Here is a 72,089-nt window from a genome sequence, read left to right as displayed (position 1 = left end):
CATGCGAAGTGTTGACTCATTGGAAAAGACCCTGATGCTGGGAGGGATTGGGGGCAGAAGGAGAAGGGGATGACAGAGGATGAGATGGCTGGATGGCATCACCAACTCGATGGGCATGGATTTGGGTAAACTCCGGGAGTTGGTGATGGACAGGGAGGCCTGGCGTGCTGCGATTCATGGGGTCACAAAGAGTCGGACATGACTGAGCGGTTGAACTGAACTGAACTGAACTGAACTGATAGTTTCACAACTCTGAATATTCTAAAAAGTCATGGAATTGTACACTTGAAATGGGTGAATTGTATAGTATGTAAATTATATCTCAGTAATGCTGCTTTTAAAGTTTTAAAGAGGGGCACAGAAAATCAGAGTGAGTTTCAAGCTATTTGGAAAAAAATGTTTAGACTTGGCCTTTTGCAAGTTTCATTTATAGGGTTTACACAAACAAACCTCTGAGTTCTTCCTGAATTAATCCAGTTTAGTATGAGAGAGTCATTGCAAGGCATTATTTCTAATTGGCTATTTCTGATACTAGCCACAGGGGAAGGGGTTGTTGTTTCTTGCTATTCTACATCTGGCAAACATCTAGTTTCGATATAACAAATGTCATGAAGGAAAGATTTATTTCAAGATTTACTTCAGAGTTGAAAAAAAAGCTCCAACTGACAGACTGTTTGGCTGTCTCACATCTCAGGCCTCCCAGTGCTTGGTGCATAGCCATATGAATCAGAAAGCTGTGTTCCCCAACACTTGCTCATTCTGATTACACAAACGCAATGTGAGTCTGGTTGTGAACAGCAGCATGGCTTGGACAATGTTCAATCACCACACAGAGTCTGGGCAATGTAAAGAGCAGTCCAGGGAAGCCTAAAAAGAGAGCATAATAGTAATTTTCCCAGATGATCATATTACATTTTCCTCTTCTAACTGTTAGACATTTACAGGGACACAATTTGGGGATGCCCTTGGGTCCTATTTAATCCCTATGTTAAAAACTAAGTATTTGCTAATCAACTTCAAGTATTGCAATTTTTGTTTGTTTTCATTGATACCTGTTTTCTTCATTATAAACTAGTATCATCTTAGTATAGTGAATTTTCTATGTATACTCTTGTACATGGCTAAATATTGCACTTTCATCCCTCTTCCTAAGGGCTGAATATTAATGAAAATAGTGATAAACCTTTGTATCAACATGGATGTAATCTACCAATTTTCTGATGATCTTATTTGACAGCCATCAAATTGATCCTTCCTGATTAGCCATCATTTACATTCAGTATCTATATAGGATCTTAAATGTTCTAAATTCATACAGTAGCCTTCTGACATCTCTGGGATGTTAAATGTTTTTGCTTTTTATTGTATAGTTTTAATAATACTACTTTCTATCCCCATTCATTCAAATTTTTAGTTTTTTTAATGTAATTTAATTTTTTTTTAAATTGGAGGATAATTGCTTTACGGTGTTGTACTGGTGGGTTTTATTTTTAAGGAAATAAAACTCTAAAACCAGAAAAGGAAGTCAAAGACCCTTAGTATAATTTCAGAAATCACAGTCTTTACATTAGAAACAAGAGTATTTTATTTGGAACGTGTTTCTGTGTCCTGACAAAGTCACTCTTCTCTGTGAGAGTCCTTCTTTCCAGCCTTGTTTATCCCATCAGACATTCCTGCCAGAAACAGCCCTGTTTACAAAACTGGCGTCGTTGGATGGAGTATTTTACTGAGCTCAGCCTTGCACTCACACCGAAGTCTGTTTAACATGGAACAGGCACAGGCCTAAAGCGCACTAGAGAATGCTCAAGAAGCTTGATGTGTCGCAAAGAAAAGTGGAGGCATTTGGATGAAAATGAAGCAGTGCGAGAGGGAGCAAGAGCAGGGGCTTGTGGTCAGCAGAGACCAAAGCAAGCAAAAGGAAAGAGGGGAGGTTTTTGGTGGGAGGGGCTGAAGTGGAAAACGCGCTGGTTCAGGAGTGTGGGACAGAGGTTCGCTGTTTGAAGGCATGTCATTCAAGAAACAGGCTTCCCAGGTGGTGCTAGTGGTAAAGAACCCACCTGCCAATGTAGGTAGACGTAAGAGATCGGAGTTTGATCCCTGGGTTGGGAAGATCCCCTGGAGAAGGAAATGGCAACCCACTCCAGTATTCTTGCCTGGAGAATCCTACGGACAGAGGAGCCTGGTGGGCTTCAGTCCATAGGGTTGCAAACAGTCCAAAACGACTGAGCCTGCACATGACATGACATGAATTGAGGGCCAGATTCTTATACAGGGAATTTTATACATAGAACATTATTGTATACAAATCTGGATAGAAAGGAATTCCAGTTTTGAATACTGCATCATGATACATTTGTATATAGTCTATCTTGTTACAGATGGTTTTTTTAAGATCGTTTTTTTAAGATCCAAAAGTATTATGCAGTGAATTAATTTCCCCACCCCCAAGATCTATGTAATTTATTCATAAAATAAAAACAGTGATCAAGTATTGCAAGTCATAATTTCATCTTTATTAACACATCATCCTCTGAAGATGCAGTACCTTGCTGTTTCAATGTGTGTGTGTGTGTGTGTGTGTGTGTGTGTTTAGATCAATAGCACCTATAAGCAATATCCAGAATTAAATAGCAACAATAAAGTACTAGAAAACAGTCAGACTGTCAGTACTGAACTGACTACGAGGCCACCACTAGCAGGATATCTGAGGTAGATGACAGCAAGTAGGGTCAGCTCAGTGAAAGTTGTGAAATAAACAATGCCTTTCTTTAGTACTTTTCTAGTCCATTTTCTCCCAGGAACCCAGTGCCTTATGGTGTCTTCTGTGTACTCAGAGCCTGACACTGTTAAATATCATGAGAACCAATTCTTTTGCCAGGCAACCCAATGCTCCGGATTTTTTTTTCTGGTCCCTTCCATCAATATTTACCCATTCTATATATCCCACTCTTTGGTTGTATTCTATTTTATGGCTAGTCTGATACAATAATTCAAGCTGAGAAATTAATACTTTGAAAGTGTTTTATGTTTTTCCCTTTCCAGGAAGCATCTGTATTTTAACAGGGAACTGTAACATCCTAAATTACAGATAATCTAATTGGGGAAAATTTTTATGCTCCTCAGATAACAGTTTATAGATTATGGTCATCTTTTCGATTTGGGTAAAAGAACAAGATTGATGCATATTTATTTATAAATTAGATGACATATTAAGAGGGAATTGCAATCAATAAGGATTTAAGATCTGCTACAAGGAGCTAGAAAAAAGTCATCTTAAATAATGAAGCTTGCCTTAGGACTATAGGTAAATATAGGAGCAGAAAGATCAACCAACATTGAAAAAACCAAAGATGGGGTGGCATTTTTGAATATTCTAAAAAGCACAAATGAACCTATACATTTAGATAGGCTCTACAAACATCAACTATAGCCACAAACTATTGACTTCTATCATAGAAGTGGGAAGAAGAACTTCAAGTCATTGGTCTTTTTAGTAATAACCATTTTGAATATAGAAAAACAATATCTATAGGACTTGTAATTTATACATATACACAAACAAATGTATTAAAGGGCACATATATCTACATCACTGAGCTTCAGATGTATCAATTATATAACATTTAAGACTTCAAACAATTTACCCTCTTATCATTTTGCAACTATGAGTTATTTACAGATAAAAGCCTTTACAATCAAATGGGGAAGAAAGAAACAAGCAAGTATGTGACAGGAGCTAAGTCACATGGTGTTCTTCCTTATTATTTTTATTTCAAAGGCATAAATTTATCTTGCTTGAATGTCTTCTCAAAAGAAACATTAAATATGCTAATTTTGCGGAATTACTGAAAAAACAAAACAAAACAAAAACAAGTTATCATGACATTAGATTTTAAAGATTTGCCTTTTGGTATGCTGTCCCAATACTCCTATCTGATTTTTCCAAGCACTTAGTTCTCTTTGACTCAGTGGTGATCGATCCATGTTAAGTGTGTTACTAAGCTTTGAAGAAAGTCATACGCTGGGTACTATCACTACTACTACGTACTACATTTTTGGGAAAGAGTTTCTATGGTTGTATCATAGTATATATGCACTTCAAAGTTCTTTTAATTTGAAAATGTTAGAGCAGTGACAGATATAAAGAGTGACAGGAGTGTAACATGGGGGTAAATTCTATGACAACAGTCAAAAAAAGCCAGAGGCAATTGCTCCAGCTTTGAAGGCAAAGAGAATAGTATTAAAATAAATATGGTCAGAGAAGTAAGAAGTCATCCTCCCCTTAATAAGAACTAGATAGCGTTTTTTTCTTCTTGGCTAAACAATAAAATTCCATAAGCATAAGTGACTTTGCCTCTCTGTTCTCCTGACTAATTGGCAGAGTATTCTGCTGCATTGTAAGTTATTCTCAAATCACTCATTATGTTCACATTTTACTAGTATTTTTGGCTTACTTAGCAGATATCTTATCAGTCAGACCCTATATGTAAGTAGGTGTGATACTAGTGAGACTAACAGCCTCAAGAACAGAAAATTCAGAAAAGATCAAGCAGAAACAATTAGGAAGATGAACCTTTGATTATAGGGCTTGAAGCATAAAGTTGAATTTAAAGATACAGTAGGAACTTGAGTTACTAAGAAGCAGATGACACTGCACTCCATTTCTTCCAAGTCTCTGAGTGGTTGGACAAAGAAAGAATGGCAAAGACAAAGTTCCCACCACTGTCCCTTTAAATACTAGCTTGTTGGCTTTCCAGTTCTAGTAGTAGTGAAGAAAATTGTAGTAGACTAACTCTCACTCAGACAATAATTATGAAATCTATGTTTATGCAGCTTTTCCCCTGAAATAGTGCCAAGAACATGAACAGTGAGGCAGCTAGAAATCAAGCATAAAGCCTGGCTTGAGGAGTCAAATAATGGAATTCAAGGATATCAGTTCAGTGGGAAATTAAAGGAAGGGATTCTAACAAAAAGGAAGTTAGAGAGGTCCCAAATCTGCATATAAATTCCCTTCAAATTACAGTATAATCCATGAACTATGTATTTATGTCTGATACTTCAAAGAACCCAGGAAAAAGAAGAGCCAGAAGACTGAAAACACTGCATAGATTTTTCAGCAGTTAACCATTGCAGATAAGATAGAGTTTGGAGTTTATAGGGGCTTCATAAACACTTGAGCCTTACCACTGAAACCCCAGAAAGACCAAGGGTAAGAGGTAACAGTTATGTTATGATATTAAGGTATTCATCTTAGCACAAAAGGAAAAAAAGAGCTGAAGGAGATTCACACGAATCAAGCATAAAAGCAAGACTCCACAAGTTCAATTTGATCTAATAACTTACAACATATACACTTCAGGGGAACACAACAGAATCCAAGGACTCTACAATGAATTATCTAAAAAGTCCAGTGTAAAAATAATAAAAATTATGGAACTTGCAGAGAAATAGGAATGTTTTATCTATAATTAAAAGAAAAAGCAGTTAGTGGAAAAGGAGTTCTAGATGACACAGTTTATTGAATTAAAAAAAAGATTTTTTTCCATTTATTTTTATTAGTTGGAGGCTAATTACTTTACAACATTGTAGTGGTTTTTGTCATACATTGAAAAGAATTCATTTGAATGAGTTCTAATGAGATGGATGAAACTGGAGCCCATTATACAGAGTGAAGTAAGCCAGAAAGATAAAGACCAATACAGTATACTAACACATATATATGGAATTTAGAAAGATGGTAATGATAACCCTATATGCAAAACAGGAAAAGATTTTAAAGCAGGCATTAAATATGCTCAAGGTCTTAGAAGAAAATATAATCAAATTGAGTGAACTGTTGGGAAATCTCAGTGAATAAATAAGATCTACTTTAAAAATTCAATGGGCATTTGATCATTTAAAAGTGAAACCAGAAATGAAAAATTCTTTTAAGAATAGACTGAGAATAATAGAAGGAGTCAGTGAAATCGAAGATACATCAATTCAGCTCAGTTCAGTTGCTCAGTTGTGTCCGACTCTTTGCAACCGCTTGGACTGCAGCATGCCAGGCCTCCCTGTCCATCACCAACTCCCAGAGTTCACCCAAACCCATGTCCATTAAGTCAGTGATGCCATTCAACCATCTCATCCTCTGTCGTCCCCTTCTCCTCCTGCCTTCAATCTTTCCCAGCATTAGGGTCTTTTCAAATGAGTCAGTTCTTCACATGAGGTGGCCAAAGTATTGGAGCTTCAGCTTCAACATCAATCCTTCCAATGAACATTCAGGACTGATTTCCTTTAGGATGGACTGGTTGGATCTCCTTGCAGTCCAAGAGACTCTCAAGAGTCTTCTCCAACACCACAGTTCAAAAGCATCAGTTCTTCAGCACTCAGCTTTCTTTATAGTCGAACTCTCACATCCATACATGACTATTGGAAAAAAACATAGCTTTGACTATCTTTGTTGGCAAAGTAATGTCTCTGCTTTTTAATATGCTGTCCAGGTTGGTCAGAACTTTTCTTCCAAGCAACAAGCATCTTTAATTTCATGGCTGCAGTCACCATCTGCAGTAATTTTGGAGACCCAAAAAATGAAGTCTGTCACTCTTTTCTTTGTTTCCCCATCTATTTGCCATGAAGTGATGGGACCATATGCCATGACCTTAGTTTTCTGAATGTTAAATTTTAAACCAACTTTTTCACTCTCCTCTTTCACTTTCATAAATAGGCTCTTTAGTTCTTCTTCGCTTTCTGTCATAAGGGTGGTGTCCTCTGCATATCTGAGGTTATTGATATTTCTCCCAGAAATCTTGATTCCAGCTTGTGCTTCCTCCAGCCCAGTGTTTCTTATGATGTACTCTGCATATAAGTTAAATAAGCAGGGTGACAATATACAGCCTTGACATACTCCTTTTTCTATTTGGAACCAGTCTGCTGTTCCGTGTCTAGTTCTAACTGTTGCTTCCTGACCTTCATACAGATTTCTCAGGAGGCAAGTCAGGTGATCTGGTATTCTATCTCTTGAAGAATTTTCCAGTTTGTGGTGATCCACATAGTCAAAGGCTTTGGCATAGTCAATAAAGCAGAAATAGATGCTTTTCTGGAACCCTCTTGCTTTTTTGATGATCCAACGGATGTTGGCAATTTGATCTCTGGTTCCTCTGCCTTTTCGAAATCCAGCTTGAACATCTGGAATTTCATGGTTCATGTACTGTTTAAGCCTGGCTTGGAGAATTTTGAGCATTACTTTACTAGCGTGTGGGATGAGTGCAATTGTGCGGTAGTTTGAGCATTCTTTGGCATTGCCTTTCTTTAGGATCAGAATGAAAACTGACCTTTTCCAGTCCTCTGCCCACTGCTGAGTTTTCCAAATTTGCTGGCATATTGAGTGCAGCACTTTCACAGCATCATCTTTTAGGATTTGAGATAGTGTAACTGCAATTACATCACTTTTACTATCTTTGTTCATAATGATGCTTCCTAAGATCCACTTGATCCAAATGAAGAAGAGGAAACAAAGATTAATACAAAAATGAAGAGAATATCAGTAATTTCCAAGACAATATTAAGCATATAAAATGCATGAAATTAGATACCCAGGAGAGAATGGGTATAAAATATTATTAATATAATAATCTAAATATTTCTAAAATTAGTTAAAAATATGAAAAACAAATAACTTACAGATCCAGGAAGTTTAGCCAATTCGAAGTAGGATGAATTTAAAGAAAACCACATCTGAACGTTTCATAGTCAAATTATGATAAACCGAAAATAAAGATATATGTTGAAGGCAACAAGGAAATAAGGCACATTACACAGAGCAAAAGACAATGATATGTTACAGTCAACTCCTCATCAAAAGCAATCGAAACAAAAAGAAAAAGCAACCACATCTTTAAAGTGCTGAAAAAAAAACTGTAAACCCAAAATTCAATATCCAGTAATGATTCTCTTCCAAATGAGGGTGATATAAAGATATTTTAAGATAAGCTGTTACCAGAATATCTAAGCTACAAGAAATGTTAAAGAAAATTCTTAAGAGTGAGGAACTATACAAGGTGGAAACTCAGATCTACAGGGAAAAATGAAAATCATCAGGAATGGTAAATATAAGGGTAAAGTTTAAAAATATTATCTTTCTCCCACATCTTAATATTTTTAAAAGATTACTGACTGTTTAAAGGGAAAATACTGCATTGTTGAGTTTATAACTTATGTAAACATAAACTATATTATAATAATAACACAACGAGTGATGGGTATATGAAATTCTGACTTTTAGGGTATTTAGTTTTTACATGAATTGATATAATATTTACTCTAAATATACTGTGATAAGACTAAGATGCATAGTCTAATCCTTAGAACAGCTACTAAAATGACATCAGAATGTATAATTAAAAATCTAATATAAGAATTCAAAAATTAAAAAAAAATTGAATTAACCCAAAAGAAAGTTTTTAATGAGAGGGTGTTTCTTAGTCTATTTGCATTTCATGCAATATTGATACTCGTGCACGCATGCAGACTGTCATGTCTGATTCTTTGTGACCCTTTGGACTATAGCCTGCCAGGTTCCTCTATCCATGGGATTTTCTAGGCAAGAATACTGGAGTGGATTGCCATTTCATCCTTCAGGGGATCATCTTGACTTAGGGATTGAATCTGTGTATCCTGAATATTGATGTAGTTAGGTTTAAATCTGCCATCTTGCTAGTTCTTACATATATTTTTTGTTTCTGTGATCTTCCTTATCGTCACCATTTGAATTACTTCAATAATTCATGCTAGATGAAAAAGCAAGGCAGAACTTTATGTGTCCTTCAAGAACCACACCTAAATATAAAGATGTATGGTGGTGGTATAGTTGCTAAGTTGTGTCTGGCTGTAACCTGCCAGGCTCCTCTGTCCATGTATAAAGCCCATGTCAAAAGTAAAAGAATGTAAAATATATACAATGCAAGTGGTAAGCATAAGAGAGTTAAAGTGATTATAGCAATATCAGACAAAATAAAATTCAAGAAAAGAGGAATTATTGGTGAAAAAAGGGACATTTATCTTGGTTAAATGTAGTAACATCCTTTGTCAGTTAAGTGAGAGAGAAACTAAATAAAACATTAGTTTTCTGAAAACACTGTCAACTAACTTGACTCTATTAACATTTTATAACACTTCACTCAAAAACTGAAGAAAACTCATTGTTTTCTTGTGCACATGGAACCTTAAGCAAGATAGACCATATGCTGGACCTTAAAATAAGTTTCAATAAATATAAAAATATTTACATAGTACAGAGAATTTTATCCAAGCACAATAATACTAAAATATAAATTAGTAAAAAAAAAAAGTATCTAGAAATATCCTTAAATAGTTTAAAATTAGACAACTTACTTGTAAATTATCCTAGAGCCAAAGAAGAAATTACCAGGGGATTTGTAAAATAAATCCACTGGGCAATGGACACCCAGAACACCAACATGTTGTCAGTGATACAAGTGAAGGAGAAGAACCTCCTGGATGTCAAAATAGGGGAGCTTGATATAGGATTTCTCCCCTAAAGTCATTGTTGGAGCATTTCAAAGAAGTCATTACAAGTATGTCATTGAAAGAAAAGAAACATCACTGCAGTTTCTATAGTGCTGGAAACTTCTATGCTTTTCAAATGTGCCTTTCTTAGAAGGAACTCAAACTTGAGTGGTCATACGAGTATTAATACAACTGAAGAGAGCCCAGTGTAGAGTGCAACTCTGCATTCCTGACAATGACATTTTTTGCTTGGCACCCTTCTTTGAGGAACACAATGGTGTAAATCTTTTCACATGATAATTGAGAATTAATGTCCATTAAAAGATGACTAGTACATGTAAAAGGAAAAAAAAAAAAGAAAATAAATCTACCTGAAATAAATAAATAAATAAATAAATCTACCTGAAAGACAATGAAAACATGGCAGAGCAACATATCTGGGAAGTGGCTAGTGTAGAGCGTACATGGAAATGTATAAATTTAAATATATATATGAAAAGGAAGTCTTCTTTATACAAAGAAACAGAACTCAAAATTATTGATCTTAATTTTTACCTTATGAAGCTAAAAAAGAGGAGAAAATTAAAGTATAAGAAAGAAAATAATAAAGGGCAAAAATCAATAAAATAACACAAACAGTAGAAAAACAAAAAAAAATTGATTCTTTGATAAGCTTGATAAAATAAATAACTCTGTTGTAGATCAATGAACAAATAAAAGGTCAAATACAACTTACAAGTATCAGGAATGAAAGTAGGGGTATTATTGTAAACCCTACACACATTAAAATAATACTCAAAGAATGTTATGAATAACTTTATGGTAATGAAACTGACAAGTTGGATAATATGAACTGAAAAAAAAAAATTGCCAAAGCTGACATGAAAAGATATTTATAATGACTACATTTATAAAAGAAATTGAATGTATGATAAAAGTACTTCTTTGCAAAGAAAATTCCCAGATCACAAGTTCTTGTTGATGAATTCTGTGAAATATTTAAGAAGGAAATAGCATTAATCTCACAAAACTTCCAGAAAATGAAGGGAGAATCCTTCCTAATTTATTTTATGAGGCCAGAACAATCCAGTTTCCAAATCTGACAAAGGCACGATAAGAACAGAAAATAACAAACTAATGTTCTTCATGAATATAGACCAAAATAATTTGTTTACCATGATATTACTAAACAGCAATACAGATAGATAGATAGATAAAGATAATACAGGAATACTCCATTTTATTGTGCTTCACAGATGTGGGTCTTTTTTTTTTTTTTTTTTTTACACAAATAGAAGGTTTTAGGCAATCCTGCATTTTTTCCAACAGTATTAGTTCATTTCATGTCTCTGTGTCACACTTTGGTAATTTTCAAAATATTTCAAGCTTTTTCATTATTATATTTGTTATAATGATCTGTGGTCAATGACCTTTGTTGTTACTATAACTGTAAAATTCAAATGATAAAACAAAATTAGTACTCCCTTCATGAGAGCTTCCCTGATAGCTCAGTTGGTAAAGAATCCGCCTGCAATGCAAGAGACCCCAGTTCTATTCCTGGGTCAGGAAGATTGGCTAGAGAAGAGATAGGTTACCCACTCCAGTATTCTTGGGCTTCCCTTGTGGCTCAGCTGGTAAAAAGTCCACCTGCAATGCGAGAGGCCTGGGTTCGATCCCTGGGTTGGGAAGATCCTCTGAAGAAGGGAAAGGCTACCTATTCCAGTATTCTGGCTTGGAGAATTCTATGGACTGTATAGTCCGTAGGGTCACAAAGAGTTGGATACAACTGAATGACTTTCACTCACTCAAGACATTAAATTAAATAATGCTTATGAAATACCTGGACTAGAGCCTGGCATATAATAAATGCTCAAAAAACATATTTTATCACCCCTTTGTCTGCTCTGAAATGGCTTTCCTTGGTTCATGCCCTAATAACCAAGTTTTGGTGTTCACATTTACATTTCCTCAAAATGCAGTTTTTATAGATTGGCTCTAATGAAAGACAAATAACAGAAGTTCTCTCTCCAGACTGAGAGTTTTAAGTTTCTTTCCCAGGCAGTGACCAACCTGATATCTACATTCATAAATTAATTTTGTCTGTTCCAAACTTTCACAGAAATTTAAGTATACAGAATATAATCATTTTTGCCTGGCTACTTTGTTGGCATAATGTTTTTAAGATTCATTCATATTATATACACTTTTTGTTTGCTCATTTCTGTTGCTGAATAGTATTCCATTTAATAAAAATTATTATAATTTTTTACTTTCTCCTTTAAATGGATATTTTAATTGTTTCCAGTTTGAGGCTATTGTGAATAAAGCTGAAATGAACATTACTATAAAACTGCAGTTTGTTTCTCTTGGGTAAATATATAGAAGTGGAATTGCAGGTTATTGGGTAATTGTGTATTTGACTTTACAAAAAAATAGCCAAATAGTCATCTAAAGTGGTTGTAAAATGTTATGCTCCTACCCCCAATATATGGGCGATCCAATCAGTCTATGCCTTCACCAACATTTGGTATTTTCTTTTTACTTTTTTTCCTTTAACTTAAAGCACAATTCTGTTGTGTTCTATTGTGAGCACAATGGTATATCAGAACGTTTGAAACTTTAGGTGGTATAAATTTGTGTTTTCCTGTTGACTCATGATGTTATGTACCTTTCCATGTGAAGGCTGGCCCTTTTTATTTTTTAATTAATCAATTTTTTATTGAAGGATAATTGCTTGATGGAATTTTTTGTTTTCTGTCAAGCCTCAATATAAGTCAGCCATAGGTAAACATATATCCCTTCCCTTTTGAAACTCTCTCTCATTTCCCTCCCCATCCCACCCCTCTAGGTTGATATAGAGCCCCTGTTTGAGCCTTCTGAGCCATACAGCAAATTCCCATTGGCTATTCTACATATGGTAATAAAAGATTCCATGTTACTCTTTCCATACATCTCACCCTCTCCTCCCCTCTCCCCATGTCCGTAAGTCTATTCTCTATGTCTGTTTCTCCACTGTTGCCCTGTTAATAAATTCTTCACTACCATTTCTCTAGATTTTGTATATATGTGTTAGAATACGGTATTTCTCTTTCTCTTTCTGGTGCACTTCACTCTGTATAATAGGTTCTAGGTTCATCCACTTCATTAGAACTGACTCAAGTGTGTTCATTTTATGGATGAATAATATTCCATTGTATATATATACCACAACTTCTTTATCCATTCATCTATCGATGGACATCTAGGTTGCTTCCATATTCTAGCTATCATAAATAGTGCTACAATGAACAATGGGATAAATGTGTCCTTTTCGATTTTGATTTCCTAAGCGTATATGCCTGGGAGTGGGTCCTATGGTGGTTTTACTCCTAGTTTTTTAAGGAATCTCCATACCATCTTCCATAATGACTATATCAATTTACATTCCCACCAACAGTGCAAGTATGCTCTCTTTTCTCCATAACCTTTCCAGCATTTATTTCTTGTAGACTTTTTGATGAAGGTCATTCTGACTGGTGTGAGGTGATATCTCATTGTAATGTTGATTTGCATTTCTCTAATAATGAGTGATGGGAATACAAGACCATCTGACCTGTCTCTTGAGAAATCTGTGTGCAGGTCAGGAAGCAAGAGTTAGAACTGGACCTGGAACAACAGGCTGGTTCCAAATTGGGAAAGGAGTATGTCAAGGCTGTATATTGTCACCCTGCTTATTTAACCTATATGCAGAGTACATCATGAGAAATGCTGGGCTGGAAGAAGCACAAGCTGGAATCAAGATTCCTGTGAGAAATATCAATAACCTCAGATATGCAGATGACACCACCCTTATGGCAGAAAGTGAAGAGGAACTAAAAAGCCTCTTGATGAAAGTGAAGGAGGAGAGTGAAAAAGTAGGCTTAAAGCTTAACATTCAGAAAACTAAGATCATAGTACCTGGTCCCATCACTTCATGGGAAATAGATGGGGAAACAGTGGAAACAATGTCAGACTTTATTTTTTTGGGCTCCAAAATCACTGCAGATGGTGACTGCAGCCATGAAATTAAAAGATGCTTACTCCTTTGAAGGAAAGTTCTGACCAACCTAGACAGCATATTAAAAAGCAGAGACACTACTTTGCCAACAAAGGTCCGTCTAGTCAAGGCTATGGTTTTTCCAGTGGTCATGTATGGATGTTAGAGTTGGATGGTGAAGAAAGCTGAGTGCCAAAGGATTGATGTTTTTGAACTGTGTTGGAGAAGACTCTTGAGAGTCCCTTGGACTGCAAAGAGATCCAACCAGTCCATCCTGAAGGAGATCAGTCCTGGGTGTTCATTGGAAGGACTGATGTTGAAGCTGAAACTCCAATACTTTGGCCACCTCATGCGAAGAGTTGACTCATTGGAAAAGACCACGATGCTGGGAGGGATTTGGGGCAGGAGGAAATGAGGATGACAGAGGATGAAATGGCTGAATGGCATCACCGACTCGATGGACATGAGTTTGAGTAAACTCTGGGAGTTGGTGATGGACAGGGAGGCCTGGCGTGCTGCGATTCATGGGGTCGCAAAGAGTCGGACACGACTGAGCAGCTGAACTGAACTGAACTGTATAATGAGCGATGTCCATCATCTTTTCATGTGTTTGTTAGCCATCTGTAGGTCTTCTTTGGAGAAATGTCTATTTAAGTATTTTTCCCATGTTTTTGTTGTTTGTTTTTCTGGCACTGAGTTGTACGAGTTGTTTGGTATTTTTGTATTTTTTTTTTTTTTTTTTGTATATGTTGTTTGTTTTTCTGGCATTGAGTTGTATGAGCTGCTTGCATATTTTGGAAATTGATCCTTTGTCAGTTGTTTCATTTGCTATTATTTTCTCCCATTGTGAGGGTTTTCTTTTCACTTCACTTATAGTTTCCTTTGCTGTGCAAAAGCTTTTAAGCTTAATCAGGTCCCACTTGTTTACTTTTGTTTTTATTTCCATTACTCTAGGAGGTGGGTCATAGAGGATCTTGCTTTGATTTATGTCATCGAGTGTTCTGCCTATGTTTTCCACTAAGAGTTTTGTAGTTTCTGGTCTTACATTTAGGTCTTTAATCCATTTTGAGTTTATCTTTGTGTATGGTGTTAGGAAGTGTTCTAATTTCATTCTTTTACATGTAGCTATCCAGTTTTCCCAGCATCACTTATTGAAGATACTGTCTTTGTCCCATTGTATATTCTTGCCTCCTTTGTCAAAAATAGTGTATCCATAGGTGCATGGGTTTATTTCTGGGCTTTCTGTTCTCTTCCATTGACCTATATTTCTGCTTTTGTGCCAGTACCATACTGTCTTGATGACTGTAGCTTTGTAGTATAACCTGAAGTTAGGAAGCTTGATTCCTTCAGCTCCATCCTTCTTTCTCAAGACTGCTTTGGCTATTTAGGGTCTTTTGTGTTTCCATATGAATTGTGAAACTTTTTGTTCTAGTTCTGTGAAAAATGCCATTGGTAATTTGATAAGAATCACATTGAATCTGTAGATTGTGTTCAGCAGTATAGCCATTTTCAAAATATTGATTCTTCCTACCCAGGAACATGGAATATCTCTCCATCTGTTTAAGTCATCTTCGATTTCTTTCATGAGCATCTTATAATTTTCTGTGTACAATTCTTTCATCTCCTTAGCTAAGTTTATTCCTAGATATCTAATTCTTTTTGTTGCAATGGTGAATGGGATTGATTCCTTGATTTCTCTTTCTGATTTTTCATTGCTAGTATATAGAAATGCAAGTGATTTCTGTGTATTGATTTTGTATCCTGCAACTTTGCTAAATTCACTGATTAGCTCTAGTAATTTTCTGATACTATCTTTAGGGTTTTCTATGTACAGTATCATGTCATCTGCAAACAGTGAAAGCTTTACTTCTTCTGATCTGGATTCCTTTTATTTCTTTTTCTTCTCTGATTGCTGTAGCTAGGACTTCCAGAACTATGTTGAATAATAGTGGTGAAAGTGGGCACCCTTGTCTTGTTCCTGATCTCAGGGGGAAAGCTTTCAGTTTTTCACCATTGAGAATAATGTTTGTTGTAGGCTTATCATATATGGCCTTTACTGTGTTGAGATAGGTGCCTTCTATGTCTATTTTTTGAAGAGTTGTAATCAATAGGTACTGAATTTTGTCAAAGGCTTTTTCTGCATCTATTGAGATGATCATATGTTTTTTTACCTTTAAATTTGATAATATGGTGTATCACATTGATTGATTTCCATATTTTGAAGAATCCTTGCATCCCTGGAATAAACCTAACTTGATCATGGTGTATGAGCTTTTTGATGTGTTGCTGAATTCTGTTTGCTAAAATTTTTTTGAGGATTTTTGAATCTATGTTCATCAGTGATATTGGCCTGTAGTTTTCTTTTTTGTGTGTTGTCTTTGGTTTTGGTATCAGGGTGGTGGTGGTTTTGTAGTATGAATTTGGAAGTGTTCCTTCCTCCGCAATTTCTTGAAAGAGTCTGAGAAGGATAGGCATTAGCTCATCTCTAAATGCTTGATAGAATTCTCCTTTGAAGCCATCTGGTTCTGGGCTTTTGTTTTTTGGGAGATTTTTGAACATAGATCCAATTTCAGTGCTTGTGATTGGGTTGTTCAATAATTTCTATTTCTTCCTGGTTCAGTCTTGGAAGATTAAACTTTTCTAAGAATCTGTCCATTTCTTCCAAGTTATCTATTTTATTGCCATATAGTTGTTTATAATGGTCTCTTATCATCCTTTGTATTTCTGCATTGTCTTTTGTAACCTCTCCTTTTCCATTTCTAATTTTGTTGATTTGACTCTTCTCTCTTTTTCTCTTGATGAGTCTGGATAAGGGTTTGTCAGTTTTGTTTATCTTCTCAAAGAGCCAGATTTTAGTTTTATTAATCTTTACTATTGCTTCTTTCATTTCCTTTTCATTTATTTGTGCTCAGATACTTATGACTTCTTTCCTTCTACTGATTTTAGTTTTCTTTTATTCTTCTTTCTCCAGTTTCTTTAGGTGTAAAGTTAGGTTGTCTATTTGATGTTTTTCTTGTTTTTTGAGGTAGGATTGTATTACTATAAACTTCCCTCTTAGAACTGCTTTTGCTAGATCCATAGGTTTTGAGTTGTCATGTTTTCATTGTGATTTGTTTCTAGATATTTTTTGATTTCCCTTTTAATTTCTTCAGTAACCTGTTGGTTTATTTAGAAATGTGTTGTTTAATCTCCATGTGTTTGAGTTTCTTTCAGTTTTTTTTTTTTTCTTGTAATTGATATCTAGGCACTGTGGTCAGAGAAGATGCTTGATATGATTTCAATTTTCTTAAGTTTACTAAGGTTTGATTTGTGACACAAGATATGGTCTATCCTGGAGAATGTTCCATGTGCACTTGAGAAGAAGGTGTAGTCTTTTGCATTTGGATGAAATGTCCTGAAGATATCAATGAGATCCATCTCATCTAATGTGTCATTTAAGAATTGTGTTTCCTTATTAATTTTCTGTTTTGATGATCAGTCCGTTGTTGTTAGTGGGGTGCTAAAGTCTCCTACTATTATTGTGTTACTGTCAATTTCTCCTTGTATGTCTGTTAGTGTTTGTCTTATGTATTGAGGTGCTCCTACGTTGGGTGCATAGATATTTACAATTGTTATATCTTCCTCTTGGATTGATCCCTTGATCATGATGTAGTGTCCTTCCTTATTTCTCATAATCTTCTTTATTTTAAGGTCTATTTTGTCTTATATGAAGATTGCAACTCCAGCTTTCTTTTGCTTCCCATTTGCATGGAATATATTTTTCCATCCTCTCACTTTCAGTTTATATGTGTCTTGAGGTCTGAAGTGGGTTTCCTGTAGACAGCATGTATATGGGTCTTGCTTTTTTTGTATCCATTCAGCCAGTCTGTGTCTTTTGGTTGGAGCATTTAATCCATTTACATTTAAAGTAATTTTTGATATATATGTTCCTATTGCCATTTACTAATTGTTTGGGGTTGATTTTGCAGATATTTTTGCTTCTTTTGTATTTCTTGACTCTATAAGTCCATTTAACATTTGTTGTAAAGCTGATTTGGTGGTACTGAATTCTCTTAACCTTTGCTTGTTTGAAAAGCTTTTGATTTCTCCATCAATTTTGAATGAGATCCTTGCCAGGTACAGCAATCTTGGTTGTAGATTTTCCCCTTTCAATATTTTAAATATATCCTGCCATTCCCTTCTGGCCTGCAAAGTTTCTGCTGAAAGATCAGCTGTTAAGCATATGCGCTTTCCCTTGTATGTTACTTTTTGCTTCTCCCTTGTTGCTTTTAATATTCTTTCTTTGTGTTTAGTCTTTGTTAGTTTGATTAGTATGTGTCTTGGCATGTTTCTCCTTGGGTTTACCCTGTAAGGCACTCTTTGTGCCTCTTGGACTTGATTGGCTATTTCCTTTTCGATTTTGGGAATATTTTCAACTATAATCTCTTCAAAAATTTTCTCATACCCTTTCTTTTTCTCTTCTTCTTCTGGGACCCCAATTCGAATGTTGATCCATATGATATTGTCCCAGAGGTTTCTGAGACTATCCTCAGCTCTTTTCATTCTTTTTACTTTATTCTGCTCTTCAGAAGTTGTTTCCACCATTTTATCTTCTAGTTCACTGATTTGTTCTTCTGCTTCAGATATTCTGCTATTGATTCCTTCTAAAGTATTTTTAATTTCAGTAATTGTGCTGTTTGTCTCTGTATGCTTATTCTTTAATTCTTCTAGGTCTTTGTTAATTGATTCTTGCATTTTCTCCATTTTGTTTTCAAAGTTTTTGATCATCTTTACTATCATTACTCTGAATTCTTTTTCAGGTAATTTTCCTATTTCCTCTTTATTTATTTGGACTTCTGTGTTTCTAGTTTGTTCCTTCATTTGTGCAGTATTTCTCTGCTTTTTCATTTTTTTAAAAAAGTTATTGTGTTTGAGTTATCCTTTTCCCAGGTTTCAAGGAAAGTTGAATTCTTTACTTGAAGAAGGATGAATTCTTTCTTCTTTTTGGTTTCTGCTCTCCTAAGGTTGGTCCAGTGGTTTGTGTGAGCTTCATATAGGGTGATATTTGTGCTGAGCTTTTTTTTTTTTTTTTGGTTTGTTTGTTTCTTTGTTTTTCCTTTGATGGGCAAGGGTGAGTGAGGTGGCAATCCTTTCTGCTGACGACTGAGTTTGTGTTTTTGTTTTGTTGTTTAGATGAGGCGTCCTGCACAGGGTGCTACTGGTGGTTGGATGATGCCAGGTCTTGTATCCAAGTGGTTTCCTTTATGTGAGTTCTCACTATTTGATACTCCCTAGGGTTAGTTCTCTGGTAGTCTAAGGTCTTGGAGCCAGTGCTCCCACTCCGAAGGCTCAGGATTTGATCTTTGGTCAGGAACAAAGATTCCACAAGTGGTTTGTTATGGCATTAAGGGAGAGTAAAACAAATATCTAAAAATGAGAAAACAAAGATGAACCCCAGACCAATGGCAGTTACCAAATCAGGAAAATGATACTTAAAATAATGAAATATATACATATACACCCATGAGCAAAGTGAAAACAGTCCAACAAAAATAAAGTAGAGTAGATTGATCCAGCAAACAAAGGAAATAAAAAATTATATTTACCAATTAAGAACAAAATTAACTTAAGCACAAACTGGGGAATAAAGCAATGAAAATAACAAATACATTGAGAAGAAAGGAAAGAAAGAAAAGAAAGAAATAATAGATATGCAAAGTTAAATAGAGGTAGATAATGAAGATTTATATACATTAAAGATTAAGTGCAAGGAGAAAAGGACAGTAGGAAAGGCAAATGAAGAAATAAATGTAGAAAAATATTATAAGTTTAAAAATTAAAAATTAAAATTATAGAAAAGAAAAAAAATGGGAAAAGAAAGAAAAAAGTGAAAAAATCAAAAGGAAAACCCCACAGAATTGCAAAAGCCCAATGTAGATTCAGAGGTTTATAATAACAATAGAAAGTGTGACTGAATATACACATATACATATATATCCATAAGCAAAATCAAAACAAATATTAAGTATAATAGATTGACCTGGCGAACAAAGGAAACCAAAAATTATATCTACCAGAAAGAAACTAATTAAAGCACAAACTGGAAAGCAAAAGTAAAGCAAGGTGCCAATTGGGGAATAAAGCAATGAAAATAAAACTAACAAATATGTTGAGAGGAAAGGAGAGAAAGAAAAGAAAGAATACTGGAGTGTATTGGCTAATACTGGTTGCCATACCCTTCTAGAGCACTATACTTCCTACTACCCTTGCTGCCTATCCCCTTGAGTAGTTAAAGTTAAATAGAGGTAAATAAAGAAGATTTATATACATTAAAGATTAACTGCAAGGGGAAAAGGACAGTAGTAAAAGCAATCAAAGGAATAAATGTAGAAAAAATAATAATAGGTTTAAAAAATTAAAATAAAAAAAGAGAAAAGAAAAGAAAAAAAATAAAAAGAGGAAAACGCCATAGAACTGCAAAAGCCCAACATAGAGGCAGAGGTTTATGACAACAATAAAAAAATGTGACTGAGGAAAAAGAAAAAAAAAGTTCAAAAGCTTAATTGGATTTCTTAGTGTCAATAAAATTGACAACAACAGTGGGGTTGGGGGAGGCAAAAAGAAAGAAAAAAATCCAAAAGAATCTACAGAACAAGTTATAAAATAAGAATAATAAATGTTTTTCTTGAGTCCCTGCTGTCAGAGCCCTTTTGCGCGCCGGGAATCACAGTCCACCTTACCTCCCTAGGATGCTTTTCAACACTGCTAATCTCTGGACCTGCTGTGGGGGCAGCTCAGATTCTAATCTGGTCCTACTCCTGTGTGTTCTTGCCTCCAATGTCCACCACTATCAGAGCTAGTGTGTTTTCTTTTGTGGGAGCTCTCAATGTCCTTTTACATATTCCATAGACACACAGTCTGCCTAATTGATCCTGTGGATTTAATCTGCAGCTTGTACAGCTAGTGGGAAGGTTTTGGGTCTTCTTTCTTAGCCACACTGCCCCTGGGTTTCAACTGTGGTTTCATTTCCACCTCTGCATGTGGGTCATCCACTGGGGTTTAGCTCCTGAGGCTGTCCTGAAGGACCTGGGTTTGCTTTTGTGAGGGCCAGGTGTGGAAGTGGTGCAGCTGCTTGAGTCGCAGGGGTTCTGGCAGCATCAGGTACTCAAGGGGATTGGCAGCTAGGGTAGTAGTTAATATAGTGCTCTAGAAGGGTATGGCAACCAGTATTAGCCAATACACTTCAGTATTCTTGCCTGGAGAACCTCCTCTCTGACAGAGAAGCCTGACAGGCCACAGTCTACAGGGTCACAGAGTCTGACACGACCGAAGTGACCCTGCATACATAAACACAAGACTTTTTTTTTTTTTGCCTGTGGCAGCTCTGCCCCAGTGAGAGTTGAGCGTGAAGGTGGTGCAGCTGCTTGGATTGTGGGGACCCTGGAGGCGCCAAGTGTGTAAGGACACAGACTGCCTCCGCAGCAGGAGTTATGGACTTATAGTCTTTTTTCAAGCGTCTTGTATCTGGTGATCAGAAAGCCTCTTTGGCCAGTCTTTCTCCATAGTTCTGCTTGTTCAGGCATTTAGAGGGATCCCTTGCTGGGGTCCTTCTCTGTTGTTCCACGAGTCAGGCACATAGAGGGCCCCGTCTCCCCCTCCCCCGCCCCCAACTAGGGTCCTACTCTGTAGATTGGCACATCAGGCACTTAAAGGGGCATCCTGGGTTGGGTCCTACTCTGTAGTTCAGTGCCTCAGGCATTTGATGGTCCAAGCTCTCTATTGGTCAGCTGCTGATGCTGGCATGTGGAGAGAGAGAGGCTATGGTGATGGCTCCACCCCCTACACGTGACTCAGCAGTATCACCTTGCTTCCATGGCTACCTGGCTTTCCTCCACAGGCATGTCCCACCATGATCTCCTCCTTCACATCCCCTTGATCTGTCTCTCTGCAGTCAACAGCAGTCCTCGCCCTGGGATTGCTCCACAGTCCCTAAACTCCAGCTCCTAGCCACTGCTTCTTCCAGGAGACCTGCATTCCTGCCCGTCCTATGTATGGCTGTGGCAAGGACTGTCAGATTCTCATTCCATTTGCTGCTGCTGCCGCTAAGTTGCTTCAGTCGTGTCTGACTCTGTGCGACCCTATGGACAGCAGCCCACCAGCTTCCTCTGTCCACGGAATTCTCCAGGCAAGAACACTGGAGTGGGTTGCCATGTCCTTCTCCGTTCATTCCATTTAGGCTGCCACAGATCAGCTGTTTCACTCTCAGACCTAAATGTTTCTCCTCTGACTCAGACAATTGCCCTGCTGTGGGGATTGGACACCTGCTTCAGTTCCCCTACCCACCGAGGGCAGGTCCAGTCCTACTAACACTCCTGTTTTGCCCCTAGTTCCTTCATCCTACTGTGTTTTGCATGATTCTATATATTATTTTCCACTGGTAAGGTAGTCCTGTGCATGCTCAGGTGGTGTTCTGCTTGCACTTCTGTGTCTGAAGGTATATTTCTGATGTATCCATGGAGAGAGATCATTCCACTTCCACCTACTCCTCTGCCATCTTGTTCTCCCCTCATTTACCAGCCTTTGAACAACTTATTTTGTGAGGTAACTACTCAACTTTTTGACGTTTAATTTGGTTGTTTTCTTTTATTGTTGATTTTGGGCATTCATCATATATTCTGCATATGAGTCCTTTGTTAGCTATATGTATTTTTAATATTTTTCCCAGTCTCTTGCTGATATTTTCATTTTTATAAGTTTTTATTAGTTCAACTAATGAATGCTTTTATTTTATGATTATTGCTTTTATGCCCTCTCTTAAAAAATCTTTGCCCATCTCAAAATTATAAATATATTCTCCAATGCTTTCATTTAGAAGCTTTGTAGTTTTAGGTTTATGTCACATCTCTGTGCTCCTGGGCTATAGTTAGTTGCTCAGTCATGTCCAACTCTTTGCAACCCCTTGGACTGTAGCCCACCTAGCTCATCTGTCCATGGGGATTCTCCAGGCAAGAATATTGGAGTGGATTGCCATGCCCTCCTCCAGGGAATCTTCTCAACCCAAGGATTGAACTCAGGTCTCCTGCATAGCAAGCAGATTTTTTACAGTCTGAGCCACCAGGGAAGCCCAGAATACTGCAGTGGGTAGATTATCCCTTCTCCAGGGTATCTTCCCAACCCAGGAAGCAAACGGGTCTCCTACATTGCAGGTGGATTCTTTACCAGCTGAGCTACCAGGGAAATCCATCACACCTCTAGTCATCTACAATTAATCTGTGTGTATGTTGTGAGGTAGGGTTCAAGGTCAGTTGTTTATCCAATTGTTCCAGCACGGTTTGTTGAAAGGAAATTTTCCCCTTATTGAATTGCCTTAAAAATATTTTCAAAATTCAATTGACATGTGAGTTTATTCTGGCTTTCCATCAGCTCATCTATCTTTATGCCAATGCTATATTCTCTTGATTACCATAACTTTATAGGAGGGTTGCAGTCAATGAGTCTATACATCAACTTTTTTATTTTTAAAATTGTTTTGGTTTTTATAATTATTTATTTTGTTTTCATTTTTATTACCATAATTTTAGAATCCATGTGCTAATTTCTAATAAAATGGAATTTTTAGTGGGATTGCATTGTCTTTAGATCAAGTTGGGAATTGTTGACATGTTAACAATAATGAGCCTTTCAATCTTTGAATATGGTGTATACCTCAATTTATTTAAGTCTGTCATTAATTTTGAAAAATTCCCAGCCATTAGTACTTCAAATGGACTTCCCAGGTGGCACTAGTGGTAAAGAACCCACCTGCCAGTGCAAGAGACATAAGAGACACAGGTTCGATCCCTGGGTGGGGAAGATCCCCTGGAGAAGGAAATGGCAACCCACTCCAGTATTCTTGCCTGGAGAATCCCACGGGCAGAGGAGCCTGGTGAGCTACGGTTCATGGGGTTGCAAAGAGTTGGACACGACTGAAGTGACTTAGCACATACAGCACACCACACTTCAAATATTTCTTCTGTTCCTTTCTCTCTTTCTTCCCCTTCTGTTGTTCCTGCTTTATGTATGTTACATCTTCCATAATTGGTTCTTGAATAATATGTTTCTTTCCTTTATTTATTTATTTTTTTTGGACTGTTGTTCTTTTTCCCTTTGACTTTTCAATTTGGGAAATTTCCATTGATGTATCTTCAGTCTCACTGACTTTTTCTTTGGCATTGTCTGGTCTAATGATGAGCCCACCAAAAACATCATTCCTTTATTTTATGGTATTTTTTATTTTTAGCATTTCCTTTGATTCTTTCCATGATTATCCATCTCTCTGCTTACATTATCCATGCATTCTTGTGCACTGCTCACTTTTTCCATGAAAGCTCTAAGCATATTAATCATTGTTACTTCAAATTCTTGTTCTGATAATTAGAAAATCCCTATCATAAACAAGTCTTGCTCTGATGCATGCTTTGCCATTTCAGATTGTGTTTTTTTTTGCATTTTAGCATGCCTTATCAATTTTTGTTGATAGATGTGATGAACTGAGATAAATTGTCCCTGTAAGATTTATGTTTATTTGGCTAAGAATTAGGCTGAGTTCACTGTTACGTAGCTGTAGATGTTAGAAGCTAAAATTTCCTCTAGTGTCTTTGATTTTTGTCTCCTCTATTGCCTTTGGGTTTCTCTAGAGACTCCTTTTTAAATAGAGTCTGAGACTCGCAATTCTTTCAGCTGTAATCTTCTGTTGTTATATGAGTCCAATTGATGTGGTTGTAAGATGATGGTGGGGTGGGGGGAGGGGAGGGAAGCATATAGTTCTATGATTAAGTCTCAGTTTTTTAGTGAGCCTATGTTCTTTGGCAATCACCTCCATAAGTGCTTTTCATCTTGTTTTTCCTCCTTAGAAGAGACAAGAAGACTAGAGGTGCCTAGAGTTGGATATTTCCCCCTTCTGTCAGCTAAGTTACACTCTCTTAAAACTCACACTCATTAGGCTCTGAGAAAATAATTTTCTTTGAGGGCAGGCTTTTAATAGGGAGAACAGAATTCTCTGGGTGCTTCCCCTCTAACAAAAGCATGAGGAATTTTTTTTCCCATCTTCAATCTACAAACCTAGTGGGGCATCTGGATAAAACTTTTGAAATGTTGAGGTATCCCTAAGACGGGGCCACCCATTTTTTTAAATTCTCAAGCTCATCCACATTGAGCCTCTAGCAGTTTGTCAGCAACAGTCTCTAAGTGTTTAAAGTCTAACCAGTACTGGCTCCAGCAGCAGACTTCTGCTTCTGTTAAGCTGTGTTTGCCTGTCTTTACATTTTTCAGGTTGGCAGCTTGCCCCATGACCTCAATTCTCTGATAAGAGTTGTTGATTTTCAGATTATTCAGCTTTTTGCTTGTTGTGATGACTTCTAAACTTTTTATATTTTAGATCAGAACCCCAAAGTTTTTTTTTTCCATTTGCCTACAAATATTTAAATTTAAATTTATCTTAGAATACTTTGAACTTTTCAGTGTAGGTGTCTTGCACATATCTTGTTCAGTTTGTTCCTAATAATTTATGCTTTTGATATGTTTAAAATTCACTTCCAATTGCATACTCTGTATACTAAAGCACAATTATTTTTAAAAATTTGTATCTTGATCTTGTAATTTGAGACCATAATAAATTTACTTTTTACTTCTAGCAGTTAATTTGTGCATTCCTTACAATTTTCTAAATATATAATCATGCCTTCCTTAATGAGAAAGCTTTAATTTTTCCCTTCCAACTTTTAATTTTTTGGTTTCTTTCTGTTGACTTATTAAACTGATTAGGGCATCCAGTATTATATTGAAGGAAAATACTGATAGATGACATTTTGTCTAATTTCTACCCTTAGGGCTAAAGCATCCAATAATTCATCATTAAAAATAATGTTAGATACAGCATTTTTGTAGATCCCTTTTATTGAATTAAGTTTCCTCCCTAATTACTGAGAATATCTTGTTTTTAAATCATGAAGAAATGTGGAATTTGTCAAACTATTCTTTGCATTTTTGAAATGATATTATGATTTTTCTTCTTTATTCCCTTAAAATGGTGCATTACATTGATTGATTTTGAATGGCAAAGCAATCTTGCAATCCTGGGATAAACCTTACTTCCTCATCATGTACAGGCAGACCTCAGAGATATGGTAGATTAAGTTCCACAGCATTGCAGTGTAGTGAATATTGCAATAAGAAAAGTCACATGAATTTTTTGGTTTCCCAGAGCATATGATACTTACATTTACACTGTACTGTAGGTTACTAAGTGTGCAGTAGCTTTATATCTAAAAATCAATGTACACACATTAGTTAAAAAATAAATTATCACTGCTGCTGCTGCTGCTGCTGCTGTCACTTCAGTCGTGTCCGACTCTTAGCGACCCCATGGACTGCAGCCTACCAGGCTCCTCCATCCATGGAGTTTCCAGGCAAGAGTACTGGAGTGGGTTGCCATTGCCTTCTCTGAAATTATCACTAAAAAATGCTAATCATCATCTAAAGAGAAGAGAATATCTGAAAACTACACTGACTAATAAATTTCACAAGTTCTTCAAGGAGAAGGTACTAGATACTAGATACCAGATACCAGAGGAGCTGAATTAGGTTTGTAGTTACATCAATGCTTTTGATACTAGTTATCAATAACTGCTATAACAAATTGCCACAAGTATACCAGCTTAAAATAACAATCATTTATTATTTCACAATTTGTGTAGGTCTGAAGTCCAGGTGGGCTAAAGTAGGTTCTCTGCTTAGATTTTCACAAGGTTGAAATCAAGGTGTCAGAGAGCTTGGGATCTTATCAGGAAATTCTGGGGGAGAATCTGATTCAAGGTTCACTCAGGTTGTTGGCAGAATTCAGTTCCTTAAAGGTATAGAACTGAGGTCCCCATTTCCCAGCTGCCTGCTGTCTGGGATTGTTCTCAGATTCTACATTCCTTCATTCATGGCTTCCACCATCTTTGAAACCAGCAAGCAGTCTTGTATTGATTCCTTCTTGTGTGTTGAATCTCTCTGACACCCTCCTCTGACTTCCTCTTCTGTTATCACTCAGGAAGGCTCTCCACTTTAGAAACTATTATCTTATTGGGTCATGTCCAACAGATAATCTCCCAATCTTAAGGTCAAATAACTTGGAATTGTAATTACATCAGCAAAATTCTTCACATAAGTACTGTATCTAGGTTACTGTTTAATTACCAGGGGACAGAAACCTTGGAACAGTGTCTTTAGAATTCTTCCTGCCATACTTTTGGTTCTGGTCACTTAAATATTTCTGCACAAGGTAAAGTAGAGGAGATGGAAATCATTATAGAAATAAGGGCAGTGCTGACTATATTTAACACTCAATTTTGGTTTTCATTTTTAAAAACATGTTCTTGCCAAATATAGAAAGCAATCACAAGGAAAGGGATATTTCAATTAAACATCTTTTGAGATGGGCACTTTTTCCTTCTCTTTTTCATGACTCTCTTTTTTAACATGCGTGCTAAGTTGCTTCAGTCATATCTGACTATGTGTGACCCTATGTACTGTACCCCACCAGGCTCCTCTGTCCATGGGGATTCTCCAAGCAAGAACTCTGGAGTGGGTTTCCATGCCCTCCTCCAGAGGATCTTCCCAACCCAGAGACTGAACCCATGTCTCTTATGTCTCCTGCATTGGCAGATGGGTTCTTTACCACTGGAGCAACCTGGGAAGCTATAATTGACATATAACATCGTGCAAGTTTAAAGTGTATGCCATATTGCTTTGGTGCCTTTATATTGCAACATGATTGCCACTGTAGCTTAGCTAAAGCCTCTGTTACTTCATATAATTATCATTTCTTCTAACTGTGGGAAAAACTAATAACTAGTCTCCTAGCGAGTTTAATGTTTATAAGACAGTTCTGTTTTCTGTAGTCTCTGTACTGTGTATTAGACCTCTAGGGCTAGTTGCAAATATATATCCTTAAACCATGTCTTTCTCAGTCCCCTATCCCCCAACCTTTGGTAAACACTATTCTGTTCTCTGTTTTTTCATTTTGTGTTTTAGTTTCCACATATAGGTCATATCATGTAGTATTTATCTTTCTGTGACTTATTTCACTTAGCATAATGTCCTTGGGGTCCATCCATGTTGTCACAATGGCAGTATTTACTTTTTTTTTTCCTTGGCTGAATAATATTCTATTGTATGCATACACAACACATTTTCTTTATCCATCCATCCACTGATGGACACTTAGGTTGACTCTAATACTAATTACACAGGTTTTCAATATAGCCAACTTGAATCACTAATTCAATGAGTATTCAAATTTTAATGCAAACTCTAATCTGTCTGTCTCTCTGTATATACACTGTGATGGCTGAAGTACACAGGGCCTAGCAAACTGTGATAAATGCTTCATTGTTTTCTGCTCAGAGTCTCACTGGCCCAAATTTATTGTGCTTTCTGGCCTCATTTCACATCTGAAAGTTCTGAGGAACTGTTTGTTTCCAAGCTCATTAATATTAGCTGAATGCAGTTCCTTGTAGCTGTAGGACTGAGGTCCCTATTTCTTTTGGAGATGTAACCAGGAACCTCTCTCAGATGTCATCATTTTGCTCCATCCATCTTTAAACCAGTGATGGTGCACTGAATCTTTCTCAGGCTTCAAATTATTCCGACTTTCTGTTGCATTTCTTGACTCTAGCTAGACAAAGTGCTTTGTATTGAAAGGTTTATGGGATTGGGCCCACCCAGATAATCCATGATAATACTTCTATTTTAAGTCTATAATCTTAATAATTTAAATCTCTTTTGCTATGTACCATAACAGTTGCAGGATCTAAGTGTTAGGACATGAACATTTGGGGAAGTGATGAAAAATGAAGCTGGCAAGAGAACTTGAGGTGTGAAGCATAAATGTCTTGCTAAGAAGTCTACAAGCTATTCTCTAGACTAGGCAGTACTATATCATTGAAGGATTTTGATCTCTAAGAAAAATTACTTGGGGTACTATGTAGAGGTTAGATTGGGGGAAAACTAGAGACAGGGATCCAGTTTGCAAATTATTGCATAATTCAGTTAAGAAAAGCTGAAGATTTGGACCATTTCTTGTGAGGGGCAAGGGCCTTGTTTACTTTCTGCTTGGTACATTTCTCAGTCAAGCTTCAGATCTCACAGTCAATATAATTTCCTTAAAGAAAATTCTTTAAGGACTTCCAGGTGTCCTCTCCATTAATCCTTTACATTAGTATTCTCCACTCTTTATGGCAATTACTTATTTAATTATTTAGCTGTTTATCTTTCTTGCTAGGTATCTTTTTTCTGTCTTCCATTCTTCTCTTTTAGGTCTGAGAAAGCAGGTGTTGGTTCTGACCCATTCTCTTCTGTTTGGCACTCAGTTTTACATATATATATATATATGAAGTTATTAATTAATTTGATTTTCAGCTTGGGCATCTGGCTATAGCCTAGATCACGAACTGTGGCTGAAAATATACTCATGTTATGCTTCATCCTTCCTTCTAATAGATAACATTGAGTTTGCCTTAATTTCATTGACTAAACACGTCTGAACTTTGTACAAACTTTCAAACCATCTGGAAACTACATGTCCCAAGTGATTATATTAACCTCTATGATGTACTTTTTTTCCATCTAGCATATATCTTTTTAATTCAGTTGCCTTTTGACATGGTGTGTGTGTGTGTGTGAGTGTGTATAAGACCATCATATTTTTTTTTATGTGAAATGAGAGTTGGGGCACATTAGTGAAGAGTTTAACAGTAGGACTTAACATTTGTATATATTTCTAATGATAACATCTGACTTGGAAGGTTTATCTCATGATGGGAAGGCTTTTATGGCCCTATAAATGTTTAATTTAGTATAGTTGTTCAGGTTGCATTTTTGAGTTGACATTACTCAGGGAAGGACCTCTCATTTTGTCACTATCAGATATGGGCCTGACCAACTGGCAAAAAGAATAACAATCAAAGAATGTATTGATTTCCTTTAGCAAGTGTAAGACATTGCCATCATTAGTTCTAAGGCTTCAAATCATTTCAGAAGGTTTGGCCTCCTTGAACAAGTTCCCTATAACTCCCTTCCGTTTGTCACCTTATTGACAAAGTTTTGCTTTTATTTTTGAACTGTAAGATCATCTATATAATCTAATATAAATGTTTTATGAAATAGTATTGTCAGTCACTGATGTTTTCTAGAAATGTGCACTGGGTGGTCTAATTAAAGTTTGAAATGTGCTCAACAGAACTCTGTTTTAATAAGCATTTCAGAAGTTGAATAGATTGAAGTTTAAAGGACAAATGCTTTTTTAAAAAAGTTATTCATTTCATTTCCCATGCTTGAAATGATTAGTTTAAAGATTTTATTAAATCTAAAAAGAATTTCCTTTGTCTTAATTGTTAATACAATTAACCGCAGTGTAATATCTACTGGTTTGAACAATAATACTACACATTAATGAGGTTTATGCTAATTTTTATCCTCAGACATCAATTTTCTCGATAAAAGCAACATAAAAATTTTGCATTTTTCCTTACTTTAAATTCACACTAAGGTTTGTTTATTTTGCTCATCATCCATATTAACTAACATATGAATACATTAAAATCAGGTTTTATTGTCTTCATTGGATCTTAGCTTATTTCATGATCAACATGGGGACACTGAACAGTGCAGTAATTTTTGAGCAAGGTCAATGGTATTCCTTCTAGTTTATGACAGATACTTAGAATATACGCTATGATGAACTATATATTTCTCTGGAAATATATATCTCTCAGGTAAAGTTTGAGATAGTCTGAGAAAAATAAGGTGGGGGAAGCCAGCAAAGTAGTCCTAGAGTTTGGATAGAAAGGAAATGAATGAGACACATTGATGCGTTTCCCTGCATTGATTTTTGTATTAAAAAATAGAAAATCTCTCTTTAAAACATGCTAACAAACCCTCTTGCAAATCAGCTTAAAATTTTAACACAAATAAGTTAAATGCAATCAAGCTGAGACTTGATGAGATGGTACTCAATGGAAAATTGCAATTAAAGGTAATAATCTCTTCAAAAATATATATAATTGGAGAAATAGAATCAGATATTGCAAAAATACAGATTGGGGGAAAATTATGACTTTGGAGGCAGAAACATGGTGAGGATAAATACCAAAATAATGGTGGGAATCTTATATGAACTGTTTAATCAAATGAAGGACATGGATGATATTTTCTAATAGTTGTCACACAACTGGCATTGGCAAAAAAATATTTTAAAATGAAGACTTTCAAATCCAGGAAATATTCCTAAAGTTTTAGTGTTCTGAAAGTAGAGCATGTGATGAACTCTTGACTTGTCAAACAATTTTACCCCATAGCACTTGAAAAAGCAATGAAGGAAAGGAATTCTTTGAAATTAAGATTGAGAGGAACATGCATTGCATGTAAAGTATTTTGATTTCAGCAAAATGTACAGCAAAAATATTCTGTGATTATCTTGTGAATTAAATACTAAAATATAGATATAATCATCCTGTAAACATGGGTTTACAGTCACAACCTGTTGAATAACTGAACTCAAAGTCTTTTTTATTGAAATATAGTTGATTTGCAATGTTGCATTAAATTATGTTGTACAGCAAAGTGATTCAGTTATACATACATATGTCTATATACACATTCTTTTTAATATTCTTTTCCATTACACTTTATCACAGGATATTGAATACAGTTCTCTGTGCTATACAGTAGGACCTTATTGTTTGTCCATTCTATATATGATAATTTGCATCTGCTCACTCTAAAATCTATCCTTCTCCCACCCTTCCTGAACTCAAAGTCTTGACTGGTGAGTCTTTGTTAACCTGAAGAAAGGTCTTAAGCACCTTGCCACAGACTCTGCATTTGTTTCTGTCCCTCTCAAAATATTGAGCTGTTAATGATTTGATAATAGTCTTACTTGTAGCATTTGCTGATGACTCAGTTCTGAGATGGATAATAGGTAAGAAGGAGCAAAAACTCAAAATTCAAACTTATTTATAAGCTGGGAGAATGCCCCTGAAGCAATGAGAATAAATTTAATGAGGGTAATTATGAAATTCTCTATATTAATTAAAAAATAAAAACATTTGTAAAATTTCTACTCTATGATTCATAACAGGGAATGGCTTAGTATCATAGCATTATTATTAAAAAGAGTGTAAGTTTTGTATTGTACTGCCAACTCTACAAGTTTCAACAATACGGCTGCTAGAAAAGCAAATAATAATCTTGGGTTGCATTAAAAGAAGCATGGAGTAGAGGAAAAGGGAGTCAGATCATTCCTAAAGCACTCTGGTAAGTTTTGTGTGTCTTTTATTTCTGTTGATGAACTACTCCTGTCCAGAGGGCAAGGCCTTAATGTCACATGAGAAATGATGGAAGCAAATAGGGCTGTATACTCTAGAAGAGAAGAAACTTAAAAAGGATACAATATTTGTCTTTATTTATTTTATGAACTATCTCATGGAAAAAGGATTCAACTTCCTCTATAACTTTAGTACCTAGCACAGCCTAGTATATAATAGATACTCAAAAAATATTTGTTAAAATAATTTCATTGGGCAATTATTTGCTGAACATCTCATGTGTGCCAGGTATTATTTTAGTTGCTGAGAATACAACATTGAACAAAGTAAACATAGTGCCTGCCTTGTGGAACTTGCATTTCAGTGGGAGGAGTGATAATGAGCTGAACAGGTAGATAATGCCACTAGAGAGGCAATGGAGGATATAGTGGTTAAAAAGCAGGCTCTAGAACTAGACTGACTGGCTTCAATCCTTACCCACTTACTGGCTCTATGGCATATAAGTTAGTTATTCTTTTCGTGCTTCAGTTCTCTCATATGTAAAATGGGCATATTTTTATTTTTAAATTTATTTTATTGAAGAATAAAATAAAGAATAGTTGATTTACAATGTTGTGTTAATTTCTGCTGTACAGAAAAGTGATTCAGTTATACATATATTCTTTTTCACATTCTTTCTCATTATTTTTTTTACAGGATATAAGTAGGACCTTGCAGTTTATCCATTCTATTATACTAGCTTGCATCTGCTAACCCTAAGCTAGATGCTAACCCTAGATGCTAGGTTAGCATCCATCCCTCCCCTACCTCTCTCCTCCTTGGCAACAAGTCTGTTTCCTATATCTGTGAGTTTGTTTCTAATTCTTGGTTCAGTTTATTTGTGCCATATTTTAGATTACAAATATAAGTGATATGGTATATGTATTTCTCTGTCTGACTTACTTCACTTAGTATGATAATCTCTAGGTCCATCCATGTTGCTGCACATAGCACTGTTTCATTTTTTCTGTGACTGAATAATATTCCATTGTACATATATACCACATCTTGTTTATCCATTTCTCTGCCAATGGACATTTAGGTTGCTTTCATGTCTTGGCTATTGAAGATAGTGCTGTTATGAACATATGGGTGCTTGTATATTTTTGAATTAGTTTTGTCCAGACATATGCCTAGAAGGCAAAATGGGTATATTAATAGTTCCTACATCAAAGAGTTTTGTAAGGTTGAATGAGTCTTTCCATATAAATTTCTGTGGATAGTGCCTGTCATATAATAAATATCCAATGAGTAATAGTCATTATTGTTATAGTAGTAAGTGTTCTGAGGGAATATAAAGCAAGTAGGGTGACAGATGAACAAATGTAAAAATGAACATCAGTCCAGAGAGTGATATGTAGAAAGTACAAGAAGGCAGATGTTAATTGTGACGTGTTCTAGCTGGACACTTTTCCACATACTCATCTGACCCCACTGTCTTCCTTTCTTTTGTGTTCCTGGATGATCTCTGTTTATCTTTTGAAACCTATCTTAGTACCTCACCCACCTGAAAGGCTGAATAGATCCTCTTTGCTACTACAGTTGGCTGTCCTCTTCTCTGCACTATTTCTATTTTTTTTTAATTTACTGCAATGTACTATATTCAAATGTATGAGAAGGTCTAAGGCATGATTATTAAGATTTCATGTTTTGAAGTCAGGTAGACTGGTTTTGATTTACAGTCTGTCACTTACTTGCTATTTTACCTTGAATAATCACAAATTATCTTCAGTCTTTAGTTTCTTCATTTGTAAATTGGAGATTAATAATACATACTCTGTAAGGGATTTCTGGGTTTCTCTGGTGGTTCAGTGGTAAAGAATCCGCCTGCTAATGCAGGGGAAGCGTGTTTGATCCCTGGGTCGGAAAGATTCCCTGGAGAAAGGAATGGCAACCCACTCCAGTATTCTTGCCTGGAAAATCCCATGGAGAGAGGAGTCTGGCAGGCTACAGTCCATGGGCTCAGGGTCGCAAATGAGTCAGACACAACTTAGCAACCAAACAGTAACAAGGGATTTTAAAAAATTAAACAAGAAAATGTATGCCAGAAGCAGTATAAGATTTCAATCCCAGTTCTATCACTTAGTTATGTGAATTTGGGCAAACCATTTGGCATCTCAGAGCTTCATTTTCCCAATCTGCAAAGGAGAACAACAGGACCTTTTTGATGGCTCTAACTGTGAGAACTAGAAATAATGTATATAAAGTGCCTGGAACATAGCAGGCTTTCTATATATGGTTGCCAAACTGAATTTGGTTAGCAATTAAAGTTTTTAAAAAGTGAAGTGTTTTACCTTTTGATGCCATAAGTTCCTTTCTATTGGATGTGTTTATAGTAGATGGCAATATACCAGAGGCATTATAGAAGGGATTCCTGCAATAACGTAGAGGATGGATGACAAAGTCAAGGCTTCCCAAACTTTGATCCATGAACCCCTGCCCCATCCCTATCAAGTCTAATTTAATAGGTCTGGGAAGATAACCACCAATCTAAGGGGCCACTATATTGCTCCAATTCAAAGGTTAATGATTCTGTAAATCAGAGTTCAGTTCATAAACCACACACTTGGTTAATTCTATCAAAGGGCTCCCATCTGCATCCTCTCTACCCAAGCTTCCATTGTTTGCACCCACACATATTATTAAATGGTTTCTTAAGTATAATAAATATAAGAAAAATGATTTTAATTCATCTTCATTTATTTGTCCATTAAGTTTAAGAAGAGTCAAGCTATTAAGATACATCCAAGAATCATAAGTTCTTACTATGTTAGAGAATTAGTTGGCATTAGTTTAAGTTTCCCCTGATTGAATACGCTTATTTTTTTAAACTTAATGTTATGCTGAAATTATTAAAGTTTTTCTGTAGCAGCTTATAAAGTCTGAAGTTGCAGAATTAGAAGTTGTCAAAGTAAACCATGACACAGCAAGTTTAGAAGGTAAGAACATATATATCACGTGATTTTGGGCAAGAGCCCGTTTCCTACCGTGTGTCAACTTCCCTACCAACAAAATTAAAGAGGAAAACATGAATAACTGATTACTTGTAAAGCATTTAAAATGAGTGTTATCACTTACTTTGTGGTTTTCATTAATTTTGACATTCTATATTTTTTCTGAATGATATTGTCATCTGGATTCATTTACAGTTTTAAAGATTTATATATATATGTTTCATTTTTACAGGGCTTAAATAACAAGGAAGCTTAATGCATAGTAGCAATTTACTTGTGCTTGGGACTTGATGTGATGTGAGTGCAATTGTGTGGTAGTTTGAGCATTATTTGGCATTGCTTTTCTTTGGGATTGAAATGAAAACTGACTTTGTCCAAGCCTGTCCAGTGGCCACTGCTGAGTTTTCCAAATTTCCAGATGTTCAAGCTGGTTTTAGAAAAGGCAGAGGAACCAGAGATCAAATTGCCAGCATCCACTGGATCATCGAAAAAGCAAGAGAGTTCCACAAAAACCCCTATTTTTGTTTTATTGGCTATGCCAAATCCTTTGACTGTGTGGATCACCACAAACTGGAAAATTCTTAAAGAGATGTGAATACCAGACCACCTGACCTGCCTCTTCAGAAATATGTGTGCAGGTCAGGAAGCAATAGTTAGAACTGGACCTGGAACAACAGATTGGTTCCAAATTGGGAAAGGAGTATGTCAAGGCTGTATGTTGTCACCCTGTTTATTTAACTTATATGCAGAGTACATCACGAGAAACGCTGGGCTGGATGAAGCACAAGCTGGAATCAAGAATGTTGGGAGAAATATCAGTAACCTCAGATATGCAGATGATCCCACCCTTATGGCAGAAAGTGAAGAAGAACTAAAGAGCCTCTTGATGAAAGTGAAAGAGGAGAGTGAAAAAGTTGGCTTAAAGCTTAACATTCAGAAAACTAAGATCATGGCATCTGGTCCCATCACTTCATGGCAAATAGATGGGGAAACAGTGGAAACAGTGAGAGACTTTAAATTTGGGGGTCTCCAAAATCACTGCAGATGGTGATTGCAGCCATGAAATTAAAAGATGCATATTTTCTGGAATAAAACTTATGACCAACCTAGACAGCATATTAAAAAGCAGAGACATTACTTTGCCAACAAAGATCTGTCTAGTCAAAGCTATGGTTTTTCCAGTAGTCATGTATGGATGTGAGAGTTGGACTATAAAGAAAGCTGAGTGCCAAAGAATTGATGCTTTTGAACTGTGGTGTTGGATAAGACTCTTGAGAGTCTGTTGGACTAAAAGGAGATCAAACCAGTCAATCTTAGAGGAAATCAGTCCTGAATATTCATTGGAAGGACTGATGTTGAAGCTGAAACTCCAATACTTTGGCCATCTGATGCAAAGAACTGACTCATTTGAAAAGACCCTGATTCTGGGAAAGAGTGAAGGCGGGAGGAGAAAGGGACAAAAGAGGATGAGATGGTTGGATGACATCACCTACTCAATGGACATGAGTTTGAGTAAACTCCTTGAGTTGGTGATGGACAGGGAGGCTTGGCGTGTTGTAGTCCATGGGGTTGCAAAAGGTCGGACACAACTGAGCCACTGAAATGAACTGGGACTTGATGTATAAAAGACATATGAAAGAAATACACTTTGGGAATATGGAAAAAGGAGAGGGAAGTGGACCATGATAGAATTATTCCGGGAAAAGAAATTCTCAATCCATCAGCATGGAAATTCTCATTGAGAATATTGAGGTGGTAAGCTAAGGTTTTGAACTCTTCTCCTTGAGAAAGTGTTTTAGAAATACATCCTGATTCTTAGGCATTTTGGGTAACATGACTTCTTACAGCTTTTTATCTTTTCCTTTAAATATGGACATGTATGCACCAATTATGATAATACAGATCTTATCAGGTCTTAGAGAATCTATTCTGAAGGATTTCAAAGCATGCTTATGAAAAACATTTCTTTATATTCCCTTTAAGAATCTTAGTAAAAAAGTACTTGTGAATTAAGAAATACTTGGGTTTTAAAAAGAGTTATAAACATACTGCTTTTTATTATAACACACATATCCTAGCACCTTTTTATAACTCTCCCAACTCTTATTTCTTTCCATTTTAAGTTTTAGTATTTCTTTGTCCTATAGGAAAGACACTCTTGGTTAAACTCTGACAAGTCTCTCTGTCTTCTCATTTTTTCTGCATTATTTAGTTGCAGAGGGCAGATAAAATTCAACAAGGTTAAGAGGGATAATCGTTTGCTAAAAGTAACTAATTCTGCAGCATTTCCCATTAAGCTAAGAATTGAGTGAAACAGTAAATCAGAATTTTTCTACACTGTAGAAGAGGCACTTAATTTTAACTGAATGTCAAATCGTTAAAGGTAACAAAGATGGAGTATATGCAGAAGCACTTGCAAAAGAGTTATGATTCTATTCTAATTATACCAATTTATTTTTTTAATGAAAGTATTCTCCTGTAATTATTTTGATAAATTCTCTTCAAAATCTCCTCCTTCTCTGCTCTGCAGTTAGTATCCCACTGGTAGCTAGCGTAGGCAGTTGCCAGAATTATCTTTATATTCAGTCAATAAAAAGATTTTGCAAGTGACCACATAAAAGATGATGAGCACATCCCCAGATCTCTTGAGGAGTTAAGCTAGTTGCTTGCCTTTAAAGTTATTTGACCAATACGAGGTTGCAAAGGGAGCACCCACAGAATTCTCTGCATATCCGACAGCCTTCTAACTTGTTCTTCGCTGCTGGATTTCAATTACCTACACTTATACCCTTGCCCTTTCAGTTAGTTTGTTAAAGCCTAGTTTTTAAAGAGTGGCCTACTTAGCTGAAATAGTCAACACGTTACTTGAAGCTGTGTTTTCTAAGGGTAAAAAGTTATTTGTTTATGGATTTAAGTGTTTCTGAAACTCATACGACTTGTGGCAATTTAAGGGACTAAAAGGTAACTGTTCTGTACCCCAGAAAAAAAGTGTCACTTTGAATCAATACAGCACTTTTGCTTAGTGTCTTGCTCAATGCTCTCCAAAACCACTTAGATAGCAGAATCCAGATGCATATTTTGCCATCATATCCATAAAATAATCATGGGACATTTTTGTTAGAATTTTCGCTGAAATCAAAATACATTACATGTGAGCAATGCATGTTCTTGACAATCCTAGTTCCCCAGAAGCCTTTTCCTTCATAGCTTCTTTGAGTGCCTATGAGGTTAGTTCTTAGGGCTTCCCAGATGGCTCAGGGGTAAAGAATCTGCCTGCCGATGCTGAAGATGCGGCTTCGATCCCTGGGTTGGGAAGATCCCCTGGAGGAGGGCATGGCAACCCACTCCAGTATTCTTGCCTGGAGAATCCCATGGACAGAGGAGCCTGGCGGGCTATAGTCCATGGGGTCTCAGAGAGTCAGAGGCAACTGAGTGCATGTGCAAAGTTAGTTGTTAAAGCAAGTCAAGAATTTACCATATGCTTTTACCATATACACAGGGACTTCAGGCATATTTCTTAAATTATAGTCTTCCTCAAGGTTTTGTTTCTTGGGCCAGTGTGTCAGCCATATGATAATAATTAGGAAGTGTTGTACATATCCTCCATGTTATCAAGGAGATTGTATGGGACTCTCACAATTATATTTTGTTACTTCTCAACATGCTTCTGCCTCTAGATTCATGATTATTTTTCCGTCTCCGTTTCTTTGCAACATCTAACGCTCTTTCTCCTGTTGAGTCTATTTATGAACAGACTATTATATTTCATCACAATTTTTACTGTGGAGGGCTTCTCTGGTGGCTCAGATGGTAAAGGATCTGCCTACAGTGCAGGAGACCTGGGTTTGACCCCTGGGTGGGGAAGATCCCCTGGAGAAGGAAATGGCAACCCACTCCAGTATTCTTGCCTGGAGAATTCCATGGACAGACGAGCCTGGCAGACTACAGTCCATGGGGTTGCAAAGAGTTGGACACGATTGAGCAACTCACACTTCCATTTTTACCATCCTATCCAGCCTCAGGAACACTTACTCAATTCTATTAAACCTCTTTCTGTGAGAATTTGAAGCTGCTTTCATTTATGGCCCATACTCTCACCACTGGTATAAGACACTATGGCTCCCAAATATCTTTCATATTATTTGTTCATAACAATGACTGAGATCCCTTTCCAAGTACTTTTCTTGCTTTGTCCTAGGCACTATCATACATTGGATTTTCTCACTCTTTGCATAGTTTCATTTTAAAGCCTTCTTAGTAAGATAGGAAAACCTCCTTACAAATGTTTTCCCCCAGGTTTTCCTGAGATGGATGCTACTGCTTACATGCTCAAGAAAATATCATTCTTGTCATTGATGCTTCTCTTTTTTTCCTCTGTGCTTTCTATAAGCTTTCATCCTCCCTAATTATCTGTGGCACAGGGAGGTATTTCTTAAGCCTTTCCCCCCTCTCCTTCAGGAGATCGCTTTACATATATACATTGGTAATTGGTGGACTCCACATTCAGAAATACAGACTTAAAACATGCTTCACAGGTCAATGAAACACCAATACACTCAGCATTCTTACCTTCTGGGCTTCAAGTTGAACTATTCTTCTTTATGGTTTCCTTTGGGGGTACTCTCCCTTGTGTAAATTGCTCATAAAAACTGCTGTAACAATTGTGCAAATTATCATGCCTATTTGACAGCTAGGTCCCTGGCAATGAATGCTACTTTTGGGGTAAATATCATAATTTTTCAACTTCATTCACATTTTCTACCTCACCCCTTTATGACAACCTGAAAGTTTCAATATTCCATCCTAGTTCATGGAATCACGGAGTTGGAAAGTATTTGTGTAGCTCATTCAGTTATCACTTTTGCTTCAAAAAAAGGGGGATGTCAACAATTACCAAATACGGCATTTTATTGTATCTACCTACTGATGTGATTAAAAGGGAGTTTTGCCTAGAAGTATCTAAGGTGATGCCAGAGTGGGAGATGTTTGTATTAGAGCTGATTTGCATCATATATTTATTCTTTCCATATTCAGCAAGTATTTATTGAGTACTCAGTACAATAGAAGCATTGTGAAGGGTGCAGGAATACCGTGATGAACAAGGCAGACATGGTCACAGAGATCCAGACTGTTAGAGTGACATACTCATCAAACACTCATAGTTATTTTAGATTAAGATAAGTGTTAGCAGACTCATACTAGGAAGCAGTTGAGGATGGAAAGGGAAAAGGCACAGGAAAATTCTTCTACCCTTTTCATCTTCAATACCCCAAGTACTGAACTGACTAGGTTTCTGGACTTTGGGAAACTGCATGGCAACAATAGTATTCAGGTACTTGAAGGTCATTAAAGCTTTATGTAATAACAATCTTTTATTGGGGAATAAGAGGAAAGACACTTTTCTTAAGGAATGTCACCTATGCATTTCAGTAAAGGCAGTAGTTTGATCTCCAGCCCAGGTTGGATGCATGAGACAAGTGCTCAGGGCTGGTGCACTGGGAAGACCCAGAGGGATCGGATGGGGAACACATGCAAATCCATGGCTGATTCATGTCAATGTATGGCAAAAACCACTACAATATTGTAAAGTAATTAGCCTCCAACTAATAAAAATAAATAAAAGACAAGCAGTAGATTCAATGTAACTGAATATTTGTAATTGCCTCATCTCTTCTCAAGGTCTTAAGGTCCTTACAAGCAGTACCATGTCTGTTTTGGCTCCCAGTTTGCAATACAGTTCCTTGTGCCATGTAGACACAAAATGCATCACTGGTGGATTAAAATAAAAGAATACTGAATGACAGGAGAAGGGAAAAAAGTTCTCAAGGCTCTTTTGCACACAAGAAAGGAGATCTGAGAATCATTATGGACCTTTTAAGCTAATACAAAGAAGCTTTCTCTTGGACTGGTGACTATATAAACAGCATACTATTTTTATTGGAAGAGGTGTGTGTGCGTGTCTGTTTGTGTTCATGCACATGATTAGTAGAATCTCTTTATTTTTCTGTAAAGCTGTCAGCTTTAAATTTTGCCCATCTTGGCAATGGTTCTCAAACAGCTGTATCTGCTTTTTATTTGCAAGATGTGAAGGAAAAACAACAGCAATAGGAAATTTTGTTTTGAAACCTAAATGGAAGAGGTGCTTATTACTAAGGTGTCTTTTTTTAATGTATAAGAAGTTAAGCATGCTTATTCTACCAAAAGACAAACAATTTTAGTCACACTGTGGCCACATTATGTATGCACATCAACATTTATATTGGGAACAACAGCAACAGCTCTTGTAATTTTTTTTTTTAACTTTTTCCACACTCATGTTGCGATGTCCAAATCAGAGTTTGAAGAATGGAGAGGGAAACTGGTCACTAAACAGGGGCTATTGGCTCCAAAGTTTGACACAACTCATTAGGTATTTGAGATATTTCAGGCTCACTACTGACATCTCACAAGGCTTGGAATTTAACAACACACACCCATGCACACACGCACACACATGGGCACATACAGAAAATGGTCTAGGGGAGAATTTTTGTGGAGACAAGTTGTCTTTTTTTTTTTTTTTTTGAGGTTATTGACACATAATTGACATACATCACTGTATAGGTTTAAGGCATGCACCATGATGGTTTGATTTACATATATTGTGAAGTGATTACCACCATAAGTTTAGTTAACATCCCTCATCTCATATAGTTACAACGAAAAGAAAAGAAAAGAAAAAAAAGTCTCCTTGTGAGGAAAAGAGTAGATCTTAGGATCTACTCTTTCAACAACTTTCCTATATATCATACAGCAGTGTTAACCATAGTTATCATGTTGTATATTTCACCTTGGTACTTATTTACTTATAACTGGAAGTTTGTACCATTTGACTCAGTTCAGTTCAGCCACTCAGTCATGTCTGACTCATTGCTACCCCACGGGCTACATTTTCCCTACTTGACTACCTTTTCCCAATTTGGCTGCCTCCCCCCTCACCTTTAGTAACTACAAATCTGATTTTTTTCTATGAATTTGGTGTTTGTGTGTGTGTTTTAATTCCATATACAAGGGAGATTATACAGTATTATCTTTTTATGTCTGACATTTTATTAGCATAATGTCCTCAAGGGTCATTTATGTTGTCACAGATGGTAGCATTTCCTCATTTTTGTGGCTAAATAATATTCCATTATATATCTATATATCCATATATCTATATCTATATCACATTTTCTTTATCTATTCACCCATCAGTGAACATTTAAGGGCTATTGTAAATAATGCTGCTATGAGCATGAGGGTAGAAATATATTTTGGGGTTAGTATTTCTGTTTCCTTTGTATGTATTTCCAGAAGTGGGATTTCTGAATCACAGAGTAGTTCTATTGTAAATTTAGTGAGGATATTTTATTGTTTTCCATACTGGCTATACCAATTTGCAATGTTAGCAACTGCACAAAGGTTCTTTATCTCCACATCCACACCAGCATTTGTTATCTTTTATTTTTATTCCCATGATGGCCATGGAGGCAGTTTTAGTATCAGTAGATGTCTCTTCCATTCAGTCACGATGTCTCATTTGCTGCACCAACGAAGAGAACCAAGTTGAGGTTGATGATCCTTCCGGATATGGGTCCTACTATATTTTCCTCTGCTATAAAGAAGGACTGCTAACCCAGATTACTGTACCCAGCAAGGATCTCATTCAGATATGAAGGAGAATTTAAAAGCTTTACAAACAAGCAAAAGCTGAGAGAATTCAGCACCACCAAACCAGCTCTTCAACAAATGCTAAAGGATCTTCTCTAGATAGGAAACACAGAAAGGTTGCATGAACGTGAACCCCAAACAATAGACCAAATGGCAATGGGACCACACTTATCAATAATTACCTTAAATGTAAATGGGTTGAATGCCCCAACCAAAAGATGAAGACTGGCTGAATGGATACAAAAGCAAGACCCCTATATATGCTGTCTACAAGGGGCCCACCACAAAGCAAGGGACACATACAGACTGAAAGTGAAGGGCTGGAAAAAAATACTTCACACAAACGGAGACCAAAAGAAAGCAGGAGTCGCAATACTTATATCAGATAAAAAAGACTTCAAAATAAAGACTGTGAAAAGAGAGAAAGAAGGACACTGCATAATGATCAAAGGATCAATCCAAGAAGAAGATATAACAATTATAAATATATATGCACCCAACATAAGATCACTGCAGTATGTAAGGCAAACGCTAACAACAATGAAGGGGGAAATTAACAATAACACAATAATAGTGGGAGATTTTAATACCCCACTCACACCTATGGACAGATCAACTAAACAGAAAATTAACAAGGAAACACAAACTTTAAATGCCACAAGGGTCCAGCTAGACCTAATTGATATCTATAGGACATTTCACCCCAAAACAATCAATTTCACCTTTTTCTCAAGTGCACACGGAACTTTCTCCAGAATAGGTCACATCCTAGGCCATAAATCTAGCCTTGGTAAATTAAAAAAAAAAATGAAATCATTCCAGTCATCTTTTCTGACCACAATGCAGTAAGATTAGCTCTCGATTACAAGAAAAAAAACTATTAAAAATTCCAACACATGGAGGTTAAACAACACGCTTCTGAATAACCAACAAATCATAGAAGAAATTGAAAAAGAAATAAAAATATGCATAGAAACGAGTGAAAATGAAAACACAACAACTAAAACCTATGGGACACTGTAAAAGCAGTTATAAGGGGAAGGTTCATAGCATTACAGGCTTACCTCAAGAAACAAGACAAAAGTCAAATAAATAACCTAACTCTACACCTAAAACAACTAGAAAAGGAAGAAATGAAGAACCCCAGGGTTAGTAGAAGGAAAGAAATCTTAAAAATTAGGGCAGAAATAAATGCAAAAGAAACCAAAGAGACCACAGCAAAAATCAACAAAGCTAAAAGTTGGTTTTTTGAAAAGGTAAATAAAATCGACAAACCATTAGCCAGACTCATCAAGAAACAAAGGGAAAAGAACCAAATCAACAAAATTAGAAATGAAAATGGAGAGATCACAGCAGACAACTCTGAAATACAAAGGATCATAAGAGACTACTACCAGCAGCTCTATGCCAATAAAATGGACAACTGGAAAGAAATGGACAAATTCTTAGAAAAGTATAACTTTCCAAAACTGAACCAGGAAGAACTAGAAGATCTTAACAGAACCATCACAAGCACGGAAATCAAAACTGTAATCAGAAATCTTCCAGCAAACAAAAGCCCAGGACCAGATGGCTTCACAGCTGAATTCTACCAAAAATTTAGAGAAGAGCTAACACCTATCTTACTCAAACTCTGCCAGAAAATTGCAGAAGGCAAACTTCCAAACTCATTCTATGAGGCCACCATCACCCTAAATCCAAAACCAGACAAAGATGCCACAAAAAAAGAAAACTACAGGCCAATATCACTGATGAACATAGATGCAAAAATCCTTAACAAAATTCTAGCAAACAGAATCCAACAACATATTCAAAAAATCATATATCATGACCAAGTGGGCTTTATCCCAGGAATGCAAGGATTCTTTAATATCTGCAAATCAATCAATGTAATACACCACATTAACAATTTGAAAGATAAAAACTATATGATTATTTCAATAGATGCAGAAAAAGCCTTTGACAAAATTCAACATCCATTTATGATAAAAACTCTCCAGAAAGCAGGAATAGAAGGAACATACCTCAACATAATAAAAGCTATATATGACAAACCCACAGCAAACATTATCCTCAATGGTGAAAAATTGAAAGCATTTCCCTTAAAATCAGGAACAAGGCAAGGATGTCCACTCTCTCCACTACTATTCAACATAGTTTTGGAAGTGTTGGCCACAGCAATCAGAGCAGAAAAAGAAATAAAAGAAATCCAGATAGGAAAAGAAGAAATAAAAGTCTCACTGTTTGCAGACAACATGATCCTCTACATAGAAAACACTAAAGACTCTACCAGAAAATAACTACAGCTAATCAATGAATACAGTAATGTTGTAGGATATAAAATTAACACACAGAAATCTCTTGGATTCCTATACACTAACAATGAGAAAACTGGAAGAGAAATTAAGGAAACAATACCATTCACCATTGCAATGAAAAGAATAAAATACTTAGGAATATATCTACCTAAAGAAACAAAAGACCTATTAATTGGAAAACTATAAAACACTGATGAAAGAAATCAAAGAGGACACACATAGATGGAGAAATATATCGTGTTCATGGATTGGAAGAATCAATATTGTGAAAATGTCTATACCACCCAAAGCAATCTAAAGATTCAATGCAATCCCTATCAAGCTACCAATGGTATTCTTCACAGAACTAGAACAGATAATTTCACAATTTGTATGGAAATACAAAAAACTTCGAATAGCCAAAGTAATCTTGAGAAAGAAGAATGGAACTGGAGGAATCAACCTGCTGACTTCAGGCTCTACTAAAAAGCCACAGTCATCAAGACAGTATGGTACTGGCACAAAGACAGAAATATAGATGAATGGAACAGAATAGAAAGCCCAGAGATAAATCCACATACCTACGGACACCTTACCTTCGACAAAGGAGGCAAGGATATACAATGGAAAAAAGACAACCTCTTTAACAAGTTTGCTGGAAAAACTGGTCAACCACTTGAAAAGAATGAAACTAGAACACCTTCTAACACCATACACAAAAATAAACTCAAAATGGATTAAAGATCTAAATGTAAGACCAGAAACTATAAAACTCCTAGAGGAGAACATAGGCAAAACACTCTCCGACATAAATCACAGCAGGATCCTCTATGACCCACCTTCCAGAATATTGGAAATGAAAGCAAAAAGAAACAAATGGGACCTAATTAAACTTAAAATCTTTCACACAACAAAGGAAACTATAAGCAAGGTGACAAGACAGCCCTCAGAATGGGAGAAAATAATAGCAAACAAAGCAATAGACAAAGGATTAATCTCAAAAATATACACGCAACTCCTGCAGCTCAAGTCCAGAAAAATAAATGACCCAATCAAAAAATGGGCCAAAGAAGTAAACAGACATTTCTCCAAAGAAGACATATAGATGGCTAACAAACACATGAAAAGATGCTCAGCATCACTCATTATCAGAGAAATGCAAATCAAAAACACAAGGAGGTACCATTACACGTCAGTCAGAATGGCTGCTATCCAAAAGTCTACAAGCAATAAATGCTGGAGAGGGTGTGGAGAAAAGGGAACCCTCTTACACTGCTGGTGGGAATGCAAACTAGTACAGCCACTATGGAGAACAGTGTGGAGATTCCTTAAAAAACTGGAAATAGAAGTGCCATATGACCCAGCAATCCCACTCCTGTGCATACATACCGAGGAAACCAGATCTGAAAGAGACACGTGCACCCCAATGTTCGTCGCAGCACTTTTTATAATTACCAGGACATTGAAGCAACTTAGATGCCCATCAGCAGATGAATGGATAAGGAAGCTGTGGTACATATACACCATGGAATATTACTCAGTCATTAAAAAGAATTCATTTGAATCAGTTCTAATGAGATGAATGAAACTGGAGCCCATTATACAGAGTGAAGTAAGCCAGAAAGATAAAGACCAATACAGTATACTAACGCATATATATGTAATTTAAAACGATGGTAATGATAACCCTATATGCAAAACAGAAAAAGAGACACAGATGTACAGAACAGACTTTTAGACTCTGTGGGAGAAGGCGAGGGTGGGATGATCTGAGAGAATAGCATTGAAACAAGTATACTATCAAGGGTGAAACAGATCACCAGCCCAGGTTGGGTGCATGAGACAAGTGGTCAGGGCTGGTGCACTGGGAAGACCCAGAGGGATGGGGTGGGGAGGGAGGCGGGAGGAGGGATCGGGATAGGGAACACATGTAAATCCATGGCTGATTCATGTCAATGTATGGCAAAAATCACTACAATATTTTAAAGTAATTAACTTTCAACTAATAAAAATAAATTAAAAAAAAAAGAAGGACTGCTGATAAGAGAACAAACTAGAGGGCTGGGGGAGAGGGAAGGACTTTGCAGGGCACCAATCTGGAATTCTGGTAAAATCCCCTCTACTCTGATTCAGGAAAAACCAATTCTCCAAAATATGTTATAAATAGTTGCTAACTTGCCAGTGCATTTGCTGATCTAGAGGTTTCCAGCTCTGCAAGTTTATTTTCAAAGTACTCAAGAGGCACCCCCAGCACCACAGCTCCTGTATATGGCACAGTGGGCTAGTGCCTGGTATAGGCAGCATATGGATCCTCCTGCTTTTTTCTCAGTGGAAGGAGTTTTCAGGCAAAGTCAGAAGGAAAAACATTTCTTATACTAAATGGCCTTCTCTTTATTCTCCTTGGTAGCAACAAGAAGTTAGATGTAGATTTGTAGGGGGAAAGGCCATCCAAGTCTACACCTGCAACAGAAATGCGATTTCTCTGCTTTCCAATAGATTTTACTCCTTTTGAGCTGATACTATTTGTGACCCTGCTGGATTTGGAACTCTTACACAAAAGCAACAACAACAGTAAGCCCAAAAGCTCTCCCTCAATTCACTGTAAAACCAGGCATAGGAATAAGCTTTACCAGTGAGAAATGCAGTTACAAGTCTATGCTAAGGTGTTCCCACACAGCTTTGAAGCCTTTCACCATAAATCACATTCACAAGTTTCATGTCTGTCTGCAGCATGCATATGGAGTTGCTCCACTACCACTGGACTTGGAATAAAAATCTGTTTTTGTGGAGATGATCATAGTCCACAAAAGTTTTTCTGCCACCAACAGGAAAGTAAGCATGCTAAAAGCACATGAGCTGTCAAATTGGTGAACTTGCTGTGACCTGGAACATCAGAAATACACTGAGTGCAGTGAGAAAAAGAGCATTTTGAATTGTGTTTCTTTTCTACTATAGGCAACAGTGTATAGTGTTGGAAGAGTGGGACTGCAGGAAACACTTTTGAAATGAGACCAGGTAATCTCTAATGTCTCTTTCAGCCTTGAAATTATCTAGGTCAAGACGAGTGACAAGCTCAAAGGCTGTCTGGTGCCAGGGGCATGATACAGCCCATTGGAAGGCAATAGAAAGAGGTACTACTTGAGGAATATTAGAGTGTTCCCCACTAAAAAGGATTCATATTAAAACACAATAAAACATATATGTTGCGAACTAGTATGAACTGCATTAGTTATCCTAACTGCTGGTGGTTTAGTTGCTAAGTCGTGTCTGACTCTTGCGACCCCATGGACTGTCCATGGCTCCTCTGTCCATGGTATTCTCCAGGCAAGAATACTGGAGTGGGTTGCCATTTTCTACTCTAGGGGATCTACCCAACCCAGGGATCAAAACCAGATCTTCTGCACTGCAGGCAGATTCTTTACCAACTGAGCTATGAGGGAAACTCAGTTATCCTAACTGGTTCCATAATATTCTGAAATGAAATTCCATTTTATCAATCAAAAAAAAAAATCCTATAATGAAACAAAACAAAACTCTCTGCTACACCCTCCAAAAACATAAAAAATCTCCAAGCAAAGTCCAACCCTTGGACTACTCCTAATTTTTAATTCCTCTTCAAAATCTCACTCTATTTTTTTGTCAAAATTCAGATGAGACTTCAAAATGAAAAGCTCACTGTTTTATCAATGAAAACTATTTGATTTTCTCAATTTTTCTTAGAAAGATATATATACATACATATATATAATATGTATACTACATGTTACATTATAAAATATATATTATCTGTTACATTATATATTATATGTATGCTAGGATTATATTTTATATTGAAAAGTGAAAAAGTGAAAGTGTTGGTCACTCAGGTGTATCCAACTCTTTGCAACCCATGGACTATAGCCTGCCAGGCTCCTCTGTCCATGGGATTCTCCAGGCAAGAATACTGGAGTAGGTTGCCATTTCCTTCTCCAGAGGATCTTCCCAACCCAGGGGTTCAACTCACATCTCCTGCTTGGCAGGCAGAGTCTTTACTATCTGAGCCACCAGGGAAGCTTATAGTTATATAAATATTAAAATTTACAAAACCCTTTCAAAGGAACATTTGGGAATTTCTCATACTTATTTCTATGTAGTTACAGATTTTTCAGTTTTGTCAAGGTACTTGTTTTCAATGACTGGTTGGATTTTCCTTTATATATCATCATCCTGGATCAGATGGTTATGATGATTGTTCACCAAGAAACTCAGAACAATTAGGGAGTGAAAGCTGAGGGAGGTAGCAGAATGACAGGTGGATTATGTGATGGAAAGCAGAGAGCTAGGCATCAATGGAAGGCAGTGGAGAGGGTGGTCTGTGACAGTCACTGAGAAATTCCACTCTCTAGGATGGAAAAGGATACAGATTAAGGAATTCAGTCGACTTCACCTGCCCTTTGACCTTCTCTTTCCCTTTCTCCATGAGCTACTTACTTCTTACCTGCAGCAAGAAGAGGAAGTCACTGCAGGGAGTTCTCCAGAGTCTCACTATGGATCTTCCATTTCTTGTAATGCTTTTAAATTAAGGCAAGAATTTATTCTGCGTGACGCCTGAACTCCTCTCTTTATTCAAAGAGATGGTCTGTTAAGAACAGTTTGGACACAGTGGGAGGAAGTTGGACTGCGGCTCCCTAGGTTCACCATTAATGGATAAATTGAATGCTTCCATTTAGGGTGAGTAAGATGGGGAGTATGTGGCATCTTTTGTTAGAAATACATTTAAATGAAAGATCTTAAAATGACTGGATTTCTTTTCTTTGTGTACACACTGAGTGGCAGGTGTTCCACAGAGTTTCAGGTCCCTCCAGAGTAACGTGCAACTGTGTGTGACTCATGTACTTCTCTACCATCTCTTTCTGATGTATGCAGCCAAAGGGGACTCTAAGGGGGAACTGGAGAAGATGGTGAACAGCAAGGAGGACAGATTTCCACTGTCCAGGCACACGAGAAAGAGTGAAGGCAAAGGTCATTGACAGAGCACTCGCATTGAACTAGAAGTTACTTGTTAGGCCATCAAGGAACCTCTGACACCAAGTTTCTTTAAAGGACTGAAGAGAAGCATTGTGAATTTACACAGTATTTTTATGCATGCTTTATCTTGCTGTCAGACAGCATTTTTTTTTTTTCAACATAAAAATTCAATCCTAAGAAGCTTCAAAGCTCCAACCTCCCAGCATAAGTCCAGGTTTTATTATTTTCTTAAGAAGCAGTTTTATATATCATCAGTGTTAATGAAGACATTATGTTCAATTCTTCAGTCGAATTGCAGATTTGAAATATGAAATTCTCAGAACCATATGCTCATGTTCAAAACGGATGTCTTGGTAGCTGTGACTATTCAGGGCACGGAGATGTATAGCAGTAAACGTGCATTTGAATGTGCAGGTTATACTTGATCATTAAGTGTGATTATTTAGAGAAGGCAGAGCGCTGTCAACATGGTTTTAAATAAAACAAACAAGTCAATGCAAGAAGGTATGGTTTGCAGCAGGAGTACTAGCCATAATCAGGATCCTTTATCCTTCATAGAAAGAGCCAGCCAAGGCTGCCCCTGTAAGCAAAGCACTTTGGAGCAGCTGGACAAAATGCTAGAGAGAAGCAGCTGGGCCCTTCCTCTCTGGAGAGGAAGACAGATCCCTTGGAGGTAGACTCAGCTGCTTATGAAACCTCCTATGACGAGCAGACTCAGTTCTCCCTGTTAGCCACAGAGTATTTTTCTGAAATTATATTTTTAATAGCCTTGACTAATATTAGCTTTCTAAAGTGCTGGAAAATAAAATAATCTGCTCTGAGAAAAGTGCAGTAAATGACTTTTATGTCTATATTAAATGTATAGCTCAGATTTTTTTTTTTTTTTGAGTAATGGTGATTTGTGTAGCAGACAGTTGGGCAGTGTTCTGGCTACAAAGAATCTAGGCACTGCCACTTCTTGCATGCTAAGTCACTTTGGTCGTGTCCAACTCTTTGCAACCTTATGGACTGCAGCCTGCCAGGCTCCTCCATCCATCCTTCTCCAGGCAAGAATATTGGAGTGGATTGTTATAGCCCTTCTCCAGGGTATCTTCTCCACCTAGGAGTCAAACCCTTGTCTCAGGCATCTCCTACATTGGCAGGTGGGTTCTTTACCTCTAGCGCCACCTGGTTAGGCATGTGAGTTTGAAGAGGGCATGCCACTTCTTAGCCATGAGAATTTGTCTGGTGTCTCAATTTCATTGAGCCCCAGGTTCTTTGTCTGTAAAATGGTGATAATAAAGGCATTTTCACTGATTTTTAGTGAAATGCTCTTTTACAAAGGGCCAGGCTTTCCCCCATGTTTAGAGAAAATTCCCTCCATATAATTGTGGCCAGTGATGCTATTCTCTTATTTATTATAGAATTTGTAAGGTGTTCTCAAACTGTTCAGTCTTCTGGGGAAGCCACTTTTGGAGGGTCCAGGTTTAACTGTCATATGTTTAGACACTGTGAACCACTGCATTTCACTCTTCACTTTCCCTTTGAGTTTTGCACCTGGAAATCTGTAATTATCAAAACGTTTTTGTTGACCCAGTTCTCTAATTTGTTAACCAAGACTTCACTGGTTATATGTTCTTCTATGATCTAATTCCAGGAGATCCTGTTCTCTTTATTGCCAAAGACATTTTTGGCCTGATTAAGGATTCTTTGACCTTATTTTAAACCCATAATGCTGGTTATAATTACATACAAATTATTTTCATACTTGACAGGGAATTCTAATTGCTTAACTAATGTAACTTTTCTCTTGCTTAGTTAATAATAGAAATAAATCTTATTGGATTTACCATTCTCAGCTTTGAATTGCATACCTTGAAATGTCTTTCATGTCAGAAAAAAAATTTTTAGTCTTGTATAAGCTCCTGTTTTCTAGGTTTCTGATGCTGTTTCTAGATGACACAGCCCACTTTACTGACCATGTGTTCTGTGAGCACAATCAACCTAGTAGTGGTTATATTGGTCCCATGTGAAAAAGGTATTCTAAGTATCACTGGATCCTTGGGGATGATGGAGTTTATTTTTTCAGTGTAAATATCACATTCCTTTCCCCAGAAGCATTGAAATTTAAATGAAAAAAATGCTCTGAATTTAGGCTTCAGGTTTTTTATTGAGACAATTTCTCTAGACAAGTGTTAATTGATCAGGGTTAGAAATGGAAAGACTTTGTGTTATTATTCTACATTTTGATGACCTCCCCCAATGACACCAAGACAAAACTTTAAAAAGCAGAAACTCAGGGATTGAAATGAATGCATAATCTTGAACTGAAGATTTGTTCAAATGGAATGAGATATAAATCTCAAAATTGAGATTAACCAAAGATCTTTTACCCTGCTAAGTGATTGTCTATGTTCTCCCACGCTACCCCACCAGTGTTTGAAAATAAAACTTTTAAACTTACCTTTCCTTTTTAAAAACTTTTTATTTTTAAATAAATATAGATTCACTGGAAGTTGCAAAGATAGTATAGAAAAGTCCTATGTACTCTTCACCCAGTTTCTCACAATGGTTACATCCTAATTAACTGGAGTTCAAAATCAGAAAATTGACTTTGTTAAATATATGTGTGTACTAGTTGGAGTTTTTTCAGAAAAATAGAACCACAATAAACCATATTTATTATGAGGCATGGGCTTATGTGCTTATAGAGTGGGTTAAGTCCCATGATATGCTGTTGGCAAGCTAAAGACCTGGGAAAACCAGTAATGTAATTCCATGAATTAAAAAGCCTAGGAACCAGGGGAACTGATGGTGTAAATCCCAGTCTGAGAGCCAGAGAATATCAATTAGTGAGGTAGGAAAAAGGGGAAAAACTCTAGCTTCCTCTGCCTTTTGTTCTCTTCAGGCCCTGTTCAGTAGATTGGAAGAGGCCTATCTACATTGGGGAGGACAATCTATATACAATTGAAATGCTGATCTTATCCAAAGCACCCTCAGAGCCACACCCAAAAATAATGTTTAATCTGGGCACTCTGTGGCCAGCCAAACTGACACACGAACCATCACAATTTGTAGAGTTCTGTGTCAGTTTATGACAAGTAAATTTGTGTAACCAGCAGCACACCCCTTACCACAAAGATCTCCTTCATTCTGCTCCTTTTTAGCAATACTTATCCCTCCTCCATATTATTTCTAACTCCTCAAAAGCAGTAACCTGTTTTTCATCTCTATAATTTTTTCATTTTGAGAATATTGCATATATGACCTTTCAAGATTGGCTTTGTCTTTTATATAGCATAATACCCTTTAGATTCATCCAAGATATTGTGTATACCAATAGTTTGTTCCTTTTCATGACTGAGTAGTATTCCATGGTATGGATGTTCCACAATTCATTTAACCATTCACATGTTGAAGCATATCTGTATTGCTGCTAGTTTGGGGTTAGTTATTACAAGTAAAGATACTATGAACAATGGCATACAGGTTTTTATCCAGACATAACTTCTCATTTCTCTGGGACAAATGTCCAGAAGTACAATTGCTGGAATGGTAGTTGCATGTCTACTTTTTAAAGCAATTTCTGAATTCTTTTCCAGAATGGATATACCACTTTACATTGCCATCAGTTGTCGCTTAAACAACTGTTATTTTTTTTCTTGAGTCTTAAGTTTTAATTTTCTCTGTCTTTCAGAGTCTTAAGTCTGTTTTATATATAATTGTCAATATTTGCTAGCTATATTTAGGAAGAAGAATAGGGAAAAATACATATACTCTGTCTTCCCAGAAGCAGAAGTCTTCTTTATTTTTCTCTGTTGAACACAAAAATCTCATATTCTCTTTCAGTGTTATGACATTTCAAAATAGAATAATTCATAGTTTAAAAAGTAAACAACAACAACATTGAAGGAAATTTTTATCTTGTTTTCAAACTAATAAACCAAACTTTTTCCTTCACTACTCTTTCATCTGCTATTTATATATGTTCTTCCACTTCACTGAGACTCCTTACCCCCATACATTTTCAGAGTTCTGACAGTTTTAATTTCTAATCCCCCTACATGTATTTCCAGCCATATCTTTACTTCCGAGTTAGACTGTTCTTTTGATACTTGTGACCTATTATGAACCAAAACATCAAAATCAGTGTCAGATTTTTGGCCTGTTTTTTAGAACAAAGATGTTCAATTTCAGATAAGTTTGGATAAGTATCAGATAAGCATCCACACTCTTAATAAATGCTTAGTTGAACCAGCATTCAACAAAATTTGAGGCCTGCCCATAAAAAGAGATTTGTTTTTATCAGTATTTGACTTGATTCAAGCTAACCTACTCATCTTTTTGCTTTGTGAAAAAAAAATGAATCAGTTTGGAATCATCAGGCTTGGAATGAGTGCATGGGCTCCTCAAATATAGTTTGGGTGTATTTAACACACAATATCATAAGCCAAATGTAATTATAAAGGGCTGTTAGATGAAGTTCAATTTTAGCATAGATCTACATGAAGGAGACAAGGTTACTTTTCTTTCCCCTCTTCTTTAGGAGATGGATAAATTTGCATTTTCCCTAAAATTTATTTGTTTTTCCTATGGAAAGTTTGAGATCATGATATTAATATTTAACTTCAGTGGAAACATGAAACCTTTCATAAGTGTTGTTTTCATCATAAGAAGTGTAATTATATACACACATCATTTATGCATATAATTTTTATTTTTTTTATGGTTAGTTGGTTTTAAAGTACAGCAAATATAGCAGTGGTAAAGAATCTGCCTGCCAATGCAGGAGACGCAGGAGATTCAAGTTCAATCTCTGGGTCGGGAAGATCTCCTGGAGGAGGAAATGGCAACCCGCTCCAGTACTCTTGCTTGGAAAATCGCACTGGACAGAGGAATCTGTTGGGCTACAGTCCATAGGGTTGCAAAGAGTTCCTGAGTTACTCTGAGTTACTGAGCATATACATGACTAAGTTACTGAGCATATACACATGCAAGAAAATACTATATTGGAGACATTCCAATAAAACAGAATAGAAAGTCAAACAATTTTCCAATAGCTAATTTATTAGATTTTGTTCAGTTATTAAATTCATCCTCATTTTATAGATGAAAATAGTTACTTATAATTTGCTGTATTTTTATGTATCTATTTTTATTGTAAATTTTTTGGGTGAACTTCTTGGCATTGTTTTTTATAGAGGGAGTGGGTATCAAATGGTATTAAGTGGTATCAAGGGAGTGGTATCAAGACAGTCGTATGAAGTACAAGAGGTCACTTTCTCAATTTGTATTGTTACTTCCAACCATTTACATTTTGGTTTGTTTAGGTTGTAGGTTTTTAAATTTAATTTTGTTTTTGTCTTGGAACTTTAGATTTTTGTTCTGACCATTTGTTAGTGTTTTCCTTAAAATGATGGTAAAAACTAAAAACAACCAAAAAGCTAAAAAAGTATCTTTTCTTCTTTCCTTTACATATCCTGTGGTCCATTAGTAGACAGAATTTCAGTTAGTTTTATGAAATGCAATATTTAGTACCCCTTCCCCTGTCCCAGTTTTATTTAAGGGAAAAAGATAAACTTCAATGACCTGAAGTTGAGAATGTGGATACAGCTTCTTTCAGTCACACTCAGATTGCATAGTATTCTTCATTTCCTTTTACCCTGAATGTATAACAGTGCTGGGTGACAAAGGTACACAAATCCAACTCCATCATCGCCATCATCAGTAGCATCGGTTCAAGCTGCTTTTTATGACAAAGTACAATAGCTGATCCCAAGCTCTGCTCTCTGGGAAAATAAGTCATTCCACTCAGCACCACCTGAAATACCAAAAAGCAAATTGTAGCATTTCTTAGGAAGAAATAACCTCCATTTCTTCTCCTTCTCTTTGCCCTTCCCCTTTCCCTTCCTATTTCCCCCTTCTTCCTCCTCTCCTCCTCCAATTAAGTAAACCCATTATGTTTTTTTTTTTCCCCCAAAATGGCTCCTAGAGTAGCCATTAGAATGGTTTGCTCTGATGTCAGTGTTTACATTGCTAATCAACAGTCCAACTGCTAATAGCTGCTCCTTCTGTGGTAGTATTTTCAATGCGGTGTATTTTCAGCATCTGTGAAACACTCCTTGCTTTTAGGTTTTTCAAAAGATTGCACATTTCCAGTGATGGTGTTGGGTTTCATCCCAATGGCTACAAATTGACCTTGGTTCTTTAATTTCCTCAGTTATTTTGCTGTCCATCGAATATGGTTTTGCTTTGCTAGTTTTGAATCTCTGTTCCTTAGTTAACACTTCAAGAATCATCAGCTAACTGCTATTAATTTCAGTACATTCTTCCCAAATGCTGTAAATAAGTTCCTTATTGGCTCAGCAGCACCAGTACCTAATATTCTTTGGGTGATTCTCAAGTCTAACAGTGTAGGTGAAGGAAGATAAATTAACTCTATTTTTGGCTGCATCAGCAGTATATCTAGGTGTGCATCACCCTTAATCCTTGTTTTTTTGATCCTTGATAGTGACAGAATAGGTTTCCAAGTGGTCTTCCCTTAGCTCATTCAGATAATCCACCATGTCATGCTCTGATTTATTCAACTTGGATTGGCAAGTTTGCTGAAATGTGTTCAATACTATCTCTAGGTATTTGTTCAACTCTCCACCAATAACAAAGGCAGTATCACCAAACATAGAATCTGTGGCTTCACAGACCTGTGGATATTCTCATTTCCCAAGTTCTCTGTCAACAAAAACTAAGATATTGGATTTCAAGTTGTGACATAAATCTTCCACTTATCTTACAGTCTCCAATAAAACCTTGCACTCAGTATATTTTTTCAATGAAATACCCATACTCAGGACAACTTAGAGGCCTCTATATACTTTAGTAATTCACCAATCAACATTTCCTCTGATGTATTAACTGTCATTGAGTCATCCTTTTGCAAGCCCCAGATCCAACTGTTCTTTGAAAAATCCTTAACAGGGAGTCCATCGTCTCACCTTGATGCTGCACTTTTCAGAGAATATTTTGAAGAGTTGTGTGGAGTAAAGACTGAAGGCCACTGAACTGGATCTTACCAGAAGTGCTTTTGTATGTGACTGTATCTCTATCAATACATTTTTTGCAGTTAGAGTTGCCAGTGTCAATTTTTGAACTGAAGGGTAATAGTACTTGTTACTCTTTTTCACAATTTTCATCAAAGCTTCACATGAAGCACTTCTCAGGTTATTCTAGTGGCCATCAGGCCAGTCTGCGATCTCTAGGAGCTTCTGTAATATGAAGATCAGCAGTAAGTAGCTGTTTCTTCCTGATCATCACTCACTGAGGTTTCATAAACATCTTCAACTAAATAGGAAAAAACTCAGAGCACATTTGATGCCATGATGATTAGCACTCAGGCCTTCTCTCAGACACCGTAGCAAGGGAACCCAGTAGACATCACTTAAGGCAGCTTCATGGAGCAACTTGCAAAATCTGGCTCTGGTCTATATACTTATATATCAAACAACTTCCACAGGAGTCTCTGATGAATTATATTGAGATAAGCATTACCTGTATAACTAAGAGTTTGAGCTTATTGGATTTATTTTCTTCCAAGATACAGGCAAAAGTCTTCACAACCATATCCAGGTATCAGTAACCAGAGTTCTTGATTTGTTCTGTACAAGAGGGAAGGACAGGTGAGACGACGTCATTTTCACATCAGTTGGTCAGGAGAATCATCATTTGCATCATTTTTTCTAGTGATGTGTGAGAATTGGAACCTCAGTTATAGTGTTTCCTTAGCATAGATCTTGCTGTGTGCTCTGGGACCTTCTTTGTTCTGCTGCCTCTTTAGCTTCAATGGCCGAATCTATTTTGTCATCACAGACATTAGACTAGAATGTTATTCCTTACAGGGCCACTTCATCAAAGTCACTGTTTTACTTCAATTGTGATCACAAAATGAGCAGCACTTGTATGTGCCTCCACTATTGACAGTACAAGGGCATTTTCTTCACCAGATTCTGTAATGTAATCATTAACACCTTATAATCTTGATAACTGGCTGCTTTCTAGACTATCTGGAAAAGAAATTGTCTTTTAGATTCTTTGTCAAAGTTCGCTTTGATGAACTCCAATACCTCAAGAGTGGCTTTGTAGTCATTAAGTTTGCTTTACTATTAGGATCTTCTGTCAACTTCCCCAGGATTATGGCAGTCAGAATTTCACTGGATGGACCTTGCAGCTGCTCTGTGTGAATATCTTGACAGATGTAACAAATTGCATCCAATGTCAACTCTTTCATGTGCTCTATGCTGTTGGAGTTTGTGACACTGTCTACCAGCTGAAGAAGGAATCCTGACTGCTGATTTACTGGGTTCTCTGTACAAACAATTTCAGTCATCATTGTGAGGCAGAGTTAAGCAGGTAGGTTTCTGTGCCCAAATTATGCAGAATAGTTTGTGGCTTCTCAATCAAACGTTAACATTAATGGAAAGCCATTCTGCTATTGTTGTGCCTTGATGTTTGGATCCTCAGATGGCAAAGAGTTCTTGATCTATAGACCAGCTGCAACTCTGCCAATCTGGCTGTTTACTGAATTTTCTGGCACTCTGGACAGTTCCAGAAGGACCTGTGACAAGTTTCACCACCCTTCCCTCCAGGAATGTCTACATAGTTTCTAGTTCAAGCAGAGGTAAAAACACAGTTATTTCAAGGCTGTCAGTCAGTTCAGCTCAGTCGCTCAGTCATGTCCGACTCTTTGCTACCCCATGAATCGCAGCACGCCAGGCCTCCCTGTCCATCACCAACTCCTGGAGTTTACTCAAACTCACGCCCATCGAGTCGGTGATGCCATCCAGCCATCTCATCCTCTGTCGTCCCCTTCTCCTCCTGTCCCCAATCCCTCCCAGCATCAGGGTCTTTTCCAATGAGTCAACACTTCGCATGAGGTGGTCAAAGTACTGGACTTTCAGCTTCAGCATCAGTCCTTCCAGTGAACACCCAGGACTTATCTCCTTTAGGATGGACTGGTTGGATCTCCTTGCAGTCCAACGGACTCTCAAGAGTCTTATCCAACACCATAGTTCAAAAGCATCAATTCTTCGGCGCTCAGCTTTCTTCACAGTCCAACTCTCACATCCATACATGACCGCTGGAAAAACCATAGCCTTGACCAGACTGACCTTTGTGGGCAAAGTAATGTCTCTGCTTTTTAATATGCTATCTAGGTTGGTCGCAACTTTCCTTCCAAGGAGTAAGCGTCTTTTAATTTCATGGCTGCAGTCACCATCTGCAGTGATTTTGGAGCCCCCAAAAATAATGAAGTCTGACACTGTTTCCACTGTCTCCCCATCTATTTCCCATGAGGTGATGGGACCAGATGCCATGATCTTAGTTTTCTGAATGTTAAGCTTTAAGCCAACATTTTCACTCTCCTCTTTCACTTTCATCAAGAGGCTTTTTAGTTCCTCTTCACTTTCTGCCATAAGGGTGGAGTCATCTGCATATCTGAGGTTATTGATATTTCTCCCAGCCATCTTGATTCCAGCTCGTGCTTCTTCCAGCCCAGCGTTTCTCATGATGTCCTCTGCATATAAGTTAAATAAGGGTTACAATATACAGCCTTGACATACTCCTTTTCCTATTTGGAACCAGTCTGTTGTTCCATGTCCAGTTCTAACTGTTGCTTCCTGACCTGCCTACAGGTTTCTCATCAGCTCCAAAGTGAAGGTGATGGCAGTTGCTTCCCTTCAGATGATGCTTGCTTCTCAGGTGACAGCACTGACTAGAGACAGGGGTTGGGAGTTGAGTGGCACTTAAGGGTTTGAAGGGGGTCAGACTCCCCACAAGTTTGTTCATCTGTTCCTTCTTTATAATATTCTGTTATCCTTTCCTTATCACTTCCTTCCTCCCACTTTCCCTCTTTGCTGTTAGCAGTGGCAGCTGCTCCTTTGGTGGAGGTGGTGGAGAAAGCCTAGAGGCATCTCAGAACATGACTGGAGCTTAGTTGGCGAGGAGAGAAAGGAGAAAGGGAGGTAGCGAGTGAACAGAAATCAGTAGGGAGAGAAAACTTTGCTACACTTTAAATTGCGTGGGTGCCTGCTAAGTCGCTTCAGTTGTGTCCAACTATTTGTGACCCAGTGGACTGTAGCCCACCGGGGTTCTCTGTCCATGGGATTCTCCAGGCATGAATACTGGAGTGGGTTGCCATGCCTTCCTCCAGGGGATCTTCCCGACCCAAGGATCAAACACACATCTCTTACGTCTCCTGCATTGGCATGCATGTTCTTTATTTTCAGCACCACTTGGGAAGGTCACAGTTTAAATTACAGAAACTAAAAGCTAAATCATAAGCATCAAAGGTCATTAAAATTACTTACACTATTTATGAGGTGGCTTACTGGTAAAGGATCTGCCTGCCAAGCAGAAGACACAGGTTCAATCCCTGGGTTGGGAAGATCCTCTGGAGGAGGAAATGGAAACCACTCCATATTTTTGCCTGAGAAAGCCCATGGATAGAGGAGCCTGGCAGGATACAGTCCATGGGGTCACAAGAGTCAGACATGACTTAGTGACTAAACAATAACAATATGTGTATGAATATCAGTAATCAGTTAATTGTCCTGGCCAAGTGCTCAAATAGGCAGTGATTTTTTTAAATTTTATTTTTGATTGGCAGATAATTAATTTATAATATTGTGATGGTTTCTGCCATACATCAACATTAATCAGCCATAGGTATACAAATATCCCTTCCCTCTTGAACCCCCTCCCCATCCCACCCCTCTAGGTTGTCACAGAGCATCAGCTTTAGATTCCTTGTGTCACAAAGCAAATTCCCACTGGTCATCTATTTTACATATGGTAATGCATATATTTCAATGCTATTCTCTCAAATCATCCCATAATGATATCTTATATCCCTAATGATTTCCTTAAAGGAAGTTAGTTGCATTATAAAAGAACTTTCAGCTTGCCATTTAGCTAAAATTTCTTTATCCCAGCCTATGTGAAAAAAAAAATAAAATAAAATTTTCATTATTGATTAAGCACTTTGGGATTCAGACTGGTGACAGGAACTTTAAGAAACTCTGTTTATATGGTACTAACAGACCATACATTTAGACTTTTCAGCCAAAATTGCACAAGTGTACAGCCCTACTATCAGTAGTGTCATCTGCAATGTATGGAAATAAAAGGGCTTACTGGTTCTTTGCCAAATCTTAGACTCATCCAGTATAGCTCTGCAAGACAAGGGTAGTAACTAAGTGCATCAAAATGTCACGTTAACATGCACCTCAAATAGAGTTCAAAGTTGCAAGGGTAGAAGAACTCTAGGAGAAAGAAGAAAACAATTTTAGTTTGCTTTCAAACTGTCAAAATTAAGTGGCTATTTGTTCCTCTATATCGGTTTGGTACAGTCATATGGGAATGGAAATAATCTGGTAGGTAAAGATGGATGAAATTATAGTTCAAGGGTTTTATCCTAGAAGGGGCAGGTGCCTGAAATAGACAAGAGATAAAAGTCAGGAAGCATGTTACAAAGATACCTCCTAGAGGAAACCTTTGGAAAATTGGGAAGGACTAGACAGGAAAGAGATTTTGGGCAATCGAGCTAGGAACTTGTTCTACACTAAGCATAGGCAAGCACATACACACCTAGGTTTACATTTTGTTGAGTTTAGACAGATATGTCTTAGAAGGTTTGTGCTGAAAGGAGAAGAGCAAAGACTTTATGCAAAAATTGTCCAATTTGTAGTTTCATCTAATGGTGGTAAAGAAGCTACATTTATTTATCATCAAAGACATGCAAATTATTCTCCCTAGCCATGGCAAGAAAGTTTGTGAAGCTGGTGAGTGCTTTCCACAAGGTACACTTTCATTAAATATTAGTGGATTTGTGTCATCTGCCCCATATTTTCACAGAGTACCCAGATGTCTATCTCTGGAAAATCACAAACTAAACAAGAAGTATGCAGTCTGAAAGTATTAATTACTCCATTGCTGTGATTCTCAACCCAATACCTCCTTTATTTCTTAAAACCTACTTTGAAATTCTTAAATGAAATTTATACATACTATAACCTACAGGTACACAGTACCCCCCAAAAAATTATGTATTAGCTATAATATGAAGAGTAAATGAAAGTAATCTATAATAAAATAATAATATTTTATATGCAAATGCACAGGCAAAGCCAGTCCCACAGACATACTATAATAGATGCTTGCAACTGTAAGTAAAATCATTATGGTATGATAGCTACCAGTGTTGACTTTGTATCTACTCAATGCTCAAATACTCAAATATGTGTCAGTGCTTTTTTTGACAAGATGTCCCCACATGATGATAAATGCTTATGAAGTTTCAAATAAAAGAAGGAATAACATTTCCTCAAATTATAGCATATAAAAAATTTTTCAACTACATGTGTATTGGGACATTTGGAAGTCATCCAAAAGAAAATGATTAAACACCATGTGAGAGACAGTTCTAGGTACTTGGAATACAATGGTGAACGAACCAGGAAAACACCTCTGGTCTCATGGAGCTTACAGATTAGTTGGGGGTGGGGTTGAGGGGGATGGGGATAGACAATAAACATGGTAAACAAATTAAATAGCATGTTACAAGGTAGTAAGTTCCTTGCGGGGGAAATGGAGTGAGGTAATTGCATTGAGATTGCCAGGGAGTGGTAAGTGGTTGGAATTTGAATTAGGTGTGGTTGTGGTAGGCTTCACTGAGAAAGTGATATCTGCACATAATCTGGGAGGAGCTTAGGAAGCTAACCATGCAGATGTCTGGTGAAAAGCATTCCAGGAAGAGGAAACAGCCAGTACAAAGGCTCTAATGATGGTGCATGCCTGGTATTTTCAAGGCACAGCAAAGAGGCCAATATAGATAAAGTCAAAAAGGTAAGGAGAGAAGTAGCAGGGCATGAGCTTCAGGGAGTTAGTGGGAAGAGAGCACTTAGTAAGACACTCTAAGGACTTCAGACTTTGAATAAGGTGGGAAGACATTGCAAGATTTTGAGCAAAAGAATGACATGATATCTGACTTAGTTGCTATGTTGGGCATTCTCTGGCAAGTGGGGTGGGAGAGAAGAGAGGAAAGAGTGGAATCAAGGAGTCCAGTTGGATATTATAGTAATCCAGACAAGAAATGCTTGTGGCTAGACCAGGGTTTTAGCTCTACAGATAGTGAAGAGTGGTTGGATTTTGGACAAGTTTTAAAGCGTCAACTTGATTTCTTGATGATCTGGATATGGAGTATGAGATAAATAGAGGGATGCAAAGTTATTTCCAACTTTTTAGCCTGAGCTCCTGGATGTTAAAATTTGCCATTTACCAAGAAGGAAAGACTTCAGCATTTGAAGGGTGGAAGAAGGATATCGAGTTTAGTTTTGAAGATGTTAAGTTTGAAACGTCTATTAGACATCTATATGGAGATGTTGATAGGCAATTGGAAATAGAGGTATGGTATTCAGAAGAGAGGTATTAGCTAAAGTTAGTAACTTGAGAGTCTTAGCCATATATATGGTACTTAGCGCCATGTTATTGGATGACCTCACCATCACTAGGGGTAAAAAGGAGACTTGCATATTTGGCACAACACCTGTCTTCTGCAGAAGGCATTTTCAGCTCCACGAATATGAGTCAACGGGAGTCAACACAAATCTTCAAAAATAATTATATTCCTTCTCCAAAAGGAATTAATAGTGGACTTCATGCACTGGAACTAAGGTCACAGATTTTTAGGATTTCTATCCCATCCTCAGAGTTCAATAGGGGGCTTGAGTATTAGGAATAACTTATAGCTTCTCCAGGTATTCTCAACACCATTAATGGCTGGAGAGAGAAACCTCATACTGGGACTAAGACACTACTTCCTCTAGACATTCTATCCTCCATAATCAGGAATCAAGCTGGGTTCTGGGAGTAACACCTGGCTTCCTCAGTAATACTCAATTCCATAGACACTGTCATCTACTAGTTCCTGTCATTACTAATAACCTCATCTCTTCCATAATTTCTGTATCATTATAATCACTCATTTACATATTCCTGCAACTCTCATGTCATGAATTTTTTTTTTTTTTTAGTGCAGGATTATGTCATACATTGCAAGATGTCTAATATTCCTGATTTCTGTTCAGTAAATGCCACTAGGACCCCCCTAAACATTATGACAACAAAATGTCCCTATATATTTCTAGATGCCCCACGGGGAGGCCATAATTTCTTTGTTGAGAATTACTGTTCTATTTTAGACAAAATACCATAGTTGCTAAAGTGCTGAGTGAAACAGCATTCTTTTACCCAGAGTACCATTAAAATTTCCAGAATCTTCCCTCCTGGGTAGCAGTGTCTATAAAGTTATCTCCATTTTTACATTTTAATTGTGACAGTTCTCTCAAATAACCTATAAAATCACTGCTAGTTATTTTCAGACTTAGCTCTTCCAAAGTGGGAATTCCATTTCTTAGAGTACCTCTTAGATAATGATGCTGGAACAATGAAAATGGTAAGCAATACACTTGAACTCATTAAAATATAAAACTTTACCTAACTCCTATTAGTTATTATTTTGAGACAAAACTGGAAAATACACTGAGTGTAAATAAGAAGGAAGATGTGGAGATGGTGACTTTATTAAGTTTATAAAAATCCCCAAACATTAGTTTTCCTATCTAAAGAATAGCTCTACTGCAGAAATACTTTTCAGTCTCATTTGGAAGCAAAATATGGTTATCATCCACATTGATAAGAGACTACAGAGGCACCAAGGGCATTTGCCAAAAGTTATTGACAGAGTTTTGACCAGATTCAGGGGAGCATTTTGCAAAATGCACAGCTCTTCAACTAAAACAAAATTTTACATAGTCTTAAGCCCAAAGTGCCATAATCATTAGCATCTTACTATTTCTGGAGTGCCCATTGGGTGCCTAGTACTGTGCTAAATTTTAAAGAAGTATTTTTACAGTTTTTATGGATGTAATCTCACAGCTGAGACATTCACTTATAAATGTAAAAAATCATCCCTCTAAAAAAGAATCATTGTTCTGTGCTATTTTGAAAGGTAGGAGAGTTGTGGCTGTATAGTAAGAAATGTTAAATAGATGTAATGAAAGGACCCCTGGGCACAGATCTTCTGCCAACTAAGAACCTTCCCTACAGGATATCTGCTTGAATGAACCTCTGGTCCTTGGAGTCAGAGAAAGATCGTTATTGTTATTAAATTGAATTGACAGACACTGCCTTTAGACAATGGCAGGGGTTTGTGCTGAGCACCTGCAGATCACAATGCAGTGAGAAGGGAATATTCTTATACAAGGATATCATTTCCAAAACTAGACACCGTATTTGCATAATAGACATGTGTAGTTAATTTTTAAAAAATAGGAAGATGTAATCCAGTTGTGAAATAATTCCCCCATCCAACTCCAGAACATTATCTGTGCTGTCTCTATGACTGCACAATACAAGAAAAGGTTATTTCTGAGCAGCTTCAGAATCATATGGTTATATAAGCTGCACCCCAACATTTTGGCTTCAATTGCAGTGCATTTTGAAAGGCCAAATGCAAAGTCTGACTGCTGGCAAGTCTTAATACTTCTGCCAGTAAATGCTGCTGAATCTCTCAAGCAGCAATGTGTTATTTTAATCTCTTTCCACTGCCCCTCAATTCTTCTCTGTCCTCTGGCACTAAAAGATAATCACTTCTGGGAGCAATTAATCCACCTAGAGACTTTCTTTAAATTTACTGTATTTGTTATGACAAGATGTATAACTAAAGATAATAAAAATAAATGAAAACAGCCTTGATTTACATGTCAGATGAGCTGGAGTATAGATTGAATAGATGTTAAAGAACACTATCATTTAATTTCTGACCTGAAGTGGATACCCTTTTTCTCAATTGTTAATCTTCATTATGAGTCTCTCTGGATTCTGGGTAGCACAGCTACCTGAGCTATATTTTATGAATACACAGTTACTTCCTTTTAAAAGCACATCATATTACTCTTGAGCTGTTTTTAGCCATTCCTTTTTCTTTTTTTGAAAGAGCTTCATTGTGATGGCTTTTTGCCTTCTTTGCCATAACCTGCCAAAACATGAGCATCAGGTGGAATCTTCTTCAATAGCAGTCAAGCATTCTGCTAGTGACTGAATGTTTGCATCCACCCCAAATTCAAACGTTGAAACCTAAATCCCAATGTGGTGCTATTATGAGGTAAGGAGTCTGAGAAGTGATTAGTTCCTTAGGGCGGAGCCCTCATGATTGGGATTAGTGCCCTTACAAAAGAGACCTCCAGAGAGCTCCTTTGTGCCTTCCACCATGTGAGGACACAGCAAAAAGATAGCCATCTATGAAACATGAAGCGAGTTTTCACAAGACCTTAACCTGCTGGTGTCTTGATCTTGAAATTCCAGTCTCCAGAGCTGTGAGAAATAAACTTCTGTTGTTTATAAGCCACTCAGTCTACAGTATTTTGTTAGAGCAGCCTGACTGGACTAAGACATATATGGATTCCAAGTTCTGTCTTCTGTGATGCAAACAATTAACTTTCTGTGTTACTAATGTGTGTTTTCATGTGGAAACTTTTCCCTCTTTCAAATGCAAAATCTATCTGAAGAATTTGTTTAGTTTGCCTCATCTCAGAGCCCACAGTTACTTTATCCATGATGCAGAAAGTTACACAGGGATTAAGCACTTGGGTGAATGTTGGGAGAGTGCTTGGTAGATGATCCATACATTAGTAGTCTGAAGTATTGTTTGATTAAGAGTGGCATCTGCTTGAGTCACCTTAGTAGACATATTTGGAAACCCATGATCATTCTGTAGCTGAAGTAAAAATTTTTTTAAAAGGCTGACTCTTCTTCTTACTTCTGAGGGGGAATTTGTTTTCAAAAACAGGACATCATTAGAAGGTGGGATGCAGAGTAAAAGTGGGTTAAGGATGAGGGAGCTAGTAAGAATGAAAACAGTATGACATTCTTAAATGAAATTTGTGATAAAGTCAGATATTTCAGTTAAGCCAACAGAGTGTCAGATAAATCAAGCAAAATGAAACCTGGCAACATTACAAATACCTTTTCAACATTTCAGTGTGGAAAGAGACATCTCTAAGTACATTTATAGTATTCCTTCATAGTTATGCATGTACTGGATTTGCTGATGTTCTCTTTATTTATTTATTTTTCACTTAAGTTTTTGGAAATCAAACCAGTTAATCCTAAAGGAAATCAACCCTGAATATTCACTGGAAGGACTGATGCTGAAGTAGAAGCTCCAATATTTTGGTCACCTGATGCAAAAAGCTGACTCAGTGAAAAAGACCCTGATTCTGGGAAAGATTGAAGGCAGGAGGAGAAGGCGGCAACAGAGGATGAGATGATTGGATGGCATCATTGACTTAATGGATATGAGTTTGAGCAATCTCAGGGAGATAGTGAAGGACAGAGGAGCCTGGCATGCTGTAGTTCATGGGGTCACAAAGAGTCAGACACACTCAGTGGTGTCTGACACTTTGCAAACCCTATGAACTATAGCCCACCAGACAAATTTTTCCAGCAAAAATACTAGAGTGGGTTGCCATTTCCTCCTCCAGACTTAGCGATTGAACAACAACAAAAACAACAAAGACCACAATGTGAGATCTACCCTCTTAACAAAACTTTTAAGTGCACAATACAGCATTGTTAACTCTAGGCACAATGTTGTACAACTGAGATCTGCTGATTTCTAGAATTTTTTCATCTTTCAAAACTGAAACTTTATACCTGTTGATTAGTAACTCTCTATTTCTCCCCCCGTCCCCTTCATGGCCAGTCCCTGGCAACCATTTTGCCTACTCTCGACTTCTATGAATTTGACTCTTTGAGATACCTCATATAAGTGGAATCATGTAGTATTTGTCCTTTTGTGACTGGCTTATTTTACTAGGCATTGATGTCCTCCTGGTTCATCCATGATGCTGCATGCAATGGCATTTTCTTCTTTTTTAAGACCAAATAACTTTTCATTGTTTATATATACCACATTTTCTTTATCCATTCATCCATTGGTGGACATTATATTATCTTAAAAAAATACTAATAATTTTCCAGGATAGCAATTGGGAATAGGGCCTTATGTTAGAAGGAGACATCTTAATATTTGGTGACCTCCCACATTAACTGTTACATAGGTTTTCCTACTTCTTATGGTTCCTAAAACCTTCAGCATAGAAGAAAATGATATCTAGCCAAGTTAGAGCTATAAGGCTTGATCCATCCAGCTAGTCAACCAGTCATTGAATAAATGTGCATTAACTGCTACATATTAAACACCATCGAAAGTACAGAGATGAAGCAATCATTGATCCCATACTAAATAAAATGAGAAATAGAGACAGTAAGATATGGAGATTAATAGAAAATAATGAGACCATTAGTTAAGTTATACTCATTTGGAACATACATCTATAGTTTATTCCCATGTCTATTGGAACTGAGAGGGCTTGTAGCATAACAAGTACAATAGGATTGTAAACTAGAAAAACAAACCACACAAACCAAGGGAAAATGGGGATGAGTGTATGCTAATTATGAAGATAAATGAAATCACTATTATTGAACTGCCATAGTGGCTCCGAGTTTCTTGGAAGTCAAAACAAAACAAATTACAAAGTTATGAAAACTAGGACCCATATCAAATCCATATCAGTTCCTCAAGAGAGGTAAAGTCCCCACGGCCCTAGATTCTATCATGCAGTTCATTGACTGGTGCAATGAAAAATGAATACTTCTAAGGTAAATGTAGAACATCTCTCTCTCTCTCTCTTTTTTTTTTTTTTTTTTTTTTTTACTAAAGCTGAAAGGGTAATGTGCAGGGGTAACATGAAGAGAATTCTAAGGGAGACTAAGTTAAGTAGTTGAAAAACAGTTTTCTGTAGTCTCAGTAATAGTAATATCAAACTTAAGGCAATGCTTCCAAGATACTGGTCTCTGGACTGGTGATTATTCATGGCTCTGTTTTTACTGCTGCTGCTGCTAGGTCACTTCAGTCGTGTCCAACTCTGTGCAACCCCATAGACGGCAGCCCACCAGGCTCCCCTGTCCCTGGGATTCTCCAGGCAAGAACACTGGAGTGGGTTGCCATTTCCTTCTCCAATGCACGAAAGTGCAAAGTGAAAGTGAAGTCACTCAGTTGTGTCCGACTCTTAGTGACCCCATGGACTGCAGCCTACCAGGGTCCTCCGTCTAGTACGTGGCAAATGAAAAAAATAAGGAAAATATGTTTAGTTTTTAACAAAGCTTAATTTGTTTAATTTAATGGCCTTAGAACAAATCAGGGCCCTGTTGGACCTTCTTAAGGATAGACCCTCTGTCCCCTGACTTGTTTGTAGAAAAGCTTTAGACTCCTATGCTTCCTTGAGTTCCAAAGAGCAAATTTAATCAGAGAAGTGAGAAAATGTATAAACAAAGTAAAGCAATCAAGCAAAACAAAATAATAATTATTTAGCCACAAAGCAAAGTCAAGAACTTTTAGTTTCTTCTCAAGGGCTATAGACAATATACTTGAGCCATATCTTTGAGTTGTTCTGCAGATACTAAACCCCCCTCCCCAGGTGGAAGAAGTTAATGCATGTTGACTATCGGCATGTAGATCCTAGACCAGCTGGAACCAGAAAACTGATCATTGAGATCTGTGAATTAACACTCCATTACCTCACCATCAACCAGAGAATTATGCCTGAGCTTATCGTAGTCCATGACCCTCTCCTTCACACTGTATTTAAAAATCCTTCCTTGAAAGCCACCAGGGAATTTGGGTCTTTTGAGCATTAGCTGCCCAGCCTCCTTGCATGGTGCCCTACAACAAACTTTGTACTTTCCTTCACTGCAAACAGATGTCAATAGATTGGCTTTGCTGTGTGCCAGGCAAATGGAATGGTTCAATAACAGTCTTATTCTAAGATAATTCCCTTCTCTATTATGCTTTGCTGAATAATCTACTTTTTAAAAGTAAAATAGAAGAGGTAAAATGAAAAAGATAGGTTGAGATTATGCTTAAAATAGAAGACAATGATTAGAACAGAAATATGGATTTAAAAAATGTAACTCGTGTATCCTAGGCTTCATTAGTTTGGAACTAAGGGAAAAATTTTTTCTATACCCAAATTATAATTGTCCCAAATTTCTTGTCCCAAAATATCTCCTAGATTCAGTATATTTCCTCATGTGTGCTTCATAATGCATCCTTCCAAAATTTAGTTTTTTGTGTTCCATGTCTGAACACTGTAGGGCTAACTGTTTGGCCAGTAGCCCTTATATAGTTGCTGTTTGCTTAAATTGCTGCACCACAAGTACCTGTTACATATATTCCTTTCATCAGTCTCTGAGGAGGCATACAACTCTCTCCTCGGATAAGGAATTACCAAGGGGAGTTGATGAGAAAAATGCATGTAAGGCACTTAGAAGGGGATGGGTACATAGTAAGCACTCAATAAGTGGTAGTGACAGTTATATTTGTCCCTGGCCTTTGCAAGCATGGCCCTTATGGTAGATAATATTGTTCCCAACTACAGTTGACCCTTGAACAACATGGATGTTGAACTACTACAGTACTATACTACCCACAGTTGGTTGACACTCTGGATGCAGAACTGTGTACATAAAGCTAAAATGTTAAGCTATACATAGATTTTCCACTGCATGAGCATTGATGTCCCTAATCCCTACCTTGTTCAAGGGTCAGTTGTACTCATTCTTCCTATAGGACAATTATATATTCTTGTCTGTGGCCATGTGACTTGCAGTGTTTCCATATGGAGCATAAGCCTTGCCTCACTGATTTTCATTTAGGCCTTGTGACTTAGTCAGTGAACTATGAATGAAATTATACATGCCCATCTGAGCTGAAGCTTTAAGAGACTGAAATTGGGGCTTTTCTTAATTAAAAAGCATGAGGTCCAGAGCCAGAGCTGATCCATTTACTGACTGGAAATATGAGAGTGAAAAGACTATTGGTTGCTGTTAAAAAAAAAATCTTGGTATTATTGCAAACATCAACTGATATATCTTCATATATATCTTTAGTTACTGTAAATATGCTATATTTTCAGTTACTATGAATGTTTCTGTTCCTGTCTCATATCATCAATTACTGTAAGTTCACCACCCCTGATTATTCATTCAATATTTTTACTCTTGCTTTGTGCTTCCTTCTCACATTTGATTCATTTTAGACTACGGCATCTAAACTATTATTTGTTGAACTTAAATTTTCCTAAGTGTGGAATGCATACTACTGGTGGGACACAGGCACATAATAGGTGATTCAAGTTGAAAAAAGTTAATTTCTTTTCAATGCTCATTCAGTTCTTCTGATTACATTAATGCAAAATTCTTAGTTGGGGGTAAGTTTATCACCAGCAACTCTGAAACAGTTGTTAATGTCCCTTTAAAAGAAATACAAATGTGATCTTCAAGCAAAGAGACTAGGACTAACAAGAGTATTCAGTTAGAAGTTAAAAATATTGTTTAAACCACATTCTTATTACATCTATTAACAAATGATAATGATCCACCAGTAACGAAAGAGCTCCTTTTTAAAATAAATATATTTATTTGATTTAAAAACCTGTTTTAAATAAAATGCAAAGTGATGAAATGTGGGAGACTGTTCCATCTAAATGTCTTGCTTTCCTCTTCAGTAGTAGGAACATATTTGTCCAGATCTCAGCATCTCCTAGGTTTGTTCTCTTTTATGTTTACTTCAGGTCTGCCTCTTATTTATTTATTTTGTTTTATCATCATTTTTACTTATTTATTTAGTTGTGTCAGGTCTCAGTTGTGGCATGTGGACTTCTTTCTAGTTGTGGCATACAGGCTCCAGAGGGGTGAGCACAGTAGTTTCAGCATGCAGGCTTTGCTGCCTCGTGGCAAGTGGGATTCTAGTTCCCCAACTAGGGATCAAACCCTGCATTGGAAGGTGGATTCTAAACCACTCTGGGAAGTCCCAAGTCCGGCTCTTAGATTTACCCCCTTTGCCTCCTGCCCCAGTACAAGTTTCCAGGGTTGATACTTTAAAATGTAAGTCCTGCTTCTACTTTTAAATTTCACTGGAAAGACAAATCTATTGTGTCTTATATCTACCTTCCTGTGGACTTCAATAGTTTCAAAGAATATATACTGCTCTAATTTTGTTGCTGATTCTAGTACATACACAGCAGCTAAACACCACTCAGACCATTTTTAATTTGACCCCTTCTTAGCTTCACATACAGACTACTACTCAAAGCTGAGT

General features: G+C 37.0%; 1 long non-coding RNA gene across 1 annotated transcript; it reads right to left on the bottom strand.

Annotated features, from left to right (window-relative positions):
* Positions 1-31,189: 31,189 nt before the first annotated feature.
* Positions 31,190-59,707, bottom strand: LOC122690692. The gene is made up of 5 exons (XR_006340078.1): positions 59,696-59,707; positions 49,424-49,427; positions 36,934-36,941; positions 31,719-31,724; positions 31,190-31,299 (listed from the first exon to the last, which is right to left on the bottom strand). It is a non-coding gene; the product is annotated as an uncharacterized LOC122690692 (long non-coding RNA).
* Between the last annotated feature and the right edge of the window lie 12,382 nt (positions 59,708-72,089).

The sequence above is a fragment of the Cervus elaphus genome, chromosome X (assembly GCF_910594005.1).
Source record: "Cervus elaphus chromosome X, mCerEla1.1, whole genome shotgun sequence".
In the NCBI taxonomy this organism is placed as follows: Eukaryota; Metazoa; Chordata; class Mammalia; order Artiodactyla; family Cervidae; genus Cervus; species Cervus elaphus.
This window is presented reverse-complemented; position numbering and strand designations above follow the sequence as displayed.